Below are 72,089 nucleotides of genomic sequence, written 5' to 3'. Positions count from 1 at the left end.
CTGAGAACATTTTGTTTTGTCTTTAAATCTTAATCTATAGCAAAATGCAATAGCAATTGCATTCTCCCAGGTATTCCCATGCCACCTAGAAGGAGACAATGTTAGACTATTGTATACAGAACTGCATACAGTGGTTATAGTTTTGCCTTCAACAGTTCCTGTTTCTCCTGACTATGGTCCAGAAGCCCCAGTGACTGCCTCAGGAAAGGCAGTCCCATTCATTGTGTAGTCACATGTGTAAAAAAGAACATGGCAGAACAGAAGGGCTTCTATATGCAGTGTCAAAAGATATCAATTCCTCCTGGAAAAAACTCTGCTGAGTGACTAAGAGAAACTAAAAATGAAAGGAAAATAGACTCGAAGCAATAGTATTAGAAAAACAGCTCTGCACTGATCTTGAAATTATATATCTTGCAACCTTCATATGAAGGTTTAATAATAATTTCAGGTGAGCTGCATAGCTTACTTTATGACTTTGCACAACAGTTTTACAGGTCACCCTAAACCCATGCCAAGAAACCTTTTTACTACAGCATCATGCATTCTTTATTAATACTGCAGACAGTTCTGAGAGTCTCAGCCAGAAAGATATGGACAGAGATGAGGGAATTAGGAAGAAAAAAAAAAAGGCATAAAATTGATTAAATGGTCAAAAGACTAATATGTGGAGAAAGATGTAAATAGTCAACTCTATGTCATACCGTTGACAAGAAGGTGAAGAATGTAAAAAACAAGAACAAAGAGAAAATCTTAACGCATTACAAACTAGCAACATAATTATAATGAGATAAAATGGGAGAAAGGCTATCCATAGTTTAGCTACCAAGAAACATCTCTTACTGCTAAGACATATTAATATATTTTCCTAGAGAAGTGGCAGAAGCCCTAGCACCAATTTAAAACTAACTGGAGGAAAATGGAGAACACTCTGCGGAAGAGCAGCGCTCCCCATGGTGGTGTGCTGGATGATGAAAGAGGTGTTTGCCCGACATCCAGTGCTACAGCTTTAATGAATCTTCATTTTCTGAGTCTTCCCTCTTAAAAATGACAATATGCAAGTTCTGTAAAACATTATGGGCTCTCTTGACTGCTCTAAACTATACTGATGTGCAGGCAGATGTTTTTCACCTGGTCTAGATATTTTTTTCTACATTTTTTCTCCTTCTGCAGCCCTGCTTTTCCTTGAAGGGTGGTGAATGGGAGCCAGGAGTACACTTGTGAGAGAGCAGCTGTTTTGAACTGGAGCAGGCACACCTCTGCCAGGGTAATACAAAGAGCAGTTAGAGAGCCACTGACAGTTCAAAGTGTCTTGCTTTCATTATGCTGCACCTGCCATCAACCCCGTTACATCTGTTAAATTCCCTTCAGAGAAATGTTGTTTTTATGAGGAAAAATGAATAGCTCCCTTTTACTAGATGAAAATCTGTAGATGTATGAAGTTAAAACAATTATTAATATTAAACTAACATCTACCACTTAATAGTAGCTTCTTTTGAGACTAAAGCAGCGACATGAGTTGCTATTGTGCAGAAGGGGAGACTTGCAGTATACTATAAAAGCAATGCTCTGCTTGTGTGTGTGGAGCCACATGTGACAAACTGTGGCAGCTTTCATAGGTTTAACGAGTCTCTTTGGAGTTCCTCTCTCTCTGGTTAGTTATAGGCAAAGCAAGGAAAAAGCTGCGTGCAAACACATACCTCATGCGAGTAGCTGCACACCAAACAGCAGGAAGCATAATGAGCGAAGAGATGGGTTTTCCTGTGATCTCTTTTCATTGCTTCATGCATGACTGAAAAAAAAAGGCCAGGAAACAAAAAATAGGCTGAGTTTTTGGTTATACCCAAACTCCAGAGTGCAGGGTATGATATGCAGTAGTGGGTTTCAAACTGCTTTTTATCCCTGGTCACTGCTATGTTAGGAACAAGTGTTCCCAATTTGGTCTTACAGTATCAGAAAGTAAAATGAGAAGTTTAGTGCATCCCCAAAACTTCCTGCTGCATGTTTTCTTCTCTAAGCTGATCCCCTGCCTACGCTGCAGAAGACAGCAAGAGCATGTGGTAGAATCATAGAATCATAGAATCATTAAGGTTGGAAAAGACCTCTAAGATCATTGAGTCCAACTGTCAACCCAACACCACCATGCCCACTAAACCATGTCCCTAAGAGCCTCATCTACACGTCTTTTAAATACTTCCAGGGGTGGTGACTCAACCACTTCCCTGGGCAGCCTCTTCCAATGTTTAACCACTCTTTCGGTAAAGACATTTTTCCTCACATCCAATCTAAACCTCCCCTGGTGCAACTTGAGGCCATTTCCTCTCGTCCTATCTCTTGCTACTTGGGAGAAGAGACTGACACCCACCTCGCTACAACCTCCTGTCAGGTAGTTGTAGAGAGTGATGAGGTCTCCCCTCAGCCTCCTTTTCTCCAGGCTAAACAGTCCCAGTTCCCTCAGCCGCTCCTCATAGGACTTGTTCTCCAGACCCCTCACCAGCCTCATTGCCCTTCTCTGGACACGCTCCAGCACCTCAACCTCCTTCTTGTAGTGAGGGGCCCAAAACTGAACACAGTATTCGAGGTGCGGCCTCACCAGTGTCAAGTACAGGGGCACGATCAACTTCCCTACTCCTGCTGGCCACACTATTTCTGATCCAGGCCAGGATGCCATTGGCCTTCTTGGCCGCCTGGGCACACTGCCGGCTCATGTTCAGCCGGCTGTCAACCAGCACCCCCAGGTCCTTTTCCGACAGGCAGCTTTCCAGCCACTCTTCCCCAAGCCTGTAGCACTGCATGGGGTTGTTGTGGCCAAAGTGCAGGACCCGGCACTTGGCCTTCTTGAACCTCATACACTTGGCCTCGGCCTGTCGATCCAGCCTGTCCAGATCCCTCTGCAGAGCCTTCCTACCCTCGAGCAGATCAACACTCCCGCCCAACTTGGTGTCGTCTGCAAACTGACTGAGGGTGCACTCAATCCCCTCATCCAGATCATCGATAAAGATATTAAACAGAACTGGCTCCAATACTGAGCCCTGGGGAACACTGCTCATGAACGGCTGCCAACTGGATGTAACTCCATTCACCACAACTCTCTGGGCCCAGACGTCCAGCCAGTTTTTGACCCAGCGCAGAGTACACCTGTCTAAGCTGTGAGCCACCAGCTTCTCTAGGAGAATGCTGTGGGAGACGGTGTCAAAGGCCTTGCTGAAGTCCAAGGGAAGTGTGGACGTGGTAGACCACGTCCACAGCCTTTCCCTCATCCACTAGAAGGGTCACCTGGTCATAGAAGGAGATCAGGTTGGTCAAGCAGGACCTGCCTCTCATGAATCCGTGCTGGCTGGGCCTGATCCCGTGGTTGTCCCGCTCATGCCTTGTGAGCGCCCTCAAGATGAACCTCTCCATAATCTTCCCCGGCACCGAGGTCAGGCTGACAGGCCTGTAGTTCCCCGGATCCTCCTTCCGGCCCTTCTTGTAGATGGGCGTCACATTGGCAAGCCTCCAGTTGTCCGGGACCTCCCCCGTTAACCAGGACTGCTGATAAATGATGGAGAGTGTCTTGGCGAGCACCTCCGCCAGCTCCCTCAGCACTCTCGGGTGGATCACATCCGGCCCAAGGTAGTAGCTTCTCTCTCAGCAGGGCTGTAGAGCAGCCATCTCAGCCCTTCCCTGCGGTGTTCCTCTTTGTGGGGTTGACTAGAAATGTTGAGTCTAAAGTTCATTGGGCTATAAGGTGGCTAGTTTGCTTCTGAAGATATACTACTAAATGGTATGGCAGTCTGGCATTGTATTGGTGTGTAATGAGGGAAGTCATTACCCATGAGAAATACCAGTCCTTGCAGTGCCCTAATATCACACTTTAGCTTGTGTGACTTTCTCACGACTGTTACGGTTTTCAGCTAAAGCATGTCAGAGTAACAGTCAGCAAAGGTTTCAAAGCTTTCTTCATGCACTGCTTTTTCTTTTTGTATTACCATGATAGAGAGCTTTAGTTTGTGTTTGGAAAAGATAATTCCTGTCATATGCTTTCTATATGCAGTTATGCACTGTGTGGATAGTGATGTGGACTGTACTGAAATTTATGTTCCCGGGGTATTGTTCAGCTTTACAGGTCACTTATCACTAGTCAATGAAAACCATTATAGTCTGACTAGTTTCTCCTATAATTAACCCAGAGTAATAGCCAAAAAAACCAAGTTAAAATATAAAAAATCTTGCATGACAGGATGATCTCTGGCGAGAAGTGCTTGCCCGTCAATTATCACATTATGATTGCTACCAAAACCAAATAACTATTATTATTAGTCATCAGCAGCTATCTTTGGTTCAAGAGTTATTTGGCAAAATGAAGTTGCCTCAATTTGCCTGTTTACTGCTCTTCTTGTTCAGTCTCAGTTTTATCCACTCTTTGTCCTTTATCAGTGCTCTTCTCAGTCTTATCATCTCCTCTTTCTTTCCATAAATCATTGAATAACTGCTTTCTCTAATGCTGTCCTGTTTTTCTAGCCACATGTGTAAAAAATTTAACTCCTGTTCTCAACTCTGTCAATAAGGTGTGCTGGACTGTACTTATTAAAATAGGTACAATAAAATAATTACAAATAACACCAGAATACTGACTTCCCATTGAAAGCTTTTCTCCGGTGTGGTAAAGTAAGTCCCAAGCAATCTGTGAGACCAGTAACTACATAGTCATAGCAGCCTGCTCATAGGAAATCTATAAAGGATCCATCAGCTCTGATGTTTCGAATTAAGAGAGGCTTAGCGGCATGGACTCCTGTATCCATAAAACTCTGAACAGTTTGGGACCTGCTCGGATGATCTTCATCTTCTCTGTGGAGATGGTTAAAACCCACTTTGTGAAAACTGGAACATGAGCAGCTCCAGGCCCAGCAATAGGAATCTCCCAGAAGGCAGGAGATCTCCCACAGCACCACAAAATGTCCATAAGTGATGGAGTGCAAGAACAACCTAACAGAAAATCTGGGGTTTTCTTCAGTTTTTCAAGGTTTTTTTTTTTAAAGCAGCAGCTCATTTGCTTTATCCTGGGCTTTTTTTGTGGGTTTTTGTTGGGTTTTGTGGGGTTTTTTTTGTTAAGGAGGCATCATTTTTAGATATAATTAGTACATTTTATTCCTTTAAAATGTTGTAAGTGAATGCCACTGGGAGTGTAATTTTTATGTCTGGCTTCATAAGGGAATAAGCTTTCTGTAAGTTTAGCATGTGCGTTGTTCTGTGCACTGGTCATCCTGTCACCTCAAAACATGTTAACTATTGACCAGTCTCCACTGAAAAGGGTAGAAGAGGAAAGTTCTCAATTATTATTAAGCTCCTACATGACTAAAAAAATAAGCTTGTCACCAGGTAGAAGAGACTGACCAAATTATTTCTTCTTCCTCATCATCCATAAAGAGGAAGCAGCAAAACAATCAACTTGTATGAGAAGTAATGTGAGGAAGGACTGCTTATTAAACCCCAGTCACAGGAGAAGTTTGACCAGAGCTGAAAAAGAGACAAGAACTTACACAAAGCCACCAGAAACCAGGCTTTGCAAATGACAGAACTGTCTGTTAATTTTGTGGCTGATTGTTTAGGTCCTACATTTGCAGGTTATCCATGAATCATCAGTTATTTTTCAATATTCAGTGTGCATAATTAGTAAGTTTTTGCCCTGGCTACCTCGTTTTCTGATTGTTTTGAGATACGTGTAGAATAACACCTTCATCAAGTCTTGCTATAAGGTTCCTTTACTTATTCAGTACAAAGTGTTGTCTCCAGCCATAGTGACATAAAGCAGCATAGTAAACGCAGCTTCAGGGGACTCCAGAGTTCAAAGGGCCTGGAGTGCCCCTGGGTAACTATTCTGTCACTAACTGCCTAAAGATTCATAGTGTTATGGGGGCAAACAACTTTAAAAACAACCCCACAAATTCACTTACATATAGTAGGACTGCTACTAGTGCCTAGAAATCCCAGTCACTCTGACTGTAGCCTCAAAGAGAAGAAATATGCTCAAGAGACAACCAAATATCAGCATCTTTTCATGATAAGTTATTGATTATTGAACCAGAAATGCTACCACAATACCTTTTACTGACCTGCTTTCCTTGGTAGTTAAGGGTAATTATAACTGTCTTTTCACTCCAGGGTAAAAAATCACATTATTGTGAGAATCCATAAGAATATGCAAAGAACTGTGGTGAAAAAAAGGTGATAACTATCTGATTAGGTGTGTCATCATGGCATAGGAATCTGTAAATAAGCATAACTTCTAGGATATCTAGTAGAATAAAGCATCACTAGGGTCTTTGAAAATAAAGCGTTCCTGGATTATTCACAGCTGCAATCAAATAAGAACCTACTCAAAACATAGCCCCATACTAGCTACTCTGAAGAAAATTAACTCTATCCCAGCCAAAACCAGCACAATAAATGAAAAAAAATTCCTAAATGATAAATGCTTCTGGGAGAAAATTGAAGAGGAAATAAAGATGACTTTCGTTTCACATTTAAGTCTGAATTTCCAGCATTCTAATTAAGACTTATTCTACTCTTGCCTACCTAGACAAAAAGCTGCAACTTTTTAAAACAGAGATCAAAGTTTGATGGTAGAATTACTAAATAAACTGCAGCTGTCACATTTAGAAAGGTGAGCCAAAGGACACGTATCTGAGGTGGCAAGCTTTCTCCTCTGAGTAGCACGGCTGCAGGGAGAAAATGTAGAATGGGTTACAATAGCAGCATTGCTTCATTTATATAGTGGGGGCAGTGAAATTTCGGGTTAGCAGCAGTTCACTCATATCTTCATGAGGCAATACTTTGGCCAGACTGTAGCGCACTTTGTGATCTAACAATGAATACTTAAATAGAAAATATGCCACTGTAATAAGCCCCCACAGTAAAAAAATTAATATTAATGCAATGAAAAAATTGTTCTTCCTTTTGAACCCAGTGAGGACTGCAAAGACAGTGATTATTAAAGAATTCAGCTGGTTTCAAAATTGACCTTAACCTGGAAAAAGCTAGGCAGAAGCAGAGGGAAAACAGATTAAAAATTCAATGCAGCATTTCATGGCCTTGGTAACCTGGGACTGGGGTACTCAAGAGCTACTGACAGCTTGCATTTCAAAGCTGATTTGTAAAGTTGCCAACAGGTCAGTAATCAGTAACTTTACAGAGCATGCAGCTGACACAGAAAGCCAAAAAGGAACAACAAAAGACATAATTGGATCTTAGGACCCAAAAGATGCTATGAATGCATTCATTTTTGGCACTACGTATGCTGCATGTTGCGACAAGATATGGTTATAATGAAGGTGATTTGCATATTTTTCATGAAGTTTGGATGCACTGAATTAAAAAAAACCCAACCCTAACATGAAGCTATTTCACTGGCACTTGGAAATCTCATTTGAAACATCGACAGAATTACAAAAGTTAATGATGAAAACAAAAAACAACAACAAAAAAGTCCATTAGGTCATCATAGGCATCTGCCTTCAAACGCCGAATTACTTCCTTCAGTTTATTTAAAAGTCTTCTGTTGAGATTTAAACAGCTCCAGTAAATAAAGCTTGCATCTGATCCAGAGGGAAACTTTTTTAGCAGTCTAATGACATTCATATTTGCCAAAGGAAAGAAAGAATAAAGAAAATCACCAAAGTAACTACAGACAACTTAAAACTTCACAGCACTTAAATCTTTAGACCCAAATGGGAAAGTTCTTAGTCAGCTGTTGTTGATTTCAGAATTATGAGGTTTGAAAAGGACTAAGCATATCATGTCAGGGCCTACTGGGTAAAACTCCTTCCCTTTAATATCCCCTTGTCCTTCCTTTCCCCACTTGTCATCAGCTCTGAGGACTGGATATGATAGTTCATATGCAGAGGTCTTGGGGTGATGACCGTGCGCAAAACCAAGTCCCATATGATATGGCGCTGGGGTCTGCCCTTTCATAAACCTGTTTATCTGGTGGTTTTGTTTAACATGGGAACTGCCAGCTCTACCATCTTCTTGCTTTGAGTGGTGTCATCCCAGATTTCCAGGTACCGATCTCCCAGAAACACTGCACAAACAGACATGGCTTGCAGAGACCCGAATCAGGCATGCACAACTACTGGCATCAGACACGGGCTGTTGGATGGGGCAGGGGGCAGCACTGGCAAACTCTTCCCTGCTCCCAGTCCTCCATCACAGCAGCAAGTGCACAGTGGGGGCTCGCATGAGGCTCGAAAAAACCCTCCTTCTTCACAGGACAGGTGACTAGACGGCTGTTGTTCCTGCTGAAGTGTGTCCGTAGGGACTGAACCCATGTGCAAGCAACCATGTGGCTCTTCCAGGTGGTCTGTCTTTCAGTGTGCTGGGCTTTGACAACCCTTAGCCTCAGCATAGGTATGGTCTGCAAAATCTGAGGGGAATTAGACTGTGTTGAGGTGTAACTTGGATTGCCATTGTCATGGCCAGCCTTTCAGTTCCACCAGCAGCAAGCAGTCCCACCACCACAAAGAAGACTCTCACTCGTGTTCCCTATGGATACCTCTAACCAGCCCAGGGACAAAAGTCACCCCTTGAGAAGGCAAAACATGGAGAGGCATCTGCAGCACACCAGATACCCTAGTGTGGATTAGACTAAGAACAAACGATATTTCTGTTACCTTTATAACAGATCCGGATCTTAAAGGTTTCTTGGTACCATGGCTGTAGCACCCTTGGAAAATATTTTGGTTCTTCTCCTTCGGAATTCTTGTTACTCCTGTGCTTGGTCTTTCCAACATCCACTTTGTGAATATCTACCTATCTATCTATAGTGATCATATATTTCCACTAGGATGTTATAACTGTATATTTGCTGTATTCACTTCAAAGAAAAAAATGTATAAATATTAACATAGAAGTGCATATTCCTCTGGTAATTTATCATTATTTCACTCTTTTCAATACACTAGTGATAAGTATGTGCTAGTTTGAGGATTAAATAATTTATTTTTAGGGATTTTTTAAAGTTCTTATTTCCTACAGGTTCCCTGCAGGAATTAAACTCTGAGTATACAAAATTGGAATATGTAATCAATCTAAGGATTTGTGGGTCCTTATTTATCAGAACAGTAGGCTTCTTTACTGGGCCTTCAGAGCAAGTAATGGTCAGCTTTAGGTTTTTGCTCTTGAAGGAGTTTTCTCGCAGGTTTATAGGAAAAAATATTTAGTCAGTTTGTTGTTTTTAGATAGAAAGTGCTACTTCTGCCTTTTGAACTGGAAGGATTTAAATAGCAAAAGGCAATGCCATAAATGCAGCAAAAAACCTGCTGGTGGCCTATTGCTATGGGCATTCCACTCCTGGGAAACTATGGTATTATACCATAGTATTAACCATGAGTTTTTCTAGATGTGCACCTTGGATGCAGCTTCTGCCTGTTTGCTCTGCCAGGTACGCGGCAGCAGAAATGCAAGACTGGTGTAAAAATTGCTGAATGTCAGAGATCGTCCACGGTGACATGAACACGGGTTTCCTCTACATTTTTCTCAAGAAGTGTTAGTTCAGAAGAAGGCACAGCAGGGGAAAGGCAAGGCAAGGCAAGGCACGAGGGGGAATCTGCATAATCTTCCATGGTTGTTGTAAACTGAATGGTATCAAGGCTTGATGTGGTTATAACAACATGAAGTGTCATGAAATGAATATTAGTAATACAGTTCTGTCATTACAATGCCAGACTCACTCTTCCGTCCCCACCAACTCACTCTGAATGCAAATTTATTCATACCGAGCTCTTGTGAAGGAAGAATGTGATTTATTTTTGAATATGCAAGTGCCAAACTTTAGAGATGGAAGAGATATTACACAAAATATGGTCAGAGGCTATAGCTATAATTAGTGAGGGAAAATAAAAGAAACCAAAATGAATTTTTTATTGGTGAAATCTTCCTATCAATCAGTAGGAACTTTATACTTCCATAAGCCACATGCATAGGCCTAGGCATTGAAAATATTGCAATTTCTGGAGCAGCTGGTTAATGAAACCAGTGCAAACACTGAGCTGAAGGTACTTAAATCCATTCAAACCTGGTTTTAATTGAACAGGTCATAGAACCAGTTTGGATCTAGGGCAAATAATTTCTCACTCAAGACATATTCTTCCAGGTCAGAGGGCAATTTGTTGACACGAAAGGAATAGGAGGTCTGGTAGCAACTTGCTGCCTACACTACTGCCGGGTGTGACATGTAATTTACAGTGACTCTTTAGCTCTTTCTACCAGCATTTGGAAGGAAGGCATGCTGTGATGTGCACGCATGCATGGCTAACTTAGCCACCTAGGGGATGTGCATATCTTGTCAGGTGCTCAGTGAAAAAGGCAGGACTGCACAAGAGGCATTCTTTGCTTGCCCTGCACCACTCGTTCCTATAATTCAATAAGCTGATGGCCTGTCTCCCCCATTTTAAAAACTGTTAATAACTGATTCATTCATTAACGTGTTCTCACACACACATGCGAACAAGATTGTATAAAAACATGGGAAAAAGTCCAAGCTTGCAAACCCTCCTTTGTTTCAAATACTAATTGATGTTGCTAAGAGACAATAGTGTTGTTATCTATTGCATCATTTCCAAAACCAGACACTTAAACTTAAAGAAATTAATAGTTGAGGGTATTAAAAATCTCATACTCCCACATAATAAAATCTGAACATACAATTCCTATCAAATAGAAACAAACACACTACAAGTCCTCCCCTACTCTGACCCTAAATCAATATTATCAGCCTGATTTTTCAGAAGTACTTAGTTCTTGCAGGTCTGTAATATTTCAAAAGGGATTCTTCATGATTGGTGCTTCACAAAAAACCAAGATTTGTTTTCTACCAGCAGTCCAAATGAATGCACTTCTTTGAAAGAGAATGTGAGAATGATTTATGTGCACATTAATGTCATGTATTGATCAACCGCCTAGTCATATGTAATTTTACTACTATTTGATATTATGGTTATTCATTAAATGCCAGATATATGGTTCCAAAGAAATATCACTTATCAAATTTTAGTGAAATAACACATGGCAAATTGACTACCAGATATTTCTCAGTTAAATGCATCCCTTAAAAGAAAATATTTGGGAGGGATTCATCTCACCTAATTTTTAGCCATCTGAAAGTTGGGCACTTAGCCTAAGCTAGTCACTTAGGTTCCTCTACAAGCAATGGAGAGAGATTGTGATAGAGAGCAATTCATCTAGTCTATCTCAGACACCTATCTTAAAATGGGATGAATTGCCATTTGGAGGAACCTATTGTTCTCCATTTACTATAAGGGCAAGCTGGACAAATAGCTTAGATGAAACCCCTAACTTTAGATGGCTAAATGTAGTGAAGATGAATTCTACTCTAAATCAATATAATACAAATAATACACAGAAGCCACAATGCACAGGTCAGAGTTAAGGCAGTTGTGATGAAATATGTATTTTCTTGTTGTTGGTAAGAAGAACGTAGGAGTTTTGCGTGCCAGGTAACTTCAAGATTTGCAAGGACCCTAAACTATTTATTTCCCTGCTTTCAATTCTGTTGGTTCTAAGTGAGTGAATAAGTAACTATACTGTTTATCACTGAAGTCTTTTCAAAGTCTTTTCATGTAGTTTTTAAAAAAAGGATCAAGTGCTTTTTATGTGTATGGGAACAGTTACAAGTCCTGAAGCAAGAATAGCAGCACCTCTTGGATTACCTGCCAGTTAAGCTAAATACGGTCACATCTTTCAAGGCATGGTGGTGATTGTGCTATCTGCATTTCCTTTCAAAACAGCAATTTTCAAAAAAGTCATTATTCTTCTATTGTAAGTAGACTAGAAGATCTCTCTGCCCTCAGCTTCAATTTTTTTGTGTAAAAGAGGACTTTTCCAGTAACATTAGCTTGGCGCTACACAGCTCTCTGCCTCACATGTTGAGACCCCTTCCCAGTTCTGGCTGTCTCCTTCCTGAGACTGTCTTCCCACAGGATTGTCTCTCAGCCCCAACAGCCCTGCTGGTTGCCTCCTCCTCCTCCCCACTTTTGCAGTGAACAATGGAGAAAGGATGCAGCTTTTCAAATACCAAGGAAGAAATGAAGCAATAACCTGAGGACAGGAAGTTAATAATTGCTGCTTCCAGAGGAAATCAGAGTCAAACTGGTCAGAGGAGCAGATTCTGCAGCATCATGCAGAAGATGCTCTCAAAAGTGTCAGTTATTTTACTGGTTCCCAAAAGCTTAAATTACAGCATCTGTAAACCTTGGATGGGTTGAAACAACTTCCTTTTAATTCTTCAAATTTTATAAGTATTTATTTCTATTGCCATATTAACTGTTCAGAGCTAAAACAACAAACCTGAAGTTTTAATATCTCTAAACAAAAGTGCTTTAATTTGTTTAAAAAAGAATTTGGATGGGGCAGAGAGATTTAAAATAATTATCACTGGTTTTAGTGTCCCCTGTGTAGTAGTTCACTCCATGTGGGTACTACTGTTCTTAAAAGTTTTACTCTGCCCACTCTAAATGTAACTTTGGGAAAGCAGTTACTGTTTGTTCAGCAAATATGTCTGTGTGTGTTTTTCAAATGGACTAAATATACATAGACTATGGGTAAATATAAATAGACAGTATACATAATAGACCAGAATGGCCTTGATTACACCCTCTTCTGAAGGAGACTTGTTGTAAATTGAAATTCTGACCATCGAGAAACTTCGCAAATGCTGCTTGAAGAGGAACTTCTTAAATAACCAGGAGGATCCAGAGAAGACTCACAGCAGCAAGGGCAATACTGCTCAGTGCGGCAAATTGAAAGACAGTGCTACTAAAAAGGCAAAGACAAATATAAGCCAGTGAAAGCAAGTATTTTTCTAAAACGTTGTTACTGCTGTAAGTATCCTGAAAGCAACTGATAGAAAGCCTGGTTAAGTCATACTAAAATCATTTTCACTGAAGATGGAAAACACGTATTTGATTACTTACTCCTGTTCTCTCATTACAGATGATCAGAGAAGGTTCCCACCCTTTGTGTATAAATTATCTTTGCCTGATGTGAAGGCAAAGGCGGTGGAGCAGGCATGCAGGTGGGAGGCACTTTGCAGCCTAAGACAGGCTGGGCAATAGCTCTTACAGAACTGAACGCCTTCAAAGGGAGACTCTTTGGGATGCACGTGGAGCAGGGCAAGCATCCCTATATTGTCCCAGTGATGTTAGAGTAAAAGAATTTTGGTTTTACATTCACACCATAAATATCATCAAGCGTTTATGGAAATACCTAACAAATAATTAATAACATATGCATGGGCTAATGAAGATAAAAAGAATGAGAATCTCTGTGAATTTTTAATCTGAAACCTAAAGAAAAATTCATTAATTAGATTTAATGACATTAAATATTTAAAGTTACTTTCTGTTTAACATTTTAGTTTAAAATTTTTTTAAAACATGTCATTTTTGTACCATGTATCTTTTCTTTTTCAAATTATCAGCAACTATTATAACAAAAAATCTTGGTCTGAATTGGCAAAACTCCTTCCTGCTGGAGACACCACTGACTAATTTGTCCCAGTATCCAATTCATCACATTGATTAAAAAATCATGTTTAGATCATAATTGGAAATATTTCTTTTATAGCACATTAAATTCCAGTATCTTAGAGTATTCAGAAACATTAATGAATCTTCACAGCTTAGGTACTAAATAGGAAGTAATATCCCCCATTAAAAAAAAAAAAAGGTAAACTCTGTGACATAAAGACAAGCTTTGGTCAAATACCAGTTGCTCCACTCAATACAGGAATAACTAGATGAAATTCTCTGACCTGTTTTATGCAGAAAGATCAGTCAAGATGATCTAAAGGTCCCTGATGGCTCAAAAATCTATGGAACTGCCAAATGACTTCTGCAAAGCCACAGGGTGAGTGACTGAGCGCTACTGAATTGTACATATCGATAGGAAACAATTATACAATTACTATGTTCTCTTCTATCAGTATAAATACCAAAAATACAGCAGGAAATTATTTACTAGGAAAGAGTTCTTGCGTTATTATACTACTTTTTGATTACAATACGTTATTTCCGGGGGCATTGTTCTTTAACAAGCAAGTCTGGTTAATTGTTAATATTAAAATTTTGTTAAATCCACTCTATGATGGATTAAAGCGATTTCAACTTTACTCAGATAACACATGTCCACCATAAGAAATAATAAAGTAAGTAGCTGGATGCATAATCCCACTGTTCTGTTTGCACATGTAAGTGAAAAGAAAGCTCTGTAGTCCTCTCTAAGAGTAAAATATCTTAAATAATTTCATGGGAAAGTGTGGTCCCTAATGACCTGGACAGTCACATGTTCTGATAATGTCAGACTCCTAACAAGGTCACCATGAAAAAAAAAAGCACTGTATAGTAAAAGAATGAAATAGTTAAGAAAATACAGATTAGCATTTTTACTTTTGATCTTTCTTTATGAGAACATGGCATTGATTATTAAATGTACACTGTATTTTACAATAAAGTCCTATCAAAGAACACAAATAATCTACTTTGAAGGACTATATTGGGTCAAAGTGTTGAACTGTATAACCAACTTGCAATTATTCTTGCTGTATTGTCTCCTAGCCTCTTAAGAATTCACTTGCAAATTCACTTTATAATATGTATATTTAATGCAGTTTGCCCTAGACAAATCTTTACAAATATTTACCCCTGTTTTCAAAACTTTCATCAAAGAGAGCAACATCAGAAGATATCACTATGTAATCCTCTGATGTACACATTACGTCAGTTCTGCTTTCAGATGGAGTTTTGCATATGCCAGTATAACTTATTTTGCCTGTGACATATAGCTAAATGGCTGTGAGCCTCCATTTGCTGTTATCCACTACCTAGCTATTCTATTTTGGTATGTGCTTGCTGAAAAGTTTGGGTGACAGAAATATTATATCACCATTGGAGAAACAGTTCTTGAAGAAGAAATAACACTCAAACCACCTTGCAAACAGCCTGCTCAAGCCCAGCTGTGTTTGAAACCTATCCCTTTCTGAGGCTGGCACCGCGCAATCCTTTGCAGAGGGCACAGACGTCACCCTAGTGTTGAAAAAGAGCTGCTGCAAAGAGACTGTAGCCTCTATTTGTCTGTTAAGTGATGGATCGCTATTCCAAGCTGTCAAAACCACACTGCACCTGAGATTCCCAGCCTGCGCTGAGAGGACATGGTCTATTGTCCTCCCTCCCCACACATTAAGGGTAGATTAACTTTAGAAATAAAATATAGCTTCTGAAGTCATAGAAGGCAAGGTGTTTTGTTGGGTCCAGTGATCAGTTTTAGGTCATGATTAGTTTTCTACAGTTCGCAGCAAGAAATATCATAATGAAGTTGCCATCCTTTCTAGTTTTTTACAGACGGCTGTCACAGAAATGGCAGGAATTGTTCCAAAGCGTGGGACAACTTTCCACGGAGAGGTGAAAGCCAGTAAGGCAAGCAAGGTTCATTTATTTAGGATTTGAGCTCGGTAAGTGATGTTAACTTTTTGTAAGGGTTTCAGTGGAGCACAGTCCCACCAATACCAGAGGGAAAGCCCCATTCTCAGTCCTCCCTGATTTCACACCTCTGCAACTGCTGTGTAGGACCTCTGTCAACAGCCACACCAGCTTTCATGTTTTCACTCAAATCATAGAAGAGATTAGGTAGAGGGTTTTTATTAATATTTTATTAATTATTTTAGGCTATGACAATTATTAATAATTATTTTATTTACAAGATTGTGAAATTTGATCTGTAAGTAAAATGCCTTCCATCTCCCATTGCCAACACTGGGACCAGGCCAAGCCTGATCTCAGAAGGTTGGTTGCCAGATCCATTTAAAGTTTCTGGGTGAAAGTGAGGGTAAACCAGTGAAGATGGATGCCAGTCCTTGTTATTTGCAATCGGGCAGAAGACAGGATGCCATCAGGGAAGCTAATGGTTCGTTAGCTACTCTGTGAGGGCCAGGCAGGGGACAGGAGAATATGGACATGCCAGAGATGGTGGGAGCAGCGGGGAGGGAAAATGCGTTCAGAAACGGGACAGCAAATTGAGTGAGACTAATGTAGGGACCAGGAGGGATGCAGAGGAGCGGCAGACAAGCATGAAGATGAGTACTTGGAGTCCGAGTGCAGGCGAATGTGCTGTAACAGAGCAGAGGAAAATGCAAAGTAGGAAATTGTGAGAAGAGGAGGAAGTATGGAGGTCAAGCAAATGCTGCGGCGTGGGAGCTATGCGAAAACACGCAAAGAAAATTCAAGCAGGTAGCTGCTCCCGCAGCAGGGATAGAGAAATCTGAGTCTCAGGGGTTCCTAGTAGATGGAGTCTCTTGGATCAGTGAGCTGACAGATTGCATTTCTGCAGGGGTTTTTAAGGATAAACTTAAAACCTGCAAAAATGCCACAGACACGGAAAGGAAGATGGGATAAAGAAGGAAATGGGAGTTTCTCACTAATGCTAAAAAGGAGAGAAAAAGGGACAAAAGGAAGTTTGATTTAGGCATAAAATAAGAGGCCCCTAGTGATTTTAATCAGCCATAAATATGGGGGTTCAAGCTCATTGTTTCCAAAAGCTTGGATATGGCAAAACTATATTGTCGTTAAAATTATTGACTATTTCAGAAGCATATTTTTTACAGATAAGCCATTGTTCTGAGAACTGGAATTGCCAGGCTTTGTTTCAGAGCTATCGCTACAGTATATAAACCAATATAAACCAACTAAGTAATTGCCATTGTTGCCTTTCTAGAAGGAGCTCAGTAAAGATATATACACTTATACAGGATAGTTGTAAATTAAATTAAGCCAGATGGATTTCTAAGGTTAGACAGTCTTCTTCATTCTGTTACATGAGAAAAATCACTTCTATGATCCTTCTCTGGAGTTTCAGAGATCCAATGGTGTCAGAGTGTGCTAATATTGTACAGTCCAGCGGCTGCCAAGATTTATCTTTTAAAGGTTTGCCAGTGTCATATTGTACTGCTATTTTACAGTCCAACAACTTCCAAGGTTTATCTTTTTGCAGAAACCCATATAAAAGTTACAGCATCTTGGACAGTTTTGATAGGAAGCATCCATAATCACTGAAAGATTGAAAAGTATTTGAAGTTGGACACACTAATAATCTTCATTGCTTTCACAGCAGGTGTCACCTTTTACTTTGTAAATGCATCGTGTCAGAGTCCTCCAAGAAGGGTGACAAAACTTCTAGACTGATGGAGAGCACTGAATAGGGTTGTGGGCAGATGATTTGGAAAAGGCTTTATTTTTTCTTGGCATTTTCAGTTGTGGTCCACGTGTTAAAAAGAATAAAGTTTCTGCAGAGATCCTGCCTAACTAGCGAGCCCTTTTCTGTCAGGGAAGAAAGTCTTAAACACCCTGTACTCTTGCTCCATGGCACCATGAGTCAAGTAGAAACCTGATTGAAGGCCACTGCATCTTCCTCTGCGAAGGAGGGGAGAGAACAAGCATGAAGAGTTGGGAAAGCTTTGATTCTGTTTTTTTCTCCCTTTAGGCAGACCTGTGCCTCCACAAAAGGGGAAATAATCTGTACTAACAGCAGGTCTGGTGTAGGGTATCCTTTAAGCACTGAGAAATCAAAAAGAAATGCTGAGCCACAATCAGATACCTGTTCTGTTGTTACAGTCTCAAAAATACTTTCCAATCCTTGGGACAGAATTGTAACTTTGTAGAAAAGCCAAAAATTAACTGCTTTATTAATATTTATTTTTAAAAACTCAGGCAAATGGATTTTCAGGACATTGCATTTTTAGTATGCACAGCACATAATCATTCTAAGCTAGTTGTGATAGTTTTGAGTTTTCTAGAATGACTTTCTATTTTCTAAACATCTACAGAAAATGAAAATTACACAGAGTACACTTCATCTTACTGTGTTTATTTAGTCATTCATAAACCACTGGTTTTATTCCAGTTAAGGAATAACTGGACTTTGTTAAGGACTTCTCACAGTCCATTAGCCAGGATGTTATCCATTAACTTCTGAGATAGCAAAACTCAAACTGGATGACTTTATTTACATGGTTTAGTAGAGTCATTTCATATACTATAACCTGTCTGTGGAAATATTTTTTCAAGATTTTTATCAAAGTGAATATAGGATGCCACAATATGTGTTTTTATTCATACATCTGCTACTGCTGCTCTTATTTATCTGATTCTTGTAAGCTTTTTTCTGCAATGCCTTAACTTTTATGGAAGGTTTGAAACATAAGCTTCATGAATATTAGCTGAGCAGTGAAGAAGGAGGAACTCATGAACACCATTCTAATGGACTGGGACCATACCTAGAATTAAAAAAGCCCAGACATCAATATAGCCTTGTTTAGGGTACAGATTAGTGAAATGTTGCTCTGAGATCAGCCCACAGACAGTACATATATACAATGATGTTTCCCTTCTGAAAGTTGGTAAAAACCAAAATGAGGATAAAAAAGGTGATACCATTGGAAATTATCAAGAATCTCAATACTCTTTTGCAGCAATTCTAATAGATCAGCTAATTTAAATGATACCAAATAAAGACATTACGATTCCTACAAAATATATAATCTCAAACTTGAGGTTGCCTGTAGATGCCATCTGTCTGCTATTGGTGAAAGGAGCCATGTGAAAGAAGGATCGATGTTAACAATGCATGTGCAGAGCTTGCTGAATCTGCCTGGTCATTAGCGCCACATGAGAGGGCAGCCACTTGTAGAACTGATGTAAAGTTGGATGTTCACTGAAGGGTATCAGTACAAGGTGCTGAGATGTGCAACAGGGATCCCAATCAAAACATTCATTTCAAGAACACAGATGCAAGGCACAAGCCCCCAAAAGACAGATTTTTCTACATGTGAGCATCCCGCATGAACAACGCATCAAACTCTCACTCAAAGAACAGAGAAACAAAAACAGCTTACAGTAATAAGGTATATGGTGTCGTTGTCCTTTATGTGACTCCCTCTGTTTCAAGCAACTAAAGACACCTTTGAGGAAAATGAACAGTCCAAGATCATTTCGCAATAAGGCAAGATATGTATTATTGTTTGAACTTCATGGCTCAAACTACATGTAGAAGTCATCATCATTGTGAGACAGATATCCTTGATGATGAAGGAAAGATTTAATCTCCAAATATATGGGTTGGTTTGTCCTACATCCCCAACATTTCAGCTGCAGTCCTTATTTACCCGTTGTCCATTAGTTTCTACTAATTCAGCCTGTATGAAATCCTTTTCTTTGAAGTCTGTTGCCAACTCATTAAATGTTCCAAATTTTCCAGTACATGGATTTATGAGCAATTAAGAGTTTCTCAGACTCTCAGTATTCAGGAAATATAGCTCATTATCTGCTGCAAAGACATTTGGCCAATTTAAGGATATTCTTCAATAGAAAATTTGTTGTTTCCTAACAAAGTTGCCGAGTCTCTTCCTTTTTAGATATTTTGTCCTGAACGCTTTTTTTCATACCCTACAATGGCTCTAATCTGAACAGCTATTACACTGAAAAAAATTGTTATATTTTACCTTAGTGTCTTCAAATGGTAAATTTACTGAGCTCATCTAATGGGTCTGATATAATGGATGGAAAAACTCCATTGTCTGAGTGCAGGTCTTGAGACATATATTCAGACAAATGTTTCACCTTATTGCCCTTTCCTCCTTACTCCTGGCAATATGTACACAGCATGTTCATGTTAACGTATTTTCTCCAAAATCCAAGGTCTTGCAGTTCTTTCTGCCAACTCTGCCATTTGTTCGAAATCTCTATTCTTAAATGGCAATTTTCATTTTAGACCTACAGGAAATGGATCTGAGCGTGCCACTATATAAAAAGTTAGGTTTTCTGAACCCTTCATCTTCTTCCCCTTGGATAATTTTCCTACTTGTGCTCAAGTAGTGTCATTTCTATCGAAAGATTTCTCTTTTGAAATTTGTCACTAGGTGGTTCTCTAAACTTTATTAGCAGTTTCTAACAGTACCTTTTATTTACTGGACAATTCTTCAGTGCTTTAAGTAGCTAGTGCTGTAGCAAAGCAATCTCACAAGCAGTTTTGAAAGATTTATTGTCTGGGTGCAATTTTTTGTGAATGGACTTGCCGTTCAGACTATGTTCAACGCTGTTTGCAAAAGCATCACAAAGAAGGGTGTCTGAGTTAAGGTCTGCAGGAAACCATTTTAAATAATGCTGGAGTCCAGCCGGGGCCAGCTCTCAGCTCTCTGATACGAGCAAAAGATCAAGTCATGGTGCAGGGCAAATCACATGTACCTACTTGGTCAAGCACAAATCTCAGTAAAGTTACTCATGTACATAAGTGTTTGCAGTTTCAAACCCTATTCTTGGTGAATGTATTTACCATGCTTACCCACAGTTCTAGGTAAAAATCTCAGAGATCTTAATAAAAAAGCAAAAAATACACAAACTTCTTTTTGGCTTAAAACAAATCACCATTAAACAATTTATTAAACTATTTTCTTACCTGCTTCATGAACAAAATTTCTGTTTTTTAAGGCTTACTCTTTGTAACCCTTAAACTACTGCCTGAATCTTCCTTAGAAAGCTGGTGAAAAATGTCATTGTATATATTTCCAGAATATGTTTTAAACTGTTGATCAGTACCTACATTTTAACTTCTTCCACCACTATGTAAGACCACCTTAGGTTTCCCCAGAGCTACTGGCATCTATATGCAAGATGATTAGCTATAATCTCTCAATAAAAGATGTCAAATTTTTCATTTCATCAGGGTTGCATTGTGCACAGGCAACTCATCACTATTGAATAAAAAAAAAAGAGAGGAAAATAGAATATGTTAGTCTATTTATAGACAAATTAAATGTCTAACAAAAAAATGACTACTCACTTTCTGAACTGCATTTTCAAAAATAATAAGGGTTTCACAGTTTATTGTCCTTCTCTAGATGAGACAAAGAGCCTGCTCTCCATCAGAAGCAGCTCCTAACTCTAAAAGCTATTGATAGGCAGTGCTAACAGCATTTTACAACTCTCAGTGATTGTGCTGTCATATATATAACATATATATCATATACATATATTGACATATCATCTAGATGTACATGAATATAGATGAATATGTGTATATGAAATATGTACATATATGTGCATATATATGCAGAAAATCAGGAACATCAAGTGGTCATGAATGGTTTCCCAGCCCTCTGCAGTATGCATAATACAAGGTACAACCACTAGCTTTTAAGCATTTTCATTCTAGGGAAAATAACATTCTGTATATAAAATATTCCCCTTCAAGGTGGATTTCCTTAACAACCCTATTCACTCAAAACTCCTTGCCTCACAGTAAGATCTTTCAGTTTCAGTTCAGATTAAAGAAATGAACCAGTGAAAGAAGAAACAAAATGCACCTTTACACAGCCCATCTATTCATGTAACACATATACCACACACAAACACTGTCAACAACCTGGCATCCTGTCCCACACATTTCTATCGTGCAATATGCATTAATAAAAAGCCTTGGTATCAAATGACAGCACCTAGTTAAAGCTCCCACATCAATCATGTTTTTAAAGAAATTTTGTTTTGCGTTCCCTAATTGAATCCTTTGAAAATATGCCAGAAAGGTGAGATACTTTTTTTTCTTCTTTTCTCTTCTGGCTCTTAATTACCCCTCCCTGAAAGGAACAGACATCAAATAATAGAAGACTATTACAGGAAGCTTTCAATAGAAAACTGAAATCTCTCATTACTGAGATTTTTAAGGGACAACATTTTTACTTAAATTATCTGGGATAGACACAACTTTGGAGAATGCAAAGGTAAAACCACTGGCAGAGCAGCTGCTTGTTTGATGACAGCCACAAGCTCAAGGGCCCCCCACATGCCCCTGCCTTCAGGGGAAAACCCGCTCTAACAAGTGAAGATCAGCTAAAACGTTTCCTCTTCTCAACCCACTGTTGGGCCTCTCACTCCTTTTATGATTTTTCTCTCCTACCATGACAAACAGTCTTAATTGTGACACTTTCAATGCATATCAAGCAAAAATGGCCCAGATTAGCGCTAACTGCTGCACTCCTAAGGGGTTAGTATACTGGAACCTGATTTCTGCAGAGAAAACTTCAGCCTTCTCTGCACAAAGCAAAATGTAGTTAAGAAATTTAGGGTTTTCATTCCAGTTAAGCAGAAGTGCAGCACTCTGAAAACCATGTTCACTGCAATATGAGCACTTAAGTAATATAATTACATCAATGCTTACCAAAGAATAATGTAGCACGAGTCAATTTTCTGCCTCACTCTGTCACTGTATCCTGTACCTTTGGTGATCTGCATAACTTTCGGCTTTATCGCATTTGCCTGCTAAGCCCTCTCGAACAATTACACAGTTCAGTTATTTTAAGTAAAATAGATTTGTCACAATTCTCTCACTCTCTTTGCTGTTGCTGAACAATGGCAGGGGCACAAAGGCAAGAAACTGCTTCAAACCCCACCTTGGCTCCACACAGAATGCATGGAATGAAAATCGAGAGACAGAGCCAGATGCCACAGAGGTAACATCCTCTTTCCTTTATCGTCTCATCTCATTCCTCAAGGCAGCCAATCTCCTGTCCCCTCCGTGCCAGTGACAGTAATCCTGTGCGAAGCAGTGTCACCATATAACCATTAAAGGGAAGCAGCAGTGGCAATAATACTCAAGGTGCCTTTCCTATCTTTCCTTTTAAAAAGATCAAACTTTGGGACATTCTGGGAAATAAGAACAGTTAGATGTGCTCTGTGAAATCGCATCTTCATCGAAATAGGAAACAGGCAGAGACAGAGCTACTGGCAACTGCTCTGATTAAAAAAAATCATGCTGGCAATATTACAGTGAAAGATTACAGATAGTTATGTACATATGTACAAGCATACAAACAGATAATTGAGAAACCAGAACTACATTGGGTTTTTTTGAGAAAGTACCATATGAAAAGATAATGAGTAAAAACTCCAGACAAGTAGTCCCTATAAAACCCCACACCTGGTAAGCTCCAGGTCCCATCTGCCAGCCTTCTTGCTTTTCTCAGTGCAGTTTTCTTTGTACAGAAATAGGGTATATTAGTGTCATCATCAGATCCAAGCACACTGTTGGGATTTAGATAATAATGCAACTGATCCCTCTTCGGGCTGTCAGCATGAATGTGTGGCACACTGATGTGCAGACATGTGGAGAGATAACGCAAAGTCAGAGGCATGGGCAAAATGTGTGCCTGAACACCAGCCTCTCCCAGCTTGAGCCCTCCGTGAGCTCCTATAAATAGCTGTATCCTGACGAATAACACACGATGCTTTCCATGCTCAGACAGTGAAACTGTCATGGGCACAATTGCTTTAAGTGCCGTGTGAAGGAGTGTACCACCAGCTCCTACCCCAACCCACCAGACACTAGTTCACAGACTTTGCAGTCCCACTTGCATCTGCAGCGCAAGTTTAAAACTCGTCACCTCACTTCCAGTGACACTTCAGGGTTCAGTGCCCCGGCACTCATCCACAGTTGGGAGCAGGGCACCGCTGCCCCTGTCCTGGTCCTGGCTGCGCCAGGCTGCTCCCTGCTGCTCTTACAGCCACCCTCAGAACCTCCAGTGGCTTTTCCTCCAGCTCCTTCCTCTTTTTCCTCCTTCTTCTAAGAATATTTCATCTGCTGTTACTGCTCCACATTGGTCCTTGCAGCCTGCTAAGTCAAGCCCAACCAGCCTCTTGCCATATCTTCCTTCTTCTCCTGGAGAAACTTCAGTATAATAATACTGAGGCCACTAGTCATCAAGGTCAGTCTCTGGGTTGACAGCCTTCTTTTATAATCCATTTGTATTTGCTGCAGTGGCAAATTTTGTCCCTTGGGACAACTTACCGGTATCACCTCTCCCTAGATAAAATACTAGGATTCAACACTGGTCTCTATAAATATAGACCTCAGCTGCACATGTATCTTCTTTGACAAGAATGACTATTAAAGTGATAAGATCTTAAAGCTTAAACAACCAGAGGACAGCTTATCTGAACATGCTAAATAACATATTTCCTGTCAACTAAAAACTATTTTCCACCCCTGTGGAATAGAGCTAAGAAGATCCTAATTCCTGTGAAAATATTGGTGTATACCTTTGTGAATCAGTTCAGAAATGCATCAGAGAAAAATGTTTCCGTGAAATATTTTTCTCAGAAAGGCTCAGCCACATAATTCACCCATGCAAAAAGATGTTTAACTACAGTAAGAGAAGAGCCAAATTTAGCCACAATACATTCAGTGCTTCTGTTAGATTTGGGAAGAACATTCTCAACAAGTTAATGACTCTAAATAGTTGAATTCTTTCTAACTTTCCCACTTTAAATACAACTTATGTTTAATTATTTTCACACTGGGGAAAGGTAGTAAATACTCGGCTCTCCAGGGAATTATTTGGTTGGACTATCAATTTCAGAGGCAGCCAGCCTCAAGACTTATGACTAGCAAGTCAATCAAAATAGCTACTTCATTTAGGTACTGCCAAAGTTCAAATCCACCCAAAAGTCTTGTTGGAAATGCTGCTTAAACACTGATACAGGGGTCCATGATGGTCTCTTCTGCTTGAGCTTACCTTCTCCCAGTGGGAAGCATCTCCAGCAGCACTGCCACTGGCCTAGGGGCGACATGCCCTGACGGGGAGCAGATCTGCACCCTTCTCAGGGGTCCTGAGGAGAACCAAGTGTACCACTTCTCAACTTGTTATAGGCTATGATTTCCAATAGGGACTATATATGCACCATCCTGACAATGCTTTAAAAGAAGCCCTAAGGGACAATTTATGCATTTTATATTACATAATTCCTGTATTTAAAAATAAAAAAACAAAGTGAAAGAATCCAAGTGGAAGAAGGTGGATCTCTGTCCTTTCCCTCTGAATGTGCTCACCTCTTGACTTCTGAGCCCAGCTCCACAGCTGACCACTGTCTGGACCCCTGAAACCTGCAGTCTCGCTTCCACCGTGTCACAACTTCCCCTAGAAGCGGGAAGGTTATTTCTTCTCCTCCAAACATAATAAACTGTTGGTTAATACAAGTTTGTGAAAATTTGATCCCATGACAAGGGGAAAACTGAACAAAGGGAAAGTGGCTGGTAGAGTGGCCTGGGTCCTGAGTGGACAGGGGTGCAGGCTTTTGGGCTCCACAGAGTGCTGGCTCTACAAGCTAGCTCTGTGCAACTCCCTGCACAGCATGTGATCCAGAAAACTTGTCAGTTAATGCTGAGTCCTTTCTTTGTGGGGAAATTCATGGCACCTAATTTAGGTGGACTGTGTTTTACTGTTAAGGTTGGAAATATATTAAAGCAAAGTAAAGCTACTGGTAGGGACCCAAAAGCATACAGCTTTGATCTTAACCCCATAACTGGCTAGCACTCCAAGTCTCTTTCTTCTGTTCTTCCAGCTGATAAGCAGAACCTGCTGCTTTGTGTTAATTGTTTTTTATTTTTGTTATTACTGTCTTCAGGGTTCTCTAATTCCTTCTGTACCTTACTCCAGTCATCCCTTCAAATAACAGCAATACCCAGCTTTGTTTAGTCAGCAAATTTAATGTGTACCCCAGCTTTATATTTTGAGGTATTTCAGGGTACCAGGAAAATAAGATGTGACCTAGAAGCTACCTTTGAGGAGTTCTATCACCTGCCTCCATTCTCTGCAGTGAGAGAATCACAGCATGGCTGAGGTTGGAAGGGACCTCTGGAGATCATCTGGTCCAACCCCCCTCCTCAAGCAGCGCCACCTAGAGCCAGTTGCGCTTGACCATGTCCAGATGGCTTTTGAATATCTCCAAGGATAGAGACTCCATAGCCTCTCTGGGCAACCTGTGCCAGTGCTCAGTCACCCTCACAGTAAAAAAGTGTTTCTTGATGTTCAGATGTCACCTCCTGTGTTTCGGTTTGTGTCCCTCTGGTCCTGTCACTGGGCATCACTTAAAAGAGCCTGGCTTTGTCCTCTTTGTATGCTCCCTTCAGGTGTTTATATACATTAATAAGATGCCCCCGAGCCTTCTCTTCTCCAGGCTGAACAGTCCCAGCCCTCTCAGCCTTTCCTCATAGGAGAGATGCCTCAGTCCTTTCATCATCTTTGTGGTCCTTCACTGGACTCTCTGCAAGAGCTCCGTATCTCTTTTGTACTCGGGAGCCCAGAATGGGGCACTGTACTCCAGGTATGGCCTCACCAGTGCTGAGTAAAGGGAAAGGATCACCGCTGTGATTGCTTATGCAGCCCTTGGTTTATCCATCTTAAAATTCTGGAATTATTTCCAAATCTTCTCCAGCTTAATTAATAACTTCCCTTCCACATAATTCAATGCAGTTCAGATAAGAACACAGGAGTATGAGGATGGTCATACTGATCAAAATAAAGGTCCATCTGTCAATAGGAAATGTCTGTGAAAGAAAATAAAAATGGGGTGAGTATTCAGCTTTACTTCCCTCAAGGTGTCTCCTTGCCTCTATTAGTATATGGCTCAGAGACTTCCTAATGAGAATAAGTGTCTATATATTTAATAGCCTCGGAGGGACTTTTCTTCAATGAATTTTTCTGACTGCTTTATGAATTTACGTAAACGTCAAGCATCAACAACATCCTGTATCAAGGAGTCCTTCAGGTGAAGTGTGGTAGATTAGATCAACTGCATTTTCTGTGTCTAAAAATAAGCTGCTTTGCCAGGGATAGATAGCAGACTGGTCTGGCCATATTTATCTTTAGTAAACCTTTTTGCCTCTTTACCTTCCACTCACCACCATGTCTTCAATTTTTCCTTCCTTGAACTCAGACAAAAGTGCCTGTCTCTGTTAGATCACTTTTTCTGTCTGCCTAAATGTAAGGGCTACGTTTGCTGTTCTTCAAACCCCTCATACAATCATACCCTACTTAAAAATCTTTTACAGGCTGGATCACGAACAATCCCACTTCTGACTGTGCATCAGCTCTTTCAGAACACTGAGCAAATTCACCTCTTTGAATTTTGCTCCCACCACACGTATAGTAACTTCAATTTCATCCTTATTGATAACTAGTTCTAAGAGCAGTGGAACTACTGAATCTTGGTCTCCTATCGCTTTGTGGAGGCCAATGTTATGATCCCATGATCATTTTCTGATGTCTAATAGGTGCTGAACTCATGCTGTAAATTGGGAGCAATAATAGGGCTCTTCAATTTTATCCAGTCATCTATTATCTTTGACAGTTCTATTCTCCTTCCAAATGTGGCTGAAATCAGGTGGTGGATTCTAAAGCTGTCTCACAGACAGCTGGAGTGAGGCACAGGACTTAGAAATTGCAACATTTAGGGGTTTTTTTGTAAATGCAGCAACATTTAAACAACAGTTTTGACTGCTGTTGCTGGGAATCCCTTCCATCATTACAAGATCATTTCTTTTTCAGATTACAGACAAACTATTTGTTTTTCACTAATGTTGGCACTGAAAGGGTAGACTTGTTGCAAAGGCTGAAGTTTATACACCCGAGAATTATAACCTGGAACATCTGGAAGGTTTAATCTTAAAGAAGTTTATCATTAAAGACAAAAATTCAAGATTTATATCTTGCATACAAGCCTGAACAAACATTAGGGTCATCATCTCATGGAATGAATAAAGGAAATGCTAATGGTGAGAACATTCTCTTATTTATGTCAAATCTATATCAGACTCTACCTAATACTTAACTGTTCATAAGATTTAATCTAGCTTTAAAGTATACATTCCCAAGAACTCCTAGAAAACTGGTTTAACATAAAAAATGAGTATAATTATTAGAAATGTTTACTTTATTCTCTCTGTAGTCTTGCCACCCACTCTAGGTTATTTATGTGCCCATCCTTGGATTAAGGATAGGTTAAAATGAAAGTACTTAAACACACCATCTGCAAATACAAAGTACTAGTATGCTATAATGCTAGTCCTGCTAAGTAGGACACAATAAGCCCAATTTTATTCCTATTCACATAGGATAGTAAGCAGATGATAGTCCCAAGGATTCAGTCTACATTTGGTTGTTAAAATGATGTTTTATTCCTTGATAGCTGACAAAGGAATTATTTGTGAGTTTTGAGCCATTATTTAGGTATCACTGAAAGTTAATCTTTCACCTACTGCCATATTAGCCTAAAATGATAAAAGCTTGTGATTATTTATTCATTCATTCCTTGATACTTTTTAAAAGCCAAACTATTTCTATATCTTTATGGAAAATTCCTCTATAGCTGTGGGTGGAAGGAAGGAAGCTTGTTAAGTAATTCTGAATTCATTTTAGCAAACTTCCCTTTGCTACATAGAGGCATATTTATGTTTTTAATTAAAAAATAAAGAGGCTGTAAATTGCTGGTCAATTTTGCAATGTTCTGTCACCTCCCATTAATGCAAATATAGAAGATATAATTCATAAAATAAATATATGAAGCAAGGATTCATGTGGCAGGCTGATAGTCTCTCTTTTTACAGTACCTAGCGCAACATAGCTATAACCTAGCTGATGTCTCTCAGCTCTACAGTAATATAAATGTTAATAAATTTTACCAGTTCAACTGTGATGTTCAGAGAAGGATTACTAAACAGGTACTTACATAAGCATTATCAAAGACTTGTACCTATTTTATATAACTGATCTGCCATTAAGCACAATAGGGAAAAGAACAATATGCAGGGGACTTGCATGGCATTTTGGTTTTTTATATGTAACTAGCAACTTGGATAGTATTCAGAAGAGACACAAAGATTATAATAACCAGATTTGCTTTTTCAGTGCTGTCACCGTTACTGGGTTAGCTGCACATCAGATCCCTCCTCAGTCCATCCTTGTCTCACATGTGCCTTCCTGAGTGGCAGATGAACTGCTCCATCCCCCCGAGTTAAGTCAAGTCCTGCAGATCCCTGACTCACAGCCCTGTCCCCAGCTGCAGCGGGCTAACCCGGCCACCTCTGTCTCCACAGCAAACCCCGCTGAATTTAGTGCTTGAATGGGACCTTTTTTCTGTTTGAATTCCAGTAGGGGATGCAATGACTCAGAACAGCTTTTTTAACATAAAAGTGCAGCACTAAGACCATACGATGATAAAAAATGTCCCAAAACCAGAAGCAAATGAGTAAAGGTTATTTGATCTAAAACTTAAGTAGGTCTAACTCATGTCAGATACTATCCCTAGAGGATGGAAAGTCACTAGGTTGTAATACCATCTCTCTATTCCTCTTCTCTCCCTTCCCTGTCAGAGCTCAAGATTTTTCAGATGTGCAAAACCCCTCAGAGCAAGTGAGCTCCTAGTTATTTCTCAGCAAGATACTCCAGCAAGGGACACATGAAAACCATTGAAAAATACTATTTCTTCTACATTCTTCCCATCTTAAAATGTGTTTAAATCTGAAAAATTTACTACATGATCTCTTTACCATTCCCACAAAATCAGACTCAGCTCAAAAGTTAGAGACGTGCACATGCCTGCAGGGCTACGACCTTATTGGCATCACAGAGACGTGGTGGGATGGCTCCTATGATTGGAGTGTTGGGATGGAGGGATACAGGCTCTTTAGGAAGGACAGGCAGGGGAGATGAGGAGGGGGTGTCGCCCTCTATGTCAATGACCAGCTGGAGTGCAGGGAGCTCTGCCTGGGGATGGATGAGGAGCCGACCGAGAGCTTGTGGGTCAGGATTAAAAGGAAGGCAGGGACAGGTGACATTACGGTGGGGGTCTGCTACAGGCCACCCAACCAGGAAGACCGAGCAGATGAGGCCCTCTGTAGACAGACCGGAGCAGCCTCACGCTCACAAGCCCTGATCTGCATGGGGGACTTCAACCACCCCGACATCTGTTGGAGGGACAACACGGCAGGGCACAAGCAATCCAGGAGGTTCCTGGAATGCGTCAAAAATAACTTCCTTCTCCAAGTGGTAGAGGAGCCAACAAGGAGAGGTGCTGTGCTGGACCTTGTTCTCACCAACAAGGAGGGGCTGGTGGGGAATGTGAAGCTCAAGGGCAGCCTGGGCTGCAGTGACCACGAAATGGTGGAGTTCAAGATCCTTAGGGCACTGAGGAGGGCGCACAGCAAGCTCACTCCCCTGGACTTCAGGAGAGCAGACTTTGGCCTCTGCAGGGATCTGCTTGGTAGAGTGCCATGGGACAGAGCCCTGGAGGGAAGAGGGGCCCAAGAAAGCTGGGTAATATTCAAGGATCACCTCCTCCAAGCTCAGGAGCGATGCATCCCAACAAAGAGAAAGTCAGGCAAAAATGCCAGGAGGCCTGCATGGATGAACAAGGAGCTCCTGGACAAACTCAAACACAGAGAGGAAGCCTACAGAGGGTGGAAGCAAGGACAGGTAGCCTGGGAGGAATACAGAGAAATTGTCCGAGCAGCCAGGGATCAGGTTAGGAAAGCTAAAGCCCTGATAGAATTAAATCTGGCCAGGGACACCAAGGGCAACAAGAAAAGATTCTATAGGTATGTTGGGGATAAAAGGAAGAGAAGGGAAAATGTGGGCCCTCTCCGGAATGAAACAGGAGACCTGGTTATGTGGGATACAGAGAGGGCGGAGATACTCGATACAGAGAGGGCAGAGATACTCAATGACTTTTTTGCCTCAGTCTTCACCGGCAAGTGCTTGAGCATCACCACCCAAGCTGCAGAAGGCAAAGGCAGGGACTGGGAGAATGAAGAGCTGCCCACTGTGGGAGAACGTCAGGTTTGAGACCATCTAAGGCACCTGAAGGTGCACAAGTCCATGGGACCTGATGAGATCCATCTGTGGGTCCTGAAGAAAATGGTGGATGAAGTTGCTAAGCCACTATCCATCATATTTGAGAAGTCGTGTCAGTCCGGTGAAGTTCCCACTGACTGGAAAAGGGGAAACATAACCCCCGTTTTTAAAAAGGCAAAAAAGGAAGACCTGCGGAACTGCAGGCCAGTCAGCCTCACCTCTGTGCCTGGGAAGATCATGGAACAGATCCTCCTGGAATCTATGCTAAGGCCCATGGAGGACAGGGAGGTGATTCAAGACAGCCAGCATGGCTTCACCAAGGGCAAGCCCTGCCTGACTAACCTAGTGGCCTTCTATGATGGAGTGACTACATCAGTGGACACGGGAAGGGCTACAGATGTCATCTATCTGGACCTCTGTAAGGCCTTTGACACGGTCCCCCACAACATCCTTCTCTCTCAACTGGAGAGGTATGGATTTGACGGGTGGACTGTCCGGTGGGTGAGGAATTGGTGATGGTCACATCCAGCGGGTAGTGGTCAAAGGCTCAAAGTCCAGACGGAGACTGGTGATGAGTGGCGTCCCACAGGGGTCCATGTTGGGACCAGTACTGTTTAATATCTTCATCCATGACATAGACAGTGGGATCGAGTGCACCCTCAGCAAGTTTGCAGATGACACCAAGCTGAGTGGTGCGGTTGACATGCCAGAGGGATGGGATGCCATCCAGAGGGACCTGGACAAGCTGGAGAAGTGGGCCTGTGTGAACGTCATGAGGTTCAACAAGGCCAAGTGCAAGGTCCTGCACCTGGGTCGGGGCAACCCCCGGTATCAGTCCAGGCTGGGGGATGAAGGGATTGAGAGCAGCCCTGCCGAGAAGGACTTGGAGGTACTGGTGGATGAAAAGCTGGATATGAGCCAGCAATGTGCACTCGCAGCCCAGAAGGCCAATCGTATCCTGGGCTGCATCAAAAGAAGTGTGGCCAGCAGGTCGAGGAACTACAGGCCTGTCAGCCTGACCTCGGTGCCAGGGAAGATTATGGAGCGGTTCATCTTGAGGGCGCTCACAAGGCATGAGCGGGACAACCAGGGGATCCGGCCTAGCCAGCACAGATTCATGAGAAGCAGGTCCTGCTTGACCAACCTGATCTCCTTCTATGACCAGGTGACCCGCCTAGTGCATGAGGGAAAGGCTGTGGATGTGGTCTACCTGGACTTCAGCAAGGCCTTTGACACCGTCTCCCACAGCATTCTCCTCGAGAAGCTGGCGGCTCACGGCTTAGACAGGTGGACTCTGCGCTGGGTCAAAAACTGGCTGGACGGCTGGGCCCAGAGAGTTGTGGTGAATGGAGTTACATCCAGTTGGCGGCCGGTCACGAGCGGTGTTCCCCAGGGCTCAGTACTGGGGCCGGTCTTGTTCAATATCTTTATCAATGATCTGGATGAGGGGATCGAGTGCACCCTCAGTAAGTTTGCAGACGACACCAAGTTGGGTGGGAGTGTTGATTTGCTCGAGGGTAGGAAGGCTCTGCAGAGGGACCTGGACAGGCTGGATCGATGGGCCCAGACCAATTGTATGAGGTTCAAGAAGGCCAAGTGCCGGGTCCTGCACTTTGGCCACAACAACCCCATGCAGCGCTACAGGCTTGGGGAAGAGTGGCTGGAAAGCTGCCCAGCAGAGAAGGACCTGGGGGTGTTGGTTGACAGCCGGCTGAACATGAGCCGGCAGTGTGCCCAGGTGGCCAAGAAGGCCAATGGCATCCTGGCCTGTATCAGAAATAGTGTGGCCAGCAGGAGGAGGGAAGTGATCGTGCCCCTGTCCTCGTCCCTGGTGAGGCCGCACCTCGAATACTGTGTTCAGTTTTGGGCCCCTCACTACAAGAAGGACGTTGAGGTGCTGGAGCATGTCCAGAGAAGGGCAATGAAGCTGGTGAGGGGTCTAGAGCAGAAGTCCTATGAGGAGCGGCTGAGGGAACTGGGGTTGTTTAGCCTGGAGAAAAGGAGGCTGAGGGGAGACCTCATCGCTCTCTACAACTACCTGAAAGGAGGTTGTAGCGAGGTGGGTGTCGGTCTCTTCTCCCAAGTAACTAGCGATAGGACGAGAGGAAATGGCCTCAAGTTGCGCCAGGGGAGGTTTAGATTGGATGTGAGGAAAAATTTCTTTACTGAAAGAGTGGTGAAACATTGGAAGAGGCTGCCCAGGGAAGTGGTTGAGTCCCCATCCCTGGAGGTATTTAAAAGACGAGTAGATGAGGCTCTTAGGGACATGGTTTAGTGGGCCTGGTGGTGTTGGGTTGATGGTTGGACTCGATGATCTTAGAGGTCTTTTCCAACCTCAATGATTCTATGATTCTATGATTCTGCCCCTCTACTCTGCTCTGGTGAGACCCCACCTGGACTACTGCCTCCAGCTCTGGAGCCCTCAGCATAAGAAAGACACGGACCTGTTGGAGCAGGTCCAGAGGAGGGCCATGAAAATGATCAGGGGGATGGAACACCTCTCCTATGAAGAAAGGCTGAGAGACTTGGGGTTGTTCAGCCTGGAGAAGAGAAGGCTTCGGGGAGACCTTATTGCAGCCTATCAGTACTTAAAGGGGACTTACAAAGAAGATGGCGGCAAACTTTTGAGCAGGGCCTGTTGTGACAGGACAAGGGGGAATGGCTTTAAACTAAAGGGGGGTAGATTTAGACTAGATCTAAGGAAGAAATTTTTTACGCTGAGGGTGGTGAAACACTGGCACAGGTTGCCCCGAGAGGTGGTGGGTGCCCCATCCCTGGAAGCCTTCAAGGTCAGGTTGGACGGGGCTCTGAGCAACCTGATCTTGTTGAAGATGTCCCTGCTTATTGCAGGGGGGTTGGACTAGATGACTGTCATGGTTTCAGCAGGGATAGAGTTAATTTCCTTCCTAGTAGCTGGTACAGTGCTGTGTTTTGGATTTAGGGTGAGAATAATGTTGATAACACACCGATGTTTTAGTTGTTGCTAAGCAGTGCTTACACTAGTCAAGGACTTTTCAGCTTCCCATGCTCTACCGCCTGAGAAGGCTGCAGGTGCACAGGGGGCTGGGAGGGGGGCACAGCCAGGACAGCTGACCCCAGCTGGCCAAAGGGATATTCCATACCATGTGACGTCATGCTCAGCATATAAAGCTGGGGGAAGAAGAAGGAAGGGGGGGACGTTTGGAGTGATGGCGTTTGTCTTCCCAAGTAACTGTTACATGTGATGGAGTCCTGCTTTCCTGGAGATGGCTGAACATGTGCCTGCCGATGGGAAGTGGTGAATGAATTCCTTGTTTTGCTTTGCTTGCGTGTGTGGCTTTTGCTTTACCTATTAAACTGTCTTTATCTCAACCCACGAGTTTTCTCACTTTTACCCTTCCGATTCTCTCCCCCATCCCACTGTGGGGGGAGTGAGCAAGCGGCTGTGTGGTGCTTAGTTGCTGGCTGAGGTTAAACCACAACAATGACCTTTAGAGGTCCCTTCTAACCCAAACTATTCTATGATTCAAAAATCTAAAAAAATAGAATTTAAAAACCCCTGCAAAATAAAATTAGACATAGACTCTTACTCAGTAGGTAAAAAAGTGCCGTAATCTTAGCATGATCAGAAGTCAAGGATGATAAAAGTGTTTGTTAGGTTCAGACAAATGGCCATTGTTTCAGATAAAATTTTCAAGGAGTATTAACTCACACTTTTGCAATTACAAGATTTCTGTTTAATCATATACAATGCAGGGATGCAAACCCACAAAACATGGAACTCAGAGTCTGGAAGAAGCATCTCATCCTGCCAGATTTCTCAAAGTGAGGAGCGCCGCCTTCTTACAAAGGCCACAAAAATGAACAGAGGCTGGAGAAGACGGGAGCAAGACACACATCTCTGAGTTGTTCTTCAGGGTCCTAAATAATATAATGCCAGAATGATTATTTCAGGCTCTCTCTAGATACAGGAAGGGAACTCTGAAGTATCATTTACTCAATAGCCATGAAGCCACCTTCACCTTTCCATTCCCTGAGAAGTAGAAAACCCCCCAACTGATCATAATTTATTCAATCAGGGACCACCTCGACTTTTAAACCATTAGACTGCTCAAAGAACGTTCATAAGGGAATGCAGTAATCCCATTATTCATATCTGCACGTAGTGGTATGGTACAACCAGTATCATTTTTGCTAAAAGTGACTAGCATATAAAAATTGTAAATTGCTGCCCAAAAGGCAGATTCTTCTGTAATTGATCGTTAATGTGTTTACTGTAGCTTTTTCTGAAACAGCCAGTATTGGCTGCTATCAGGGACATAATAATCTATTAGACAAACTTATACCGATCCAGTGTAAAACACGGTGATTCCTAAATGTTGTTTTTGCTTAACTGAAAACAGAATATTAAGTATTTATTTAAAGACATAGAAAAGCAGTGTTTAATGATATCCTATGGAGTTCACAGACGAATGTGTTTGCTATTATTGCTGTTGTTCCTTTGCGGAGGCTCCTGATGCTGATTGTAAGATATCCAGTCATTTTTCATCCCCTGCCCTTAGCTGTAACTCTTGTGTAATTTCAAAGAAAAGCCACAAAGCACTGACCCCCCAGAAACAGAATGTCATTTGGGATGACAAATTCTGTCATCATATTGTTGTAAAGACACAATTTAAAAGAGTTAAAATAGGTATGCAAATCGCGATGTCTAGCATTCAGAAACGTGCCTGCAGGAACATCAGGTAGGTGCAATCAAGGAAGAAAAATGTTTCTGTTCTAGGGATAGCACCTTGAATTTAAAGACAGGGCTCCAGTTGAGAGCTGCAGAATGCAAATTCCCTTGTTAAACTGCTCATATATATATATATATATATATATATAAGCAGAAACCATAATTCAGAAAAGCACCATACATATTCTTAAGTCCATTTCTCCTGGGAAAGTGGGAAGGCTGTTCACCACATACCTTCTGTGACTGACAGCAGTCAGTAAGAAGTGCCTGCTGCAGATATCTATTGACTAACCTGTGCTGGCAGAGCTAGGGTATTTGACTGAAACAGCTATGCTGGCAGTTGTTCCTGGTATTGACGTGATTATCCCTCCTTTCCACTGGTATAGCTAATTTCTTTTCTAGGATGTGACTTTGCTAATTGTACAAGGTACAGGCATGCAAATCTCACTGCAACTGTACAAATATACCAGCATCTTTGTCCTAATAAAGGGTTGTAAGAGGCCTTTTCTCAAGTAGTTTGCTATGTAAGGAGACTTTCCAGAACTGGAAACAAAGAAATAAAAGCAGAGAAATATAAATATATTGTTATTTAATGCCAGCTGAATTCCAAGGATAAAGTAAAAGAAAATATACAGCAGGCTGCTTTTCTTTGGTGAAAATCTTTCAGTTGCCTGACAGTTTTCCTACAGAACAATAAAATATATATCTGTTAAAAGATGAATGGCCAAATTTGGATGATTTACCAATGCCAAGATTCACAAACTCCTTTTTTAACTGCCTGTTTGTCAAGTCAGTCCTGCCGTACAAAAGAGGCATAGACGCCAGCCCCAGCCACGTGCCCCAGTGCACAGGCACACCCTGGTCACATGCCTGCCCGTACCCAGCAGTCCAGGAGCCTGCTCAGGGGGCAGATACGTGTCTCTCCATGGCACGGGAAAGCAAGCAATGGTCTCTTGGGAGAAGACTTTTTGGAAACAAGCCTACAAAATTAGCAACATGGCCTGGTCTTATTCCCAGTTTGCACCTGAAGTCCCTTCAGTGAAAGGGAGTAATGGAGCAGCTCGGGGAGGCAGACGAGCAGTCCTGGTGTGTTGCACAGCTGCAGAAGTTAATCTGTGACACTGTAGGACTTGTATAATGCAGATCTTATTGGTTCCTTCTGGCTCTGAACCTCCGGAAGGACCTGTGATACACAGATAATATAGACTTTATTTAGAAAATAGCTCCCACTTCAGTAATAACAATGACTTGGATGAAACCAGCCATAAATGTGTGTCTGCAGTCACTATATTCTGCAAGTGGCTTCAAAGGAAGCATTAAAGAAATTATCTCTGTAAAAGTTCTTTTCTTAGTGTCAACAATTTCAATAAATTCCATTTACTTGAGTGCTTTTGTCAAAGGCAATTAATGTAATCTATTTCATTTTTTTGTTAACTGTATGTTTACAAGACTTTTGTTGTATAGTAAAATACAATTTGGTTCAAATAAAATGTTATAATTTGAGAATTTTCTGCATAGTCACTCAGTCTTGCAAGTTGTGATGGACGTCTTGTCAGGTTTTAGTGTATTTTAAAACTTCACAAGGGTTTGGTTTGCAACTTTTTGTGACAAATACCAGTATCACACATTTAACACCTTGAAGAGACTTAAAAAATAAAGAATGGAAAGAGCTTGTGGATTAGAAAGACACAATTTCCAAAGAAGGTATATACTCATGGAGGTAAAGAAAATTGTAATGGAACAGGTTTTATAAATTGAATTAGGGTAATCTTTCAAAGAATAGAGTTAATGACACACATAATGTCTTAGTGTGCGTAAGTGTATATATGTATATACATAGATACTCGCTATTATCTTTCCCTTATTCTCACAAAGGCATAGAAACTTGTACAGAAGTTGGATGGCTGGATAGTGCCACCAAAAGAGCTTGCTGAAACTGACCTGTCTGGGCTTGGAGAAAGCCTGGATATTCTGAGATTGGAAAATAAGGACAAAAAAGCAGTATTTTGTAAAAAAAAAATTCAAAAAAGGTTTGTCATAAAAGATAAGGATATTTACTTCTGCTTTATTATTTCAGTTTCTATATTATAAATTATATCAAAGACAGAATGCACTGACCTTTTAAAACCAAACATTTTAATAACTTCCTGGGATTAGAGATACATACATAAATTTCCCTTGTGAAACCTTCCAATGTTGTTGAATCAGCACTGTCTGTCAGAAAAGCTGTTCTGCAAGAATTTCTTAATTACCTGTAGCCCCACATGTCACCCACACCTTAACAGGTGAAAAAGTGGAATGGCAGCATTTTCCCCTGCTTTGGCAGGTATATGCTGTGCAGGTGGACAAGCAAGTGGGCAATCGTACCTAGTTTCATGCTTTTCCTTCACTCTACTTGTAACAAATAGTGAGGAGTCCAAATTACTCCCCAACTATAATGCCCCAATACCAGCTTAATCTCTAACATAGCCAATCCAAGTACTAAAATCTCTCTGATTTGCAGTTTTCTTTGTCAAAGTCATAATGACAGGTGAGCCACCAGACCACCACTTATTTTTTTCTTCTATATAGTAGCAGAAGGTGTCATTCCCAGGGATGTCGGACAGCTGACAGCCTATACAACGGCAGATGTAAATAGTGGGACAGAGAAGCTGGTCTTCAGAAAGGATGTAGCGTAGAGGAAAAACCTGTAATATCTTTAGACCCTTGAGGGAGAAGTAAGAGTGAAGAAAACTGACAATGAGGAAGAGCATTAGGAAGGAGGGCAATGTATAGTCTATCTTCTCCCTCATACTTGGGGTTACATGAACAAGCACATATGAGACTTAATATAAGGATTAAAAAGAGTGGGGGTAGGCAGGATATCACAGGTCTTTACTACAGACCACAGAGCACTTAGCTTAATAGTTCCTCTATTAAAAAAAAAAAAAAAAGAAAAAGAAAAAAAGAGAAAAAGCAAACAAAACCCAAGCTAGTAAATTTCTTCCCCCAGAGCTAATGGATGCATGACTGATTTTACCCTAACTTCTGTGGGCTGTATATGTCATTGGGAGACTCAAAAGAGAGGCAGAAGGTGTGTAAAGCAGCGTAACAACAGTGTGGGATAGAAAGGACATAAATTATCTGGCTTCTCCAAGGCACATCATCAAATAACAGCTCTTCAGTGGTGGGGTCACTCGTTGACATGCTCAGGAGCTCCAACATGCTTCCTCCCTCCCTTTTGAGCACAGCAGAACTTTTAAATTATCATAGATCTCCTTATATTTGATTACACATCCTATGAAAAAATAGGGCCGTGGATTTTGCTGGAATATGGTACCTCTGGGAAAGTCATTCATAAAAGGTTTAAATTCAAATTCCTTCCGTTTCACAACTACAAAAGCCATTGCAAAGCGGATCCCTCTCTTCTGCTGTTGGCTTCTGCTTTGCAGTGTACAGAAAGCTCGCAGTTGCTGAGCACTGCATCTTTATGGAAGAGGGTGGTATAAACGGCCTTGCCATGGCACTGTCTGAAAATATCATAGAAAATGCGGGAACACCCCTAACAAATTCAAAGCACGTCATTACTATTTCTGTCAGTGAATTTTGAATGAAACACATGGTCTTGGACCAGACATGCAACATCTAGAATTTCTGACTCTTTCTGGAGACCCAAGATCTAATTTAACACAGGCAAACGCATAACACAGATTTTCATTTTTATGCTCTTACGCTGTATTCACTCAGTTGTAAGAATCTGACAATAGCAATGTAGAAAAGCCATAAAGCATCTGGCTTCTCTGCAGTCTATCAGCAAACTACAAATGTCATAAGAATTGCTTAATACTAGGAAAAGCACAGATGCACAAAGTTCCCTTTACCAGCTTGAGGAAGTAATACTGATAGGAGCCAAAAGTGGATATCAGCCTTCACCCAAATCATAGAATCATAGAATCATAGAATCATTGAGGTTGGAAAAGACCTCTAAGATCATCGAGTCCAACCGTCAACCCAACACCACCAGGCCCACTAAACCACGTCCCTAAGCGCCTCATCTACACGTCTTTTAAATACCTCCAGGGATGGGGACTCCACCACTTCCCTGGGCAGCCTGTTCCAATGTTTCACCACTCTTTCAGTAAAGAAATTTTTCCTTACATCCAATCTAAACCTCCCCTGCCGCAACTTCAGGCCATTTCCTCTCGTCCTATCGCTTGTTACTTCGGAGAAAAGACCAACACCCACCTCGCTACAACCTCCTTTCAGGTAGTTGTAGAGAGCGATGAGGTCTCCCCTCAGCCTCCTTTTCTCCAGGCTGAACAGTCCCAGTTCCCTCAGCCGCTCCTCATAAGACTTGTGCTCCAGACCCCTCACCAGCCTCGTTGCCCTTCTCTGGACACGCTCCAGCACCTCAACATCCTTCTTGTAGTGAGGGGCCCAAAACTGAACACAGTATTCGAGGTGCGGCCTCACCAGGGCCGAGTACAGGGGCACAATCACTTCCCTAGTCCTGCTGGCCACACTATTTCTGATACAGGCCAGGATGCCATTGGCCTTCTTGGCCGCCTGGGCACACTGCCGGCTCATGTTCAGCCGGCTGTCGACCAACACCCCCAGGTCCTTTTCCGCCAGGCAGCTTTTCAGCCACTCTTCCCCAAGCCTGTAGCGCTGCATGGGGTTGTTGTGGCCGAAGTGCAGGACCCGGCACTTGGCCTTGTTGAACCTCATACAGTTGGCCTGGGCCCATCCATCCAGCCTGTCCAGGTCCCTCTGCAGAGCCTTCCTACCCTCGAGCAGATCAACACTCCCACCCAACTTGGTGTCGTCTGCAAACTTACTGAGGGTGCACTCAATCCCCTCATCCAGATCATCAATAAAGATATTAAACAAGACCGGCCCCAGTACTGAGCCCTGGGGAACACCGCTCGTGACCGGCCGCCAACTGGATGTAACTCCATTCACCACAACTCTCTGGGCCCGGCCGTCCAGCCAGTTTTTGACCCAGCGCAGAGTCCACCTGTCTAAGCCGTGAGCCGCCAGCTTCTCTAGGAGAATGCTGTGGGAGACAGTGTCAAAGGCCTTGCTGAAGTCCAGGTAGACCACATCCACAGCCTTTCCCTCATCCACTAGGCGGGTCACCTGGTCATAGAAGGAGATCAGGTTGGTCAAGCAGGACCTGCCTCTCATGAACCCGTGCTGGCTAGGCCGGATCCCCTGGTTGTCCCGCTCATGCCTTGTGAGCGCCCTCAAGATGAGCCGCTCCATAATCTTCCCCGGCACCGAGGTCAGGCTGACAGGCCTGTAGTTCCCCGGATCCTCCTTCCGGCCCTTCTTGTGGATGGGCGTCACATTGGCAAGCCTCCAGTCTTCCGGGACCTCCCCCGTTAACCAGGACTGCTGATAAATGATGGAGAGCGGCTTGGCGAGCACCTCCGCCAGCTCCCTCAGCACTCTCGGGTGGATCCCATCCGGCCCCATAGACTTGTGAGTGTCCAGGTGGCATAGCAGGTCATTGACTGCTTCCTCCTGGATTACGGGGGGTTCATCCTGCTCGCCGTCCCCGTCTTCCAGCTCGGGGGGCCGAGTACCCTGAGGATAACTGGTCTGCCTGTTAAAGACTGAGGCAAAGAAGGCATTGAGTACCTCAGCCTTTTCCTCATCCTCAGTGACAATGTTCCCCAAAGATGAAGGCAAGCTTGTACCGGCAGAATGCTCCCTTTAAAATACTTGGAGATTTTAGTCTCAAAATTTCTTCTACCATATCAGATTATCTTAAATACCAGTTAACAATACAAGCCTAAACACATACATGTCTCGAGTATTTATTTTTTTGGTAGCATAAAATTTAGGATTTGTCCTTACAGGAAGTTTTTTCAGTGCCAGTATAGTTAGTTACACTGATAGAGTTAACTTTTAGCTCTTCTGGTCTAACTCTCCTGTGTGGGCCCAGTTACCTGGAATATGAGTGTTTTAAACCTTTTCAGATAGCTTGAAAATTGCTTCCCAAGTGGTAAACTGAAGTGATTGGAGGCAGCCCTGTGCCCATAGAATAAACTAATTTTAAACTCTTGTCCCACCTGTATGCCTTTCTTATGTAGGAAAGCCTCTGGGATGAAAGTGCTTTAAAGTCTCTTCCGTAATACTTACTTCAGTATAATTATTCTTAAATACTAAGAGTGTCTACATGAAGATTTAGCCCATAATATCAATTTCAGTCAATATGCAAGTTCAGATATATGCAGACACTTGTAGATACTTTACCCTTTTAACACCTAATAAAGGCAGCAAAGTGTTGTGGACTGGGGTTCCAAGGAGGAGATGCTGAGCAAACATAACTTAACAAGCACGTACCTTGACGAACGATGTATGATGAAATGAATTAGGCTAGCTAAAATAAGATAAGCCAAGTCTCCAGAGTTCCAATTCTTGTACGTGTCAACAGAACACTAAATGAAATAATGTAGTTTCTTCCCTTGTACTGGGAATTTCAAGTCTTCAACAAATTCCTCATAGAGACTAATAAGAAAATTGGGTAGCCATTGGGCAAGCAGCAAAGAACTGCTATGGATTAGACACTGGCGAAGTAACAAAACAAATAGTCAATTTTCACCTTGGCAAAGCCTCTATGCTAAGTCAGTGTTGAAAATATTCATAAATAAATCAGGAATTAAAGAAAAGCGAGATGTAATCGCTCTTGAAATGCAAATAGCAATTAACAACAATATTTGCATTTGACACAAAGCTCTGAGGATAATAGAGGCTGGAAGTGCCTGTAAAGAATCCCACCAGTAGACAAATGGGAAGCACAGCGGCAGATAAAATCTAGCACTGACAGAAGTATGGCACTACAAACTGGGAAGTATACCGGTTGTTGGGAATTGATCGAGAGCCCAGTAACATGCTGGATTAGCTCAGTCTCCTGATGTAAAAGGTCCACCAATGGCTGGGTGAAAATGGGACTGCAGCGGTTAAGACAGGGCACAGAAATAACGTTAGCTTTCCTTGTGATTAGGAAAGTAGTGTTGGAAGATGTTAAAAAAAAAAGGTAGGTATTAAGTACAGCACTACTATTTGTGCAACATGGAAAAAACATTTAGCAAAACCAGAAAGCATCCCAAGATGAGTGGCAAACCAAGAGGTCTAGGTGACCCTGAGGGTGGTGAGGAACATTGGGACAGACTGCCTAGAGCTGAAAAGTAAGTTAAAACTGGTAACAAACAACATTTACTCTCCCTGCTCCCATGCATCACAGATGAACTTGTGGAACTCACTGTCCCAAAATAGTCATCAGGCCTGAAGGGATTAATCGCATCCAATGTTATTTACAGCTGTCTCAAGGAGGAGAATCACAGCACTCCTCACTGCCATCCGCTGTGAGTCCCTGTGGAGCCCTGGAGGCTACCCTGTCCCCAGCACCCAGGCTTCCCACAGGGAAGACAGGGAGACAGGGAGCACAAGCCTGGAGGGAGAAAGGGGGACTTCTGCTGCAGAGCCACCCCTCTGTGGCCCTCAGTCGCACAGGGATACGGGTGCCACCACTTCAGCCTTACTGATGGGAGTTAAGAAGAAATTTTCTTTTTGAATAAATTATTCCATCAGGCGACTTTGATACCTTCTCCTGTATTAACTAGTGCCAGCCACTGTGCTGACTCAGAGGAAGATCTATGCCATTAATGCCATACTCCTCTGACGAGGAGGATGACATGAAAATGTCGCAAGTCCTCAGGGACTGGCAAATTGCTGCCAGAAGTCATTCTCATTCCAGTTGGCAGCAGTGACACCAGACACTTGCCATTTAGACTAAGAGACATGCAAAGGAAACAGTCAAAAGTCTCACAGGCTGGAAAAGGCTAAAGTGCAATTTCACCTAATTAAAAACTGAGACAAATTAATAGCCTATAGTTCCTTCAGTGGCCCTTTGATTTTGAGACATCTGAAGAGGGTTATAATTTTTAGAAGAGGAGTGCTCAGCGCCTTTGAAAAGGCAGGCAGAAGGCAGCCTGCATCCCCTGAGGTGGGAAACCTCTTCCATCCCTCCATTACCTGCCACATCCCTACTTATATATTAAAATATGAATCAACACCCTGGAAAGAGAAAAATGTTAAAGTGCTGACACCATTAACAAATATCTTGAGCTTACAATGAATGAAATGGTCAAACCACAAGTACTCCAATTTTGGGATTTTATCAGCATTCGACCTCTCTGCTGTACGTACATCTGCATATGAACTGGAAGACAAAAAAATATACAGATGTTCAGCTATTATCAAAATAACAAAAGAAAGCCCCAAACAAAGCTTATAAATATTCTGAAAGCATATCACATCTGTCGGAGAGCAAACTGCCCCCCTCCCTCCCCACCGCACATCCTAATGCCTCCTTCCTTTCCCTGGCCTGTGGAAAGCAGGCGTTTAACAGCACTGCCATTGCCCACGCCGCCACGCTGCCCCGAGGGCATTGCTCCCTGTGTCCCACCGCTGCGCTGGGTAGAGCCTGCCCGCCACCGCAGGCAGCTCCGGCTGACAGGCAGCAAGCCTGGGGGCCACATGGCAGCGAGCCAACGCAGCACAACGCCGGGGCGAGATGGGCAGGTTGACATGGGCCGGACAGCCAAGAGGTAGGAATTACAAACTTTACCTTGTTGGATCGTGCTGTTCTCCTCCCCAGGCCCTACCTGCGGTAGAGGAGCAGGGTTCGGTCTAAGGTTGGAGGCACTGAACATGGGACGAGTTGGATTTTAAGGACTGTACATTGAGAAGACTGAAAAGTGCGAGAGAAATACTAGCAGCAAGACTAGAAAAGCTCAGGGATCTGGAGCGGGGCAGGAGGGTTGAAGCGGCTCAGGGCTAAGGGGGAGGAGGGAGGAAGAGAGTATCAGAGGGAATAAGAGAGGATAAAACAAGCTTCTGTCATAGTCCAAATATCATGGTCAGAATAATAGTGCTCTGAGGTGAGACTGAGGTTTTCTACACAGCATTAAAATGAAGCATTAGATAAAGTTTGAAGAAAAATGCCAAAAAAAGCCAGGAATTAAATGATGCCCATCTGCTTCTTCAAAGAATGCAGAAGAGGATGGAACCCTGACCGTTAATCATGATATATAAGATGACAGTGTTGAATTGAGTTCAAATTGTAAAAAGCATATATATTTGACTTGTGATAGAGGCAGGGAGGACTTATCTCATCTCTGAGCTATATTTTTAAAGCTACTCCTTAGGTGAACCTTTAACAAGGATCCCTGTCACCAAAACATCATCTGAAATGTAAATATTGACTAAATATTTTTTAAATGTTTTGAACTCAGGAACTAAAAGTAGTTCCCCTTGTTATAGTCCAAATTTGTTAATTAATTTAGTAATTTCACTAGCTTTATATGTCAGAACAATACCAAATGTAAATACATAGTAAAAAAAAATATCCTTTCCTTGCAGAAAATCCTTTTCAGCACACAGGAAAGAAAGGTTTCCACAGATGAACTCTGGTGGCTCCTGCAGTTATTACCCCAGCTGTGTGTTTCACCTTTTGCAGAGGTTACCTCTCCCGCAGCAGAGCAAGCAGGAAAGGAGGACGTGTCAGTGCCTAGGCCAGCCTAGCGTAAACAGCCTGGCTTGCATGGGGAGGGAAGAGGAATCTCAGCTACCACACCAGACTTTGCCTGCAGCAGCCGAAGCGTTGACATGAGATCCCTTCTGCCAGCTCGGTTATGGGGACGCGATCTCCAGCAGAGAGAAAATTAAAAATAGTTGGGGACTGAGCCATAAAAAACTGTGCAGTTCATGGGGGTTTTTTGTTAGTACATTGTTCTTCATTCATTTGTAGGCTTCATTTCATTTTAGATGTTGTTATTTTTTATGAATAAAAAAACATTTACACCATTGCAGTAGTAACATTTCACTCTTGCTCTCTGCAGATTTGACAAACACTCTTCTGTCTGTATAGACAAGGAACTCCTCTGCACAGGTCTTTTCTATACACACGCTTTGTTGAAGAAAAATATTTTATAAATTAAAGTTAACCTTTGCCTTGCCAAGATAAAAGATGTTTTTAATGCATTACAGTCTCAATATAGACAAGGCAGTATTCATTTGGACATATTTCATCCAGTCTAAGTAATTGTGAGGAACCTAACACCAGGCAATTGATGGGTATTAAATTACAATTCACGCGTCTACAAAAGGATGGTAACATGGTTAAAAACACACCTTTTCCCAGGGGAGACTTTAGTAGAATTCAGATAGTAAATCAAATTATGGTAGCTAATGAGTTACAGTGCTTCAGCTCCAGTAACTCTTTCTCCGCTTATTCTCCGCCTGCACCCAGGGAAGGACAAGTGCCTCTCCTCAACCCCTGGCAAAACCCCTGTGCAGCTGGGGCAGGCTAAAGGCAGACAGCCCAGGAGGACATTAGGCACCGCTACCCCACCAGCATGCAGGGCTGAACTCTGCCTCCTCAGCACCTTGCTGAACCACCGAAAAAACATCACCATGGCAAGCCTGATAATCTAGACTGTTTGGACTTAGCTACACCCATTAGCTAGACCCATTAGTCCAATTTCAAGTAAAACACTTATGCCAATTAAATTAAACTGGTTTATACCCGGTTTACAGAGATTTAATTGAAACCTGTAAGAGACTGGGAAGAAGGAGTGTTTTCTACCATGCTTGGCATAATGAGAGCATCTAAGGGCAAACTGGGTAATGCCAGAATAGAAATGTGACTCCCCCAGTAACAGTGAAAGTAAGCAAGGGACACAATGGATCTATACCACTTGAAAATATTGAAAAAAGCTATCTTCCTCAAAGGTATGCTCTAGTTTTAGCCTGGATATGGGAATTTTTTGCTGAAGTCCTCAGGCTTGTGCTATATGGAAAAATGGAGGATCCAGTGATTTCTCCGCCTTCAAAAATTCATGTTTACTCATAATTGAATTAAGAAAAAATGAAGTGGTCATAAATTCATTTAAATATGCCCATAAAGGGTCAGTATTGTTTTAACTAAATGTATATGCATGAATATGCTCACATACTTTTGTGAAAAATCGCAGTTACGGAATAAATTGCATTTATCATGTACGTTACCCATGGTATTTTGTTCATTAAATCATCTCCACCATGATCCTGTGCACGTTACAAATCCATATATGTATATGTGCTATAATATGTGGTGGCAGAGCACAATTTTATACATCAGTCTTAAAGCTTTCGGCAATGTAGCCACGGGAGAGGTATAGAAATGCTTGTCACAGGCAGGACAGGAGCCTGAAGACAGGTGATGCCGGCACCTTCACTCCTCCCCAGCTGGAGTTCCCTTAGCAGAGTCGCTGTTTAAACAAATTCAGCCAAATCCTTCCAAAAGGCACCGAAGAGCAGAAGCAGACCTGGAGAGAAGGGGAAAACCGCAGCTCCTTCCCTATTGTCCTGCAGAGCACGGGCTGTGATGACACACTTGGTCCCCACCGCCTCCCCCTTCCAGCAGCACCAGAAGTAGGTGCAAGAGGGCACCTCGCAGCCTCCGAGGTCCCCCGATGTCAGCAGCTTTTTGCTCTGATAAAGGTCAGAAGTGCTCGCTCCCGGGCCCAGCGCTGCGCCGCTAAGGTTCGCTAGCCAGACTCTGCTTGAGGGAAAGGCAAGAGGCACTGCAGGGCACATATGCTTTTGTTTATTGAACTCTGCCTGTCCGTGACCCACTTGCTTCTGCCGCTCAGGCAGGCTTTCTCATGCCAAAACACTGGCACGGTATTTTCCTCCATCAGCCTCAGTTTCTTGGATACACGCAATATTTAAAATTAATTAATAAAATTAATACATAAAAATTAAGTTACATTTAGATCTGCAAATGTCAATTTTTTTTTTCTGTGGATATACAGCTTTTGGGGGATAGGAATTAAGGGGTTTTTTTCCAGTTTATGTTATTTTTCCATGATTTGCACAACAGTTTGGCTTTAGACTCTGGCAATCACACGCCCCAACACAACATTGCTAGAAACAATCAGAATTTCATCCCCTGATTGGAAAACGGGCTGAAAAACACTACTTAACCTTAACCACGGAAATTCAAATTCCTCTGATACAATGGAAATAAACAGGTGGAGACAGAGATAGAGTGAGAGGAGAGAGGGGGAAAGAAAAGGCTCCCCCCTCCAAGCCCCTAAAATGAATATTTGGAAAAATTAGCCCTTAACAGTTTCCTATGTGATATAATATTCATAACCTTTTTTATCACAGTAATCCTGTTTATTTGAGCCATTTTCATATTATTTTCAGCCCGTACTTTATTGGAGATTGGTTGAAAGAAAAAAGGTCCATAAAAACTATTCAAGACAATCCCCTTGACACTATTGTAACCTGCTGATAACTGCTCTGACATGTCTCATAAACCCTCAATAAAAAGGGAGGAAGAATGTGCCACAAGAGCCCATGGTACCACTTTTAAAATTCTACCTGCAAACTACCAATTTACAGTGAGAAGGGAAAAAAACCAAAACAAAAAAGTGGTAAAACCTGTGATATTATCATTATTATTATTATTATGAGATACTCTCCAACCTAAACCCTAAAATCTTCTTTGTGGAACAGCGTAGACCTATCATTTAATCCTAACTCTTTTAGTCGGTCTAGGTATAGTATTTAATTTATGATAATATAGGACATCACATATGATAAACGTGAGAGATATAACAGGGTAAGAATATGAATAGTAGTTTAACATATGTGAGTTACTATTACAGGCGGTTTAGGTCAATTTAGCATTAGGCTATGTGAAAGTTATAGGATTAGGAAATGTCAGAGGTGCAAGACAGAGATGAGGTGGGACTTTGGGTAACAAGAAGCAGCTTGGCTGGCAAGGAGCCAACAAAGATAATTTTTGCCTTTGCTCAGCTGAGATAATGTGGATTGATTATACTTAATTAATTTGTATAGATTGAAAAGTTCCATTTATTGACCAAGATAACTGAAAAGGGGTTCAGCATTCCTTGATCAACATTTCCTTGAAATTTGGTTGCTGAACACAAGTTAGGTGAAAATTCAGCTGACCAATTCCTTTCTTAGTTTCTTTGAAATAATCTTAATTTTGATCTTCAGTATCTTCCTCTCTGTTTTTTGCTTTTTCTTCTCTTCCATATTCACTATCATTATTGGTATGCATTTTGCATCACTGTTGCATATTAATTTTCCATATCAATTCTATATTGCATTGATCTATTTACTTCCTGTGTTACATGATTTACTTGTTAAATAAAACTCATTTCAATTGTTATTGTGAAAGCCTGTTCTCTTTTGGTTTCTTGAACTCCTTTCATTTCCCATATAATGTTTCTGGATCAACAGGAGAGGGAAGCAGAGATGACTTAAGTTATCTCATTTTGCAATGTTTGCATTGTCACGGCCACAATAAACTGTCCGTACTGCAAAAGGGAAATTCCTCAGCGTAAGAGTCAGTCTCTGCTGCTCTCCAATGACTCCTCTATTGGGGAAAAGAAGGACATACTTGAGCAGGGCATGAGCAGAAGGGGATAGAAAATTCCCTTCAGGAAGACATCATCTACACCAGTCCTAGCATTTTAGCTACGAGTGCAAAGGAACAATTATCTCACAAAGACAATTAGGACAATTAAAAAACAATATCGACTCTAACATCCCATTTTATATGCCTCTATATGGAGAAATATGTACTTGTAAGAATAAACCCAAGTATTTTAAAGTGCAACTATTATGCAAACTGCTGCTTTAAAAAAGGAGCTGTAATCTGGCCTTTACATGTCATTTTGTAAGTGAGATTCACTGTAGTTTTCAAATAGCTGAATGAGAAGAATCATGTAATACAGGCAGCATTTCTCACACGCAGGCACATGCTTCAATTAAAAAAACCCACACAACAAGAAATCCACAAACACCTCAAAACAGTGAATAACTTTGAAGACAGTTATTATTTCTGCTATCGCCATCTGAATATTCTATTTCTTCCTCCTGTGCTGTTGCCCGTTGTCACTGCTGGCACGAAACGGGAAGCGCTAGAGAAAGCAGAACTAAGACAGATAAAAGGGTCAGTTTGCTGAGACAAAAGATGATATCACGTCGAGACAAATTACAGAGGTGCTGTGTCTAAATGTGTTGAAGCAATAACTGCTATACAACAGCCATATCAGCAGGGCTGCTCTGTGCCTCTTGCTTACGCACGCTGCATGTAAAGCAGGGCCTACATCCCAAGCGCTGCAATTCAGGTCACACACATAGGCAGCTCCCCAGCAGCTTGGGAGACAGCTAGCTACTAGGCCACCTGCAGGCCATCCTGCTCAGACACAGAAATAGCTGAGGAAGAAGTCATTAGAAGTGACAGGTAGCCCGACGCTGGAGGGCAGAGCCCCAGCCGGACCCACATCCCCCGGCACATCCCTCCGGCGCATCCCTGCCGCCTGAGCACCCGCTCCCCGGCCGTCTCTGCACACACCCTGTCCATCTGAGAGTCGAGAGGGTAAAAGAAGGCAAATATCTTTTTCCTTTTTTTTTTTTTTTTTTAAATTTAAAACTAACTAGGAAAAATACAGGAGCTCTTAAGCACGCAGTGTCTTCATCAGGGCTCGCAAAATTGCTGATCAGCTGAGCAACTTGAGAGGTAAAGGGTAGTTAGCACCTGTGAAAGATCAAAAACTGCTAGCAGACATGCTGTTAACCCTGACGGAGAGAAAACTGGATAGTTAGCACTCCTAGAAGAGCAAGGTGCCATGGCTGGCTGGAGTATAATGGTCATATAACGAAAAAAAGATGCATAGATACATACATGGATCAATCAATCTCATAGCACATTGTCATCAGTTTTCCTTTCCAGTTGCTGTTTAGGATCTCCCTTTCTTGAAAGAGTGTTCAGTTTCAACAGCAAATGGTTATATAGCTTGCTAGGGCAAGGAGGGATTGTATGAGCTCTCCAGTTCTTTGCTGGAAAAGGGAGATCAGCCTCTTCCACGGGCAGGGCTAGGACAGGGACACCTGCCCTGACATCATTTTTGCTCCAAGACACAAAGCCGTCTTGTTTCTGGCTCCAAGCTCAAGCAGGTCTGATTTCCCATTGCTGTGCCAAGCTGAATGCTAGTGGCACAATCTCCTGAAAAGGGACCAGAGTTTTTACAAGCTAGTTCAGAGAGTACCTGTGACTTCAGCAGCTGTCGTTACCAAACCAGGCTGAATCGCCTTCAGTACTAAAATTGCTAGAGCTAAATGAGTGAGTTAATCTAGATGAGGCACTTAGGGACATGGTTTAGTGGACATGGTGGTGTTGGGTTGACGGTTGGACTCGATGATCTTAGAGGTCTTTTCCAACCTCAATGATTCTATGATTCTATGATTCTATGACTGTGGTACAAAATTGCAAAAGGAGGACCAGACTATCAGAATACTGATCACATGACATGGTTCTGACCAAGGGGGAAGGTCTACAGCTGAAATCTTCACCCAAATCATTCATATTGTTATAATCTCACCCCTGTAGAAAAGATCAGCACCACATTTTCTGTGCCCTGCTGGGCTGCCAGTCTAACTAGAAGGATTGCTGTGTAGCAGCAAGTACTAGGATGTATTCAGCACTGCTGATCTAGGGGGGAGCTTTTCCAGTTTTAAAATGGTCAAAGACTGGAACTTCTGTGAAGGTTTTGGGTCCTCAGTAAATGCGTTATTTTAGATGCATGTCATCTAAAAGATGTAGAGAAGCTTTTTCTTTAGCTGAAGACACCTAAGCCATCTGGAATTAGCCACACCTCCAGATGGATAAGGCAAGTCCAAAAGATGGACAGAAATTATTGGTTTAGCATAAGAGGCCTCAAAAGAAACTAATTTGTGGAGATATAAGAGATTTTTAAGGAGGGGAGGAAAGAACATGTAAATACGCTTTATGCTTCATCTCTATGGCCCTGACACATGGATTGTATTCTCCCAAAGCCATGAAAATAGATACAAGTGCTTGATCCCCCAAAAGGAAGGTGTGTTAATTGCTAATATAGGCAGGATGCTTTGAAGCCTGGAGAACTCCTAAAGGTCCTTGGAAGACTCCACTACCCTTATAAGTGTTGTAACTATTTGGGGAGGGGGAAGAGGATCTAATCTGCAAACAAAGAAATGTTGGTTTTATATTGTGATTGCCTTGAAAAACACATTTGTTTCTAGAGCTCCACATTCTATCCACTGAAGAGCTTACAATAGGAAATTCAGAAGCAATGAAATAAATTCATCAAAATTACTGATATAACTGGGGTGATCAGAATATTTTGAAAACAAATGTGTAGAGCACTAAGTGCCTATTTTCCAAGTATTTTCTGTCAGTCCCTGTTCTTTTGTCTTAGTCTATCGATCTTGAAAGCATGATAATCAATATCTCTACTATTTAAAAACACTCTGTATGAGGGGAATGACTTCCATTTACTTTAGATGAGTGGTTTTGCCAATGGGGAATCCTCTGGCACTGAATTGCCAGTATCAGTAATACAGTTCACTATACCAAGGGTTAATGAGGAAAAGAAAATGCAACCAAATCTAGGAAACAGCAGAGTAACAATTTCAAAGGAGCAAGGTGGAATATTAAACGTCATCCCAATTCTTTGAATCCTAAGGTGGAATTATTAACAACCTGGGGGTTGTTAAAGCATCTGGAGAAATGACCAACATGAAACACGAGGCACTATATGCAGTACATAGATCTGTGGAGTGAAACATTTCGGTTCTGTGACAGATCTTCAAAAACAATTGTGTCTTCCTTTAAAAATGGTTTCAGGCTTATATAGTCACCTTGAATTCTGCAGGTTCTGAGACTGTTTTTCAAATCATATGTAATAACTTAATATAACTGGAGTCTCTACTTTTCGACTTGTGGTAACAAGAACATGAGACAAACAAGAAGTCAGGGATGCTTACATCCAAAATCTAATTTAAAACACCTGTTCAGGAACCAGATTCAGAGGCCACTCTCTTTGCCACTCCCACTGGGTGTAGAGGTGGCTCTCATTCAACTGAAGACACTCTTTATATTCAGCTGTTGTATAACACTTCCCAGAGAACTGAATTGTCTCAACCTTGGGGAGCTGGACACTTAATTCAGCATGTTGAATTTCATGATTAGAGGTGGATGCTCAAAAGTTATCTGTGAGCAAGCTCAATGTTGTCATCCACATCTCCCTGCTTCTACATTATCTCTGAAGTCTTCACAAAATGAAGAAATCCTCTAAATTTCAATACATGTGACACAAAGATGTAATGCTACCCTGTCATTTAAAATTATGCAAAATGATACTCTTGTAACATAAAATACACCACTGTACAAGTCCTGTTGCATTAATGAAATATCAATCAATCAAAAGGGTAGGGGTAAAGGACAAAGGGTTATAACTTCCATACACTTTGGAAAGCCAGATGTATCAGGGGCTTCCTGTAGTCTCAGGACTGTTTTTATTCGCCTTGTTAAATGTTTTTATGTGACACAAATAGGTACACCATCTAAAAAGAGCTATTTGTGAGTGTAGCCCTTCAAGGGGCAGGGGAGAAAATTTCAATACATTACTTCACCATATTGATAACTTTATTTTTTATAAGTGTTATTGAATAGATTATTACCTAAGTAGCAGTGCCAAATGGAGAATCTAGATTCAGACCTTGAGTTCTCAATTGCAGAAAGGCATCATTGCCTTGGTAAGTTTATGTCATCAGGTTTGAATGAATAATTTATGCAGATTAAGAAGATCCCTTTTTTAACCTGGAAAGTTTTCACATTTGTTTCCACAAAAGTTTTATAATTTTCCAATATTGCAAAAACTGATATGATTTTCTCTTGCTGATGAGGCCAACAAGCTTTTCATCAAAAACTCTTGACAAACATTTAAAAATTATAAATCATTCTGGACAACATGTATGTAGTCAAGCTTGCAAAGCAAATTCCACCTTAAAGACAGAGTAGCTTCTTTGGTTCTGTGAAGATACTTGTTCATCCTTCAGTTGAGCAATTTTGGTATTTAGAGGCTGTCATCAGGATTCCTCGGGACTCAAAGTCTGGGATAGGTTAACCTCCATTTCCTTTAGGTCTCTTACTCTTTAAAAACATAGTTTGAATTTTCATGTACAGATGTTCTCAACTATGCAACTTGTATTGATCCTAGCTAATACTTCAAGAATCAGAAGAACTTGAAAAATAAATGTAAAGCCCTTCTACTGGATAATTAGATGATTCTTTTTCTGTCTCACGTTTGTGTCAGTGGTGAATTTTCTCTTTATTTTTGTATAAGTATACCTCATTTTTTAATCCTATTTTGTTCTTTAGTCTCCTCTTGTATGCTGAAGCCATGTGTAGATGAGTTCCACAGGTAGTGGCATAATTGTGTCCTTCGTTCATTCATTTTTCATTTTATGCCTATCTATTTAGTTGATAGACACTTTTTAACTTTGTTCTTATGTAAGAAAGGCTAAACAGCAGTACCCAATTTACTTTATATCACAGTTAACATGCCATTGAGATTAATAGGAACAATTCATATCCTTTTGGATATATTTTATCTCAGCCTCTAGGGATTTGTTCAAACAACACAACATTCTGTTCACATTAGTAACCACAAAAATGAGAAATTTAGATTTAAGTGACAGTTAAGACTTTGCATAATTTTCTTTTTCCTGCGTTAGGAGAGAGATTTGTCAGACAAATAAGACAAAAATGTGGGGGGTCTTACAGGTAATCACGGCATTACAGACATACACTCATACTTAAGACAGCCATGTTTTGATATAACCTTGGGTATCGAAATTCTTAGCTCAGACAAAAGGAAAAACAGAGCAAATTTCAATAATCTCTTGAAACAAACTGTCTAATGCTCCAAGATTAGCTTCTTCTATTCCTGTAAAACTTATAGTTAAAAAGGGAAAGTGTAAGTGACAAAAAATGGTTCTCAGTTGAAACATCTGGTTTCTACCTATTCTTGCCAAGGACCTGACCCATCGTATTATCAAGGTCTTCCTGTTAATTATAAATTCAAAATCATTCTGAAAGAATGAAATTATTTAAACAAAACTTATTAATGGAGGCTCCATTATCAATGCTGTCACTTAAAAATATCAGATGGCAAAATGAAAATTGTATATTAAAAGCCTACGGTTCATGAGACAGAGTAGTTGTTTTGCAATGGAGAATTCATGTTTTTGCACTTGATAGAAGTAATGCATTTGTTTATGATGGGCAAAGTGTAGGGATGGATTATATTGTCTACTCATATCTTTGTTTTTCAGTGCTTAGCTTTTGTAAAGGGTGTGATAGACGCATAGCCAGTCACTCAGCAACTTCAAGTGCTTTCAAATTTTGTTGTTTGTTTTTATAGTTTACTGAAGATTTGAAAAGTAGAAATACAAAACTTAGCAAAACCTAACAGCACTTTTTCTCTTTTAGCAGGCAAACAAAGTAGTATTGATAAGAAAGGGGGACATTCTTGCTACATTGAATTCAAGGGCAAATTTCATGCTGAATTCAAAAGAGCTACAATTTCACCCATAGAGTCCTGCAGTGGTGTGCTCTACTGCAGCTGTTTGTGCATACATTTCTCCTTCTCGATAGTTTCCCTGTGCTTATGGTTCTTGCAGTACCATGATTGCCTCCATTGGCAAGCCCAGGTTTCACCCTCCCGTTGTTCCTTCCCTACCACCAGGGTTGACAGCTCCCACCCTGGCTGCAAATCCTAGCCTCACTCAGCACCTAGCCCACACCTCCCATCCAACCCCTCACGTGGGTGAGATCTTGATGAGTGTATCAAGATTTATAAAGCACATGCATATTGCAATAACAATATAACATTATATAAAACAATGCAATATCAAAATTATAGTAACATATAATGATATAATGATTATAATTACAGTAAACTAACCTAAAATGCTTTATCATTAATCAAAGTGGCCTGTCACCAAACACTGGATTTCCTGTGCTTTGCCCATTTTGTTAGTGCTAGGTTTCCCCAGTCTGAGTAGTACTGAGGTTACTGTTGTTTCTAGTCCAGTTTGCTTGTCTGCTTTAAGTTTACTTCACCATAAGTCTCCCGAATGACCGGTCCCAAACTTTTTCTTAGCCTTGCTGCTGCCCTTACAGGTGGAGTGTAGGAAGTCACATTCACCACCCTTCAAGGAAATTCTGCAGGAGTACCAATCGCTCAGCCAGGTTTATCAGGTACAGCACATCCTTTTCTTATTCTACAGCATGAGTGAACCCAGATCTGTCCCTTTTCCAGACTTAGGTGAGAGCTGGAGACAGCTGGACAGTGAGAATGGAGGCAGGGTAGACGGTACATGGAGTTTTTTACAGGAGACAGATGTAAATGTGGCTACAGGCAGATGCAGTGAAGGGTATGGTGCAGATCTGTGAATCTTGAAAGTGTGTGTGCAGCAAGGAGGGAGTAAGAGAGGATAAAGACCCCCAAATTCTATTCTTCCTTCTTAGCTCCCCCTCTGACACTCAGCCAGTCCTTGCCCTGTGGTTTCCCAGCCTCCTCTTCCCCTCCTCTCCTAAAGCCTGCTGACCTCTACTCTGTTTTGCTAACACCACAAAACAAACTTTGCTAACTTGAAGGGGAGAATTAAGTTTTATTCATAATGCTGAGATGACTCTGATGGGATGTAGACACTGGTGTAAAAAAGGGCAGGATTTAGCCCTTTGCCATTATCCTTCAGAATCAAAAAAAATATAAATATAATCTGCCATGCTACAACAGCTGTTTGCTGCCTTTTTGCCCTCTATGCTTATTGTTTGAAAAATGAGAGGGAAAAACTCAGAACATATTATTGCTGGAAAGAACCCCAGGGCCTTGTGCAGTGGTGAGCTCCCATAGGCAGGCTCCTACAGCCTCTCTGTAAAGTTTAAGAAGATGATATCAGGCATTGCACATTGTTAACTTCATGGATATAACTCTTGCTTCAAGCATTCATACTGATGCTACTTTTCCTTCTATTGACTTTTCCTTTGCTATATTTATTTTTTCTGAGAAGAAAAACTATCGTTTTTTGCAAGAATGGATGATAATACCCCTTCTCATCCTCCCGTTAGTTGGATTCTGAGGTTCCTGAGGTAACTTTGTTCTTATACCTGTTACTGCTGTCTCTGGCTCACTGTTGGCACCAGAGAGTAATTTGACTGAATTAAGCTTATGATGAGCCTTTTCCATTTGCTGTTCTTCCATTACTTGGTTCACTACCTTCCCAGTACCCCCCCCACCTTAAATGTGAAAAAGTGCTCCTAAAAAGTTCTTCCTATTTCACTTAAACATACCCTTAAACTTTTCTTTTTCTTGCTAATCAGCAGAGAAAAAAGGGAGAGTATAAACTAATTAATATCTAGCCACAAAATTTCACAAAGCTTGACTCTTCAGGCTCTCTGTCAGGTCTGGTTGAGGGATTCAGAAATTTTTGGCAAGACACGGACAGATGGATATTAGCAAGACAATTGCCTTGCTTCTTTCCTTCAAGCTAATCTGATTCATTAGACTTGTCTCACTTTAAATATTAGGTCTTTATTAACCTAGCTTATCTTGACTGAAATAGGTAGAGTTTCACAGGTAGCTTCACCAGCAGATTTGAAGTTGCCATCTCCAAAAGACTGGCAGTGATAAGTATTTACAATAAGCTAAAGGGAAAGAACTTCTTCAAGGCAGCATAGCTGCAGCTATGAAAAGATACATGTCCACAGCCAAATATCAAAATATATCATGAAACACCCACTACATTGAAAGGGATAAATATAGACCATTCTGAGACATTTAAGATATTACATTTTCCTCTAAACTGGAAATTTTTTATTCTGTGTGTGTATGTTTGAATATAAAGTGATTAGGCAAACAATTTGACCCATGTGGTTATAATATGATAACCATTTGGCTGGGAGCCCATCAGGCTGCTTCATTTCTCTTACTGTTTTGTAAAGTAAGATAACAAAATTCCCAACCCTTTGAAGGCATTTGCCTTTTGCTTAATTATAATAATCACCTACTTATTTTCTTATCAGGGGCAAGCACCCAAACTCTGATCTAGTTTTCAAATACTTAGTTATAATGGCAAATAAAGGTGTGGTTTTATTCTGACAGAACTTTAAGTGATACAGAATATTAAGTAAATAAGGTCCCAATACTGCCATGTAGAATAAGAGCTTTGAAACTATTTGTTAAAAGAAACAATATTCCAAGTGCACAGGTGACAGATTCTGATTCAACATGACAAAAATGAAACATGAGTTAATATTTCAACATATATTTTACAAAGGGTTGCAAGAATTTTCTATCAGAAAAGCCACATGATAGCCAGAGAAATATGCCAAAAGGCAAAGCTTTGGCTTTACTGTAGAACTGAGTTAATGAATAGTGAAATACATGGGCTTTAATCAAGGAGATGGACTGAAATCAGGCTCTGAAAAGTTGTGTACGAACATCTAAATTACTTACTAAAATTCTGACTGTGCAGGTACCTACAGCCAAATATCAAAGCATATGGAAGGTGTCTGAAAATGACTAGCATACCCTGAGCTGCTGATTGCAATCAAATTCTGTACAACCTTTTAAAAGCAAATGCTTATCAAAATTCAGTTCATGTTTTGGCACTATCTAATGTTTCTGTCTTCTTAGATGAATATAACCTGAAGGCAGTCATTCTACACCAAGAAAAGGATCCAGACTGAGGTGCAACTGATTGCAGTGATAATATACTTGGCATCTACAGAACAACTTGGGAAAAATGCTTATTGTCATTTTTGTGCCAAGTTCCCGTTCGTGTGCTGCCTACTTTCCTGCTGTTTGGCTTTTCTTAAACCCTATCAGTGATGTCCTCACTTCCCTCAAAATCCCCATCTTGTATAGACTCGCTCTTTCGCTCACTTTTGAGGTTGGCTCCTGATACTTTCTTATTCTGCTTCAGCCAGAGTCTGGCAGCTTTTGACACTCAGTATTACATCCTAATTAAAATTGACTCTATTGATGCAACTCAGTCCTTCAAGTTCCTTCTAATCAAATACCTGGAAGCCCAAGCCAGTCCTTATTGCAGCATGTTATCCTAGAATCGCGCCTACAAAGAGAGGCTGCCTATAGATGACAATGCAGAGCTACATCTGTGGAGCAGTTATTGTCCACACAGGGCAGTTTGTTCCCTGCAAAGAAAACCTGAAGGGTTTTGTGCTGAAATGGCAGCTTTTTATAGTCAGCTCATTCTTCTTCCTACATGAGCTTTCTATGCAAATCTGTTGGACCCAAATTCCTATGGCTATTTAAATGGACACTGTCAAGCAACAGAGATAAAATAATACGTTTAACATTGAATCATATTTTTTAATTAATTGAACCACTTCCCTGTCCAATTAGAAAAAAACATGGGAGTGGACTAGGAAGGCCAGCTGGCTTGTGTATTTAAACTGAAGAAAACAGATAACATGAAACCATTACCAACACAATAAGGTGGGCTCCAAATATGTTTATAGCCCACCTATGTCAATTTTAGCATCACAGCTATAAACCATGGATTTAGGATGCCACCAACACTAGTTACATGTTGGTTTCCCAGCACCTCCTCCACTAAGTTACCACTTTTAAGATTCACCTCTTTGAGAGATGAGAGCCTTGTGTTTACCCTTTAGGCAGAACAAGTGTCTGCGTGTGTCTGTGTGTCTGCTATGTAGTTAGCAGGTGGGTTTGGTTCCTAGCAGTTTTTAATTTGATGCTCTCCTTATAAAGGTAGCTACCCCTCTTCAGACACAGATAACCATGTGAATTTTTGCAGATGTCCAGCAGATCTCTTGAATTATCATGTTTTTTAATTAGCCACCACCCTGATTCTGCAGCATGTTATCACAGAAACAGTCAGAGAGGTAAGTAATCTCAAATTTCTCCCCTCCGGCGGCACATCCCCAAGGCACATCAATCCATGTCTCCAGGCAGATGAAATAACCTGTCTGTTGCTGATCTGGGGCTGATGAAATAACCTGGAGGTAGGAGGGCACTGCCTGGAGCTGCTTTGTTTCCCCGTGGGTCCCCCTGATTGCTGCTCCTCTCTCAGTACCTCCTGTCCTTCCAGTCCTGCCTGCCCGCACTGGCTAAGCAAGCTGAGTGAGGTGGTCTAGCTTGAAAACAAAATAACCATACTATGAAAAGGTAGGTTTAGGGTTTTATTTCACCTGTGTCAATGAATCAAGACTGTGCAGACAAACAAACTGATAGAAATAAAAGGGCAGCTGTCTCCTAGAGAGAGGTCATGGGGCAGACAGGTGGGTCTGCTGTAGGTGATGCTGTAGGCACACATTGACCAAGCACCAAGGACGTGAAGGAAGAGCTCAGGTCATCGTGACCCCAGCAACAGTGGTGCAGTTGCTTCCCATACAGAGGTGACTGTCTCCAAGAGGGCTGAGATAGCAGCAAAAATGCAGTAATATGGGAGACTGCTTCTTCCTCTCCTCCCCGCTGCCGGTTTGTACACAGGTTCCACATGGCTGCTGTGGTGTGCAGGAAAGCCAGAATGCTTGCTGCAGCATCACACCCCTTAGCATCCAAGCTGTCTAGCATGTACCTATGCATGATGCAGCCGTGCCTCAGGTTGGCCCGGGAAGTACCTTCCTCTTTGTCTCTGGAGAGCTCTTGATGACTCCCCACGACATGGAGTAAAATCTGTCATTCTGCACTTGGCCCCGATGCCAGCTAGAGCTATCATCTGGATGATTGAATTCAATCACTAATGGCCCATTCACTTTAAGGAGTTCATTCTGCAATTCAGAAAGGTATCTTGCCTTCAGAGGGGTAATTTTGCCAGGGAATATATCTATAGCTCCTTTCCTGTTGATATGCAGTAGGAAAAATCATTTCTAGCACTAAGACTAAGCAAGCTTACATAGCCCACTTCTTAAATATTAGATAATGTTTGGCCACATTGCCACAAATTTAATTGCAATTGCAATTGCTATCTCAGCATTTTCTCATTAATGTTATCAGGACAGTGAAAGCCCACGATTTTTCTGCTATTTGCTGCTTTCTAGGTTGTTGTACATAAGAATTCTGCAGTTCGTCAGTCCATCTTCTTTCTCCCTTCTTTTCACTTGTACATTGGTTTATTTATATGTTTTCATCTCACTTCCAGAACAGAAGCATCTTGTACCAAGTGATATCCCTTACCATAACTTCATACAGGATCTGGTGCACCAGAAGGCAGCCCTGACCCTAGGAGGCCTCTACATGCTTGAACAGTTTACATTGCTGGTTGGAGTTAACCCTGCTGGCTTCAAATGAACTGGGAGCCACCTCAAACTATACCCTGTCTTTTCTGACTTTTAGGGACAGCAACAGGTAGCATAGGGCAATAACATTTCAACCAGCATGGGCAGTGTTTATTTGACCATGGCCTAAAACAACTCTGCTTTTTGTGCTTTTGAAAATTTCTAGCTTAAATTTTACTCAAGACTTTATACAAAAGCTTTCTATAAAGTGATCCTTCAGCAAGGCCAGGTGCACAGATATAGCATGAGGAGGAACAGGGAAAAAAAGGAGAAAAAACAATTTAGTAAGAAGGAAGGCGATGGGGCAGAGAAAAACAGTTCAGTACCTCTGTGGTTGTACCTCACTGGTGGGAGGGAGGGAATGCTGTGCCCTTCCCAGAACTGCTTCTGTATTTTTGCATGAGAGAAACTACATTAGAAGTTATGTATCAACAGGCAATGAAATGCAGCATGACCCCTTCTGCCTCCTGAGTGAGTTTCTTGCCCACGAGGTGAAAAAGTCTTGCTCACCCTTACAATCTTCCCTCTCCGGTAGCTGCAGCTGGTGCAGCCCTGATGAGCACGGAGAGCACTTCCTTCTCGGGGGAAATGCCCACCGGGCAGCTGGAGCCCTTTCCTGCACTTTCCTGGAAAAAAAAGGTGAACCTCAGTTTCTAATTTTCTGGATAAGTGTTGTGGCCAAGAGGCTATTAGGCGAGGAGTGCAGCGTGGCACCTTGCTCTGCTGCTCTGGCGGTGGTACAACACAAAGCCCCTGCTTGGTGTTAGCCGGAGCTGAGAGCCCTGGGAAGGTGAAGGCGAAGTAAAATCCACTCTCATGGCTCTGGGGAGGGGAGAAAGGATTTAAAGATTACACTCTACGTCTAATTTCAGGCATCTGATTTCTTTTTTTAGGACTTGCACCTAATAAATAGCCTGTGATTGACGCTAGTACTACTGGAAAGCAACATACTAAAGCAAAATATAAGAGCTATCTCATGGTGAACTATGATGCCTGTATTCTGAAATCTCTCCTGCACAAAAAGGATTACCAGAGGCTTGCCCACATGGTTACAGAAATAACTTTTCTTCCCCCCCTTCAGTAAAAATAAATAAATAAACACATCCCCTGGGTATCTGACAGCTTGACTAATTGCAAACAAGTTTTCAAATGAGGAACAGAACAGCAAGATTTTCAGTCAGGTCTCTCCACAGTGTATCATTTTAATTCGAAATTTATTGAAAATAAATTAGTGTAATTATCCACTGAATCTAGCATTCATTGACAGTGAGAGAGATTTTAGGCCAAATGACTAGAATTTAGCATTTTTAAAAATAACACTTCCTGTGAAAAGCTATAATACAAGTGAATTTACATTAACAATCAATAGTGGCCTCAGGTTTAAGCAGCCAATGTATACAAGTCCCTAAGTTCCCTAGGATCCTTCACCACACATATTCCCTGACTTGTCATTTGGCCACAGCCTTGATCTCAAAAGCACTGACCTTTTTGATATCTAACCTAATAGTCATGGTTGCAGGCTGTGGCTAAGATTAAAACCTGCCCTGCAGCTGTCTCTGCTTGAGAAGTGTAGCCTCAGCCCTGCTACCTGGTTTGCAAGCCAGCTGTAGTCCCCATAACATTTGCATGACACCTGGGAGTGATAAATGCATGCAAAAAACATTACTCATGTATCAACCAGCATATCGGGAGCTGATGAGGCACTGAAATGAAATAATGATAGTAGATCACAGCCTTCAGCAAGTTGCTGAGCAGCGACATGTTCCACACCACCTGAATGAAAGCAAGTAGCTCAGGTCAGACAAAACAGATCCTTGAGAGAAAAGGTAACTGGAGTGTGAGAGGAGACTGGCTCAGGCTGTAGAGGTCTGCTTCATAAAGGGAGCCTTGCAAACGCGATCCAGTCCTGCTTCTGCCTAGTAAATCTTGCATTAGGCTTGTTCCACAAAGCAATTGGGATTGACTCTGGTCTCTCCACAGGCGTTAAAAATTTCCAGTGAAACCCAAGATGGTGGAGGACACCGGTGACTCAGTAGGTGACATTCTTCTTTCTGAGTCAGAGCAGAGCAGACACAGCAGCATGATGCTGGAGGACGTTGCTTCTGGACAAGACGCAATGAGATCAGAAACACTGACAATCCGACACTGCTGCTTTACAAGACCATTTGCTCAGCTATCCTCGTCAGACTCCAAACGGAAATTTACATCCTGCAGACCAAAGTCCCTCTTGCAGTGCTACTGCAATTACATTTCTCATAATGTTCTCTCTAAAAATTTATATAGCAATGCTAAATCATTGCTGTATTTCAGTCTGGAGATGACTGCAACTCTGCACAGAGTGAGGCAATTCTCGTATGTTGTTTGTAGAGCTTTTGGGACCCCTAAAATGTGAAAGAAGCTATACTAAGTTTAAGTTTTATTCTATTAACCATCCGAAGAAACTAACAGAGAAATCAGAATTTGTAATAATTTTTATGATGATAAGATCTTTAAGCAGAAAACAAGGGACTATTGCATTTCATCTCAAGATAACATTTATCTTGAAAAGCTTTGAGTCTTTCATGGCCAAGGAGTGATATAAAAACTATTATTAGATGGTTGTTTTGGTGCTGTCAAAGGACCAGATGGGATTAGGACCCTTTTCCTCTCCTCTTGCCACTCTTCTGGATAGCTGGATACTCTCCCCTGGGGAGCTTACTTTCTAAATCCTGGCACTGTGCAGAGGGTGGAGGAAAGAGCAGAACCCACAAGGCAGAGTAAGTATCACAAATGGAGCAAACACCCTGTTAGTTTTCTGATACATTTGGTTTGGGATTTTGGAGGTTAGGCTTAGTTAAGAGAGGCTAAACTAATGGAGAATCTCAGTTTCCCCAAAGCAGGACAGATAATGCCACAGGCACTAGTGCTGTCCCTTCGAGTGCATTCAGTTTCAGTGCAGCGCACATGGTACACAAAGAACAAAACGCTGCCGGCAGCAAGTCTGCAGCTTAGGCTGGCCAGCCTCCAGCACTAGCGAACATCCCCCTCTGAAAGCCCTTATGCACTTCGACACCACGTTTCATTACTTGCATCTTCAAGTGCGGAACTTGTCTGGCATAGACATAAACCAAATTGCTTTTCTCATGGGTCTGTGTGGAGTTTGGGGCTGAAAAAGCAACATTTGCAATCTCCGTTGTGGTAAGGACTCCCGTCTCCCAGCAGAATAAATGGGAATTCTTTCTGCAAAGTCACAGAAAAAAGGGTGTGAAAATGGGGTGACAGCAGAAGGAGGCCTCTGTGTGTCCCAGCAGACAATGGCAACTTAAAGAGCAGCACAGCAAAGGGATGTGCCAGCTACAAAGTTTGCATTGAAGATGTCTCCAGGTATGGTGGAAACTCTGAAATTACCACCAACATGAAGCGTATGAGCTCTTTCAGATTAAGAGACAATATTGTCCTGTGAAGGATAACAAGCATGTGCTATTGTATATGAAAGAAAAATTAAAGTCTTTAATACAGATAGCCAGAAATGAAGATAGGCCAAAGGAAGTTTTGTTTAGGAAACAACCAAGGGAAATGGGTGCACACAGTATATATGAGACCCCTGCTGAATCAGAAATGGCATATCTAGTTTTCTCAGCTGCTCAAGACAGAAAGAAATCAGGTGGGAAAATTTCAGAGGACAACAGAAGAGACTGCTATTTGTTCAGGAAGATGAAAGGCATCATGGAAATCAAGTCTCCACTTAGCTGAGAGGAGGGTGGAGTAGGAGCAATGTGTAAACCTCAAAGAAGCTCATGATTCAGAAAACAGGCCAAATCCCTCTATGAATTCTTCCCAGACAACAGCATAAATCCGAAGAAGAAAGTGGGTTTTTATTTAATCTGGTAAGAGTTTGGTCCTTTGTCTTTTTCTAAGGAAATAGAAACCCAAACTACTATTCCTCTCAGTATCACAGTTAAATTGCTAATGTTTCTTACATAAATATTTGCTTCGAAGATTTAGGCTCCTGCATTAGAGATGCCATGCCATCCTGAGGACGTGGAATGCATACTAAAGGCAACAAAACTGATTGTAGGCCAGTATTTTATGTTGTCTATGGAGAATGAGGAGTCTGCAACTCTGTTCTGAGCTCCATTAGAGACTCTCTTTCATATCCAGGTTTCAATTTGGGTGTGCCTTAGTGTCCCAATGTAAACTTACCTAGTAAAAATGCTGTGTACCTTACCTGCTTTGTAAAGTGTTTGCTGCACTTAAGATTAAAGTGCTTCATACAGAAAGGACAAATCGTTGTCCATAGAAAATAGTTGTAAAACATTACGTTTTTCTTTCAAATTTAAATTCAGCTGTAGTGTTAAGTACAGTCAGCAGATCATATACAATGCTTTTCAATACCTTACCATAACATTATGTTCCTGTTGATCCATGAATGATAGAATCATAGAATCATAGAATAGTTTGGGTTGGAAGGCAACTCTAAAGGTCATCTAGTCCAACCCCCCTGCCGTGGGCAGGGACGTCTTCAACTAGATCAGGTTGCTCAGAGCCCCATCCAGCCTGACCTTGAAGGCTTCCAGGGATGGGGCATCCACCACCTCTCTGGGCAACCTGTGCCAGTGCTTCACCACCCTCAGCGTAAAAAATTTCTTCCTTAGATCTAGTCTCAATCTAACCCCCTTTAGTTTAAAGCCATTCCCCCTTGTCCTGTCACAACAGGCCCTGCTCAAAAGTTTGCTGCCATCTTCTTTGTAAGTCCCCTTTAAGTACTGATAGGCTGCAATAAGGTCTCCCCGAAGCCTTCTCTTCTCCAGGCTGAACAACCCCAAGTCTCTCAGCCTTTCTTCATAGGAGAGGTGTTCCATCCCACTGACCATTTTTGTGGCCCTCTTCTGGACCTGCTACAACAGGTCCATGTCTTTCTTATGCTGAGGGCTCCAGAGCTGGACGCAGTACTCCAGGTGGGGTCTCACCAGAGCAGAGTAGAGGGGCAGAATCCCCTCCCTTGACCTGCTGGCCACGCTTCTGTTAATGCAGCCCAGGATACAATTGGCCTTCTGGGCTGCGAGCACACATTGCTGGCTCATGTCCAGCTTTTCATCCACCAGTACCTCCAAGTCCTTCTCGGCAGGGCTGCTCTCAATCCCTTCATCCCCCAGCCTGGATTGTACTGGGGGTTGCCCTGACCCAGGTGCAGGACCTTGCACTTGGCCTTGTTGAACCTCATGATGTTCACACGGGCCCACTACTCAAGCTTGTCCAGGTCCCTCTGGATGGCATCCCGTCCCTCTGGCATGTCAACCGCACCACTCAGCTTGGTGTCATCTGCAAACTTGCTGAGGGTGCACTTGATCCCACTGTCTATGTCATGGATGAAGATATTAAACAGTACTGGTCCCAACATGGACCCCTGTGGGACGCCACTCATCACCAGTCTCCGTCTGGACTTTGAGCCTTTGACCACTACCCTCTGGATACGATCATCTAATCAATTCCTCACCCACCAGACAGTCCACCCGTCAAATCCATACCTCTCCAGTTGAGAGAGAAGGATGTTGTGGGGGACCGTGTCAAAGGCCTTACAGAGGTCCAGATAGATGACATCTGTAGCCCTTCCCGTGTCCACTGATGTAGTCACTCCATCATAGAAGGCCACGAGGTTAGTCAGGCAGGGCTTGCCCTTGGTGAAGCCATGCTGGCTGTCTCGAATCACCTCCCTGTCCTCCATGGGCCTTAGCATAGATTCCAGGAGGATCTGTTCCATGATCTTCCCAGGCACAGAGGTGAGGCTGACTGGCCTGCAGTTCCGCGGGTCTTCCTTTTTTGCCTTTTTAAAAACGGGGGTTATGTTTCCCCTTTTCCAGTCAGTGGGAACTTCACCGGACTGACACGACTTCTCAAATATGATGGATAGTGGCTTAGCAACTTCATCCGCCAGCTCCTTCAGGACCCACAGATGGATCTCATTGGGTCCATTGTGCACCTTCAGGTGCCTTAGATGGTCTCAAACCTGACGTTCTTCCACAGTGGGCGGCTCTTCATTCTCCCTGTCCCTGCCTTTGCCTTCTGCAGCTTGGGCGGTGATGCTCAAGCACTTGCCGGTGAAGACCAAGGCAAAAAAGTCATTGAGTACCTCCGCCCTCTCTGTATCCCACGTAACCGGGTCTCCCGTTTCATTCCAGAGAGGGCCCACATTTTCCCTTCTCTTCCTTTTATCCCCAACATACCTATAGAATCTTTTCTTGTTGCCCTTGATGTCCCTGGACAGATTTAATTCTATCAGGGCTTTAGCTTTCCTAACCTGATCCCTGGCTGCTCGGACAATTTCTCTGTATTCCTCCCAGGCTACCTGTCCTTGCTTCCACCCTCTGTAGGCTTCCTCTCTGTGTTTGAGTTTGTCCGGGAGCTCCTTGTTCATCCATGCAGGCCTCCTGGCATTTTTGCCTGACTTTCTCTTTGTTGGGATGCATCGCTCCTGAGCTTGGAGGAGGTGATCCTTGAATATTACCCAGCTTTCTTGGGCCCCTCTTCCCTCCAGGGCTTTGTCCCATGGCACTCTACCAAGCAGATCCCTGCAGAGGCCAAAGTCTGCTCTCCTGAAGTCCAGGGGAGTGAGCTTGCTGTGCGCCCTCCTCAGTGCCCTAAGGATCTTGAACTCCACCATTTCGTGGTCACTGCAGCCCAGGCTGCCCTTGAGCTTCACATTCCCCACCAGCCCCTCCTTGTTGGTGAGAACAAGGTCCAGCACAGCACCTCTCCTTGTTGGCTCCTCTACCACTTGGAGAAGGAAGTTATTTTTGACGCATTCCAGGAACCTCCTGGATTGCTTGTGCCCTGCCGTGTTGTCCCTCCAACAGATGTCGGGGTGGTTGAAGTCCCCCATGCAGATCAGGGCTTGTGAGCGTGAGGCTGCTCCGGTCTGTCTACAGAGGGCCTCATCTGCTCGGTCTTCCTGGTCGGGTGGCCTGTAGCAGACCCCCACCGTAATGTCACCTGTCCCTGCCTTCCCTTCAATCCTGACCCACAAGCTCTCAGTCGGCTCCTCATCCATCCCCAGGCAGAGCTCCATGCACTCCAGCTGGTCATTGACATAGCGGGCGACACCCCCTCCTCATCTCCCCTGCCTGTCCTTCCTAAAGAGCCTGTATCCCTCCATCCCAACACTCCAATCATAGGAGCCATCCCACCACGTCTCCATGATGCCAATAAGGTCGTAGCCCTGCAGGCGTGCGCACGTCTCTAACTCCTCTTGTTTATTCCCCACCCTACGTGCGTTTGCATAGAGGCATTTAAGTTGGGCCCCCGATGAAGCTGTCTTACTGGCTGGAGTTCCTCTGTGCTGCTCTTCAGGCGCTCTCCTGCTGACCCGTGTTCCTTCTCCAGGCTCTGGGCATCTATTGCTGGCCCTGGCATCAAACTGGTAGGAGTGGGATGGATTGAGGTTCCCCTCCCCCGGCATCTCTAGTTTAAAGCCCTCTTCACCAGCTTGGCAAGCCTATGAACGAAGATGCTCTTCCCCTCCTCTGACAGATGGACCCTGTCAGCCCCCAGTAGACCAGGTTTCTCAAAGTGAGTCCCATGGTCTGAGCAGCCAAACCCCTGGCTGTGGCACCAGTCCCATAACCATTTGTTGACTCGCCAGATTTGACTGGCTCTTTCAAACCCCTGAATTATAGTTCATATAATTGGATTGTTTGTTAACTGATGTTGGCCTGATAACTAGAGCTGTGAGGGTTTTTTTTCCAGTTACAAAAAATCAAGAACACAACATTATTATATATAAACCCAGAAATTTTTTCCTGATCATTATTTCTTGTGCCTATAATAGGCAAAATTTGTGGGATCTCTTGATTGCAGAAAAATGACTGTATGACTTTGAAAATAATTATGTGTGGTGTCTTAGACACTGTTTGCTTTTAAATAGCAGACTGTCGATGCTTGGATGTCAAGCCAATGATGGAGAACTCTGTTGTGAAAGAACTGACCTGTCATGAGGCAAGAATTAACTGACATGCTAAAAAGTTATGAAAACCAGCAGTCATTGCTACAAAATCATTATGTAGAACTTCCCAGGATTTTTAATGAATCCGCCAACCTAAGAGAAATGCAAGCCAGAGACAGTATTTCCCATAAGGAATGTGGAGGATCTCAAGGTACTTTGCAAATCAGAGGTACGCTCATTGTAGAAGCACCAATGCATCTTCTGTGAAAATATATGCTGCTTAAAAACATGCCACAACATCACACAGACATTTTGGGCAGGAAATTAAAAATACATCCTATGAGACTGCTAAGGCTAACTAGTTCAACATAATATAAATGCACTACTCAAACAGGCTTTGGTCTGGCTTCCAGAGAAAACCCCGTTTCTTTTGCAAAAAAAGTGTTTGATTAACAAACTAAAATGCAGACACCCAATTTTAGTTCAGCCAGTCAGCTTCTTCAGGATCCACGCAGGTAAGAGTCTCTGAGACCTGCATCGCCTGGTGGGATCCCCATCAGGAGAGCGTACAGTAGCACAGAGGTAGAAACAGCACGTCTGACAGCTGCCATCTCCCCAGCCTTTCTGAACCTGACAGTACCCATTGGACCCCCTGAAGCTAGCTGAATAATTCACCATTTAGCAGCTTGAGGCATAGGGAGTTGCTGGGGCAGCAGAGCAGCCCGGGGCTCTCCTCCCTCTGCTGCCCAGGCCAGACCCCTGGGCAGCCAGACAGATTGCACTGATGCTCCTGAGGAGGAGTCAGGGTACGAGCTATTGCTACAGGGAGGAGAAGGAAGAGAAACTACAGCAATTATTACCCTGAACTGTTTGTTGGCAGCAGGGACGGCAAGTCTGATTCTGCAGTGTCCTCCCCCAGCACCCCAGCTCAGTCCCATCCCCCTACCTCTCCTTTTCCCTTGGCAGCAGACACCCAGGCCCAAGCCATCATCCTAAAAGTAGAAAACCCACATTTTTGTTAAACTGTTGAAGAGCCCAACACATTTGTTAATTCTTAGGAGGAACAGGACACGCACATTTGCATATCTCCGTAAAAAAGGCTTTGGCAAATGTCTCTGTAGCATCTATACTCACATTTATTTTTATGTTAAGACACAACTACATATTCAGTCATGTGCTTGCCTGACATGATTCACTCTGTGAGAATTGGTTGTACTCTCCCACCAGCACTATTCTGATTCTCCAGGTTGAAAGCAATGAAGCAGGCAAAGGAGTAAAAACAAGCACCAGAGCTCCCATGTTCAAATCTAACAGATGTGTGTGGAAGGATTTTGGACACCTCCTTCCCTTTGTTAACCCAAGCTTACAATAAATAAACCTACTTTACTGTGGGACCTGAACCAACAGTGATAAATCTAATCCACTTATGTTGTGGAATAAAAATAATTGCTGTAATGTCTTTGCTTCTACTGTTTAAAGAAAAAAATTCATGACTTTAAATAGTTAGTGTAACAGAGGCTTAAGGTCTGTTAATAATTTATATTTCATAGCAAGAGAAAATTGATAACAGATTTTATATGGGTCATGAGGGTATGATCAAACTCTGGCAGTCAGGGTACTCAATGCGAAAATCACGCACGATCACGTTGGCTGGGAGAGGATGGCTCATGGTGGGCAGCAAAGTGAACTGCTTAAGAGGCAGAGAAACAGCCAGTGGTGACAAAGAGACAATGTCCCTTGAATAACAGTCAAAACTAAGCAGTCTGTATGAGCAAATATTTCTTTATGGAAGTGTTAAAGTAATTCCTTCCTGACACAACAGTGAACTCTGGGAACAGCTGGAACTTGATAGCTTAAAGGATAAAGAAAGATTTTCTTAGTAAACAAAGGACACTGCAGGGTTGACCAGGGATCTTTTTTCTAGAAATTCAAGATATTCATAGCTTAGTTGCAGAGAAAAGCAGAAGAGGAGATTCATTACACAAGATGTGCAACGTTAATTGGGGGATGGGTTATTGCATAAGCCATCTCTTTGGGGTTTCTATCACTATGTATTTTACGTTCTTAGTAGACATCCTGCTTACATTTGTGACCATACCAAAAAAGGTAAATATCTTCAGGCACTCAAATTCAGTCCTGGCAAGCAATGTGGTGGGAGTGCTAAACCTTGATTCCCAGATCATGGTTGTGCCTAAGCAATGGTCAACACAGTGCAAGGACACCTAAGCCTGCTCCATATCAGAAGACTTTCCACATACAGAAATCTATCAACGGCAGCACAGAGCTTCCTCTCAAACAATATTGCCAGAACAGGAATCTCTCTCAGCATTTCTACCTTGCAGCAGAGTTTGCTATAACCATTACCTCCCTGAGATGCAGGATGAGCAGATGAAGGAGTCAGAAAAGGCTGAATCACATGAATGCAGGGAAGAGTCTTACAGAGAAGAAGCTGAATTGGATGGATCAAGTGACATCTGGAATATAACTACAGAATTTAGCATCCCTATCCTATGCACTCAAATAAAGTTAATAATGTTCTTATTGGTTGGCATGCTAATCACACATGTAAATTTAACATAAAGCATTGCACCTTTGTGCTTTGGCTCTGTCTCTACGTATATTCATGGTGTGAGGGAACAGCCAAATTCCTAATGATGTCAGCACAAAGACCCCAGTGATACAATTCAGAAATTCAGCCTTATATCCCAGTAAACCCCTTTATGTCCTGTCCCACCACTAGAGATAATGGTGTTTTGAAACATGCTTCTTACATAAGGAAGATAGGTGTTTAACATGGATTAGGTTTAGATCACTGTGGTTTGAGAGGGAGATGGACAGACAGTTACCAAGTGAGTGTATAGTGCATATACTGGATTAAACATATTTGTTGCATTGTTGGAAACCTCTAGCAAAAAGCAACCCATGATCTACACCAGCTTAACCATTTAAAAGTTCAACTTTTTACTACCTGCAGGGTAACCTCTGTTAGCAGGACACAATGCTGCAGTTACTGTGCCTCAGTTTCCCTGCAAGGATTTGCCAGCTAGTCTAATAACTTATAAGGGAGACCGCATGTAAGGTCACCAAGAAGTTCAAACTCCTCTCAATATAACAAAGAGATATAGTCAAACACAAGGTAAGAGTTTCTCTGGCTCAGGTGGGCTAGGCTGTCAGATTCTGGAGTGATTTATATTGCTGCTATATTGATTCATTACTTTGATCCCATTTTTGCCTTTCCAGTCCCTGTGCAGCTCTGCCCAGTTCTTGACAGCAGTCCCAAGTGTGAATACTTCACCAGCATCCCTGTCACTCCTCGTCCCAAAGTACCTGCTAGCCAGCCTGTTTCCACAGTCCTGACACCCACATGCTCAGCAAGGAAAGCCAACAGTGCTCGTTACACTTCATTAACCCTAAAAGCAAGTACAAAATTTGTTGTCAAGACCAGGCCTTCGTCTGAAATGGAAAAATAAATCTCTGCAACCACTTGAGGTGACTAGTTGAAAACAGGAGATAA

Source organism: Aptenodytes patagonicus, chromosome 3, assembly GCF_965638725.1.
Source record: "Aptenodytes patagonicus chromosome 3, bAptPat1.pri.cur, whole genome shotgun sequence".
Taxonomy (NCBI): domain Eukaryota; kingdom Metazoa; phylum Chordata; class Aves; order Sphenisciformes; family Spheniscidae; genus Aptenodytes; species Aptenodytes patagonicus.
Note: the sequence above shows the minus strand (reverse complement) of the source record.